This window comes from Rana temporaria, chromosome 3 (assembly GCF_905171775.1).
Source record: "Rana temporaria chromosome 3, aRanTem1.1, whole genome shotgun sequence".
Taxonomy (NCBI): domain Eukaryota; kingdom Metazoa; phylum Chordata; class Amphibia; order Anura; family Ranidae; genus Rana; species Rana temporaria.
In genome coordinates, this window is record NC_053491.1 from 421,915,815 (window position 1) to 421,976,762 (window position 60,948).

A 60,948-nucleotide genomic window follows, 5' to 3' on the forward strand; every position below is an offset into this window, starting at 1 on the left:
ACTATGTCCCATCCCTCTCTCGAAAACAGGGGAGAGGGCCTGGGAATAGTTTATACCCTGAACCAAAAACTTGAGAGTGCAGTTTGGCCCCTAAACCCGGGGCACTACACTTCTGGTGCCAGTCCAACCACCATATAACATGTCAGGCCACCCAAACCCGTGTGTAACCAAAAAAAAGAGACAGAGGGCCAGGGTGGGGGACACGTATCTCTTCACAGCCAGAAGGGCGAAGTAGTCTGGAGCGGGGTTGGAGTTTCTCCAGCTGTTAAGAGTACCTCCACAAGAATGGAGAGCACCAGGTCTATCTCTTCTCAGGAAACACTAAACCGTTAGGGTCGAGTGTAGGTCACGTGTAAAAGTGCATTAGTGGTTGCTCCGGTATGTGCCGGAGATGTGTAGGATGAAGTTAACAAGGATATGTAACATCCGTGCATCAGGTAGAAGGAAAAGAAAAAACAAAAGCCTTTATCTTAACGTGGTCAGCCAGTCGTCTGCATCCGCAGGGTTGTCAAAGAAACGGGTTGTCCCTTCGTGTTGAACCCTCAGGCGGCTGGGGTAAAGCATGTTGTACTTAATGTTCTTATCTCTGAGTCGTCTGCGAATATCATTGAAGGATTTCCGCTTTCTCTGCAAGTCAGCCGAGAAGTCGGGGAAAAGAAGCACAGAGGAGTTGCCATACTTGAGATTGGGATTTTTCCGGGCCTCAGAAAGGATCCTGTCTCTGTCTCTATAATTGAGGAAGCGGACCAAAAAAGGACGGGGAAAATTCCCTGGGATGGCACGGCCAGCAGGCACCCGGTGGGCCCTCTCAACCACGTAGGTAGGTGGGACATCCACCAGGCCCAAAAGGGTTTTAAAGAACTCCTCCGCAAATTCAGCAGGACGATCTCCCTCTTCTCTCTCGGGTAGACCCAGGACTCTAATGTTGTTGCGCCTCAGCCTGTTTTCAGCATCATCGGATTTTGCTACCAGGGACTGTACTGTGCGCTGCAGCTCAGCGATGGAGGTAGCATGAGTGGCTGTAAGATCTTCGGTGGCAGACACCCTGGTTTCAGTTTCGGTCATTCTCCCTCTTATTTTGTCGAGGTCATTTCGTATTAAATTGCACTCCTCAGCAAGATGGTCAATGCGCACCAGCAGCGAGGTCTTACTCTGCTCGATCGCAGCAAGGATCTTGGCCGTACTGTCCGGTGGCGGAGAGACCGAGCCCTCCGCCATTTGAGATCCTCCAGGCTCCATTTCTAGACCCGCCAGTAGGGCTCGAAGCTGACCGAGCAGGATGGGATCTGCCTGTGGGGAGGCGGGCGGCGGCAGCTGGACTGGAGTGTCAACCTTGGCGGATTTAGAGTGCCCCTTTCCGTTTTTTCTGGAGGAGGGGGACATTAGGCAGTTCTATCCAGACCGACCAACCAAGCGAGCCCGGATGCGTGAGCAGCGCACAGCCAGATGTGACCCAAGCTGACCGCAGGCCTCGAGCCACTGGCCCCCACACGTTAGACAGGCAGTCAGCAGCCCCCCCACACAGCAGGCACACAGGCAGGATCACAGTGGAAGGGATATGGGATCAGCAGTGTCAGAGTAGGGAAGTGCAGGAAGACAAAGGCAGCCGTTTGGAAGCACAGGGGGCCCAGGAGAACAGTTCAGACCGGCAGGACTAGGCAGCACTCTCAGCTGTTATAGGGCCTCGGATGGATGACCAGGCAGAAGTAGAGGGGAGATCCACTCCTCCAAAGTCGGCCCAGATCGACCGCGATGAACTCCCCCGGGGCAGCTATTTCAGGAAACACCGGGGATTCACTGACCGAGCTAGGCCGCGCCGCGCCGGACCAGGCCACGACCGCTGCGGACGTCCCCAGGACTCAGCTCGGCCTCCAGAGTGCCTCCGACAGGCAGATGAGTGCCAGGGGGGGACAGATGGAGGTCCCTTACCTCCGAAACCGCCGGATTCCAAGTCCCCAGAGAGGCCGCAGATTGACAAGATGGCGGCGGCCGCGTGAGTCTGCAGCAGCGATTTTCGGGTGTCCACCGGGAGAATCGCTCCAAACTGGCTGCACAGGACACTGCAGGGGACCGGGCTGAGCAGGCAGGTACGTTCACTGGTCCCAGATTAGCAGTTAGATGCACGGATGGGCACGGATGGCATTCAGGATACCCGGAGCTCCCAGCAAAAGCGTCCGCCGCTGCTCACATCAGGACACGCCCGGTCCCACGTCGTATCTTTAGTTTGAATCCTCAAACCAAGATACAACGGCATCTGGGTAAGATCCGACAGGCGTACGGCTTTGTACGCCTTCGGATCGCAGATGCAATACTTCGGCGTCCGCTGGGTGGAGTTTGCGTTGTTTTTCGCGTCGGGTATGCAAATGAGCTTTTTCCGACGATCCACGAACGTACGCGCGGTCGTCGCATTCTCTTACGTCGTCTGTAGCCGGCTTTTTCCGGCGTATAGTTAAAGCTACTATTTTGTGGCGTATAGATAGACTTGCCATGTTAAAGTATGGCTGTCGTTCCCGCGTCGAAATTTTAATTATTTTTTTTTGCGTAAGTCGTCCGTGAATAGGGATAGACGTAAATCACGTCTAAGTTAAAAAAATTACATTGTTGCGACATCATTTAGCGCAATGCACGACGGGAACTTTAGGAACGACGCATGCGCATTTCATTCGGCGCGGGGACGCGCTTCATTTAAATGAAACCCGCCCCCAACCCGCCCAATTTCAAATACACCGCCAGAAAAACGCTACGCCGCCGTAACTTACGGCGCAAATTCTTCCTGGATTCTAATTTACGCCAGGTAAGATACGGCGGCGTAGCGTATCTCTGATACGCTGCGCCTGTCCACTTGTATGTGAATCTGCCCCCAAATTTCTATGCAAAACAATTGTACCGCTTTGAGATGCAAAAATCTGACATAATCATACCGCCAGGGTGGCTACGAGGGCCCAGGCTCAATTATTTGGGTCCTGTTCATAACATTCGGGCTCTTGATTGTACTAGAGGGAGCATCCTTTTTCTGATATTTGTTTAACCACTATGGTCTGTACTTTGTTAAACTTTTGAATAAAAATCTATTAAAAGGAAAAGTAAAAGAAAATCCCACATTTTGAATTGACATCAGGACAGTAATATAGAGGAAATATTCCAATAGGGATACTAGTTCTGGTGGCAACCAGATTCCTTCACTTTTGAGGGATCTACTCTTACGTCCCGTTTTGGCTGTGGTACAGGAAGTGGAGAGAGATCTCCCCAATGGGGTAGATGGGAAATAACTGACAGAGGTTATGACCCTTCTTTTACATCTAAACCCACCCATTTAAAAGTCAGGAGCTACAAAAAGTGTAGCTGCTGACTTTTAACAATCAGACACCTACCTGTCCCACGGTCCAGCGATGCGGGCGCACGAAACCCCACTCCTTTCCGCGGTGCCACAATCCTAACTGTGGGCACCCAGCTGTGACTTCACAGCCAGGCCCAGCACTACGCATGCGCGAGCCGCTCTTCGCGTGGTGAATGACCGGGCAATCTTTTGGGACCTGTGACGTGTCCAAGAAGATTGCACGGAGGGAGAAAGGGGGGACAGGCGATTTTCCTGTGCCACGACACCAGGGGATGAAGTGGGAGCTGGGTGCCTGTAAAAACAGGGTATCCGCTCCTCCCCCAAAAAAATTACATGCCAAATGCGGCATGTCAGGGGGTCACCAACACATAAAGCGGAAGTTCAATTTTTGGGTGGAACTCCGCTTTAAGTTCTACTTTAAAATGTCTCTCCAGCCTAAAACGACCAACTGTTATTTGAAAGGTTCCCACAAAACAAGCTCATTGACAACGTGTGTTTTTTTTTAATGGCCTTAGATCCTGTATGTCTATTACTTGTTAATTCTGACTGTTCTGTTGAATAGTTCCCCATTTCCTGAGCTGAGCCAACAATGGGGATCAGGTGCTATTGAAATGGCTGATCTCCCAACCATTGTTCGCCACTGTATAAGGCCAGCCATAGACAGAGCGAATTTCTTCCTGTAACCATGATCCATTGTGTTGTCCCAGCGGGGGAAAGCTGTGTCACACAACGAGAACACAGTGTTCACTGCTGCTATAGATAATCGCATGTAAAATCCAGCAGGCTGGTTGTACCCAAGTTGATTGATCGATACATTCAGCCTGCCCATACATAGTTCGAATCTTGGCTGGTTCCTGCTGAACCGCTGAGATTCGAACCGTCTACGGCCAGCCTTAGTATATATTCTTCTTAAATCGGACACCTCCCCTCAATGTGCATGCACCTAAGCAGAGTGCGTTATCAGAACCTACAATAGGTGCAATGAGGGGAAGCGTCCGACCTTGAGTTTCATCAATCCCAGGAGTCAATAGGCATACTCCGCTGGTAGTATTGCGTTATTTTTTCAAACAGGAAATGACACGATGTAAGGTGGAGATAAGAGCGATTTTTAAAAAGGGCAACCAGGTTGTTGTTGCCATTGTTACAATAGCATCTGTAGAGGAGGGATCGGCGGCGGTAGCTAGAACGGCATTGAGATTTCAAGATTAGAGGAGGATTACGACACTGCTACATTTACAGAGGGCCAGGTTGCCACAACAACGTGGTGGGAACTTCCTCCGACGCCGCTATTGCTATAGCAACTGAAAAAATAATGCGTACACTGCTCTTTGTGGTTTATGCGCATGTGCGAGATTGGGAGATGCATGCTGGGTAGCCAGCAGCGCTGTATTCCGGAAGAAGATACCAGTGGGCTTCACATTCCAACAATGAAGATGGGAGCGTGCTCGGGGGGGACAGCAAAGTGAGTTTAAGGGGAAAAAAAGCATACAGAAAACCAACATTAAATATGAATACAGTTTGTTATTAATTTAGGTACAAACATTATAGGAGTGTTTTTTTTTTAAAACACCTGGAACTCCACTTTAACCACCTCTGGAAGGTTTTACCACATTCATGATCAGGCCATTTTTTTGCTATTCAAGCCCGGTGCTATTTTAACCGGCAAATGCTTGGTCATGCAACACTGTACCCAAATTAAATTTGCACAAATAGAACTTTCTTTGGTGGTATTTGACCACCACTGTTTTTCTTATTATGTAAATGAAAATAGGCCAAAACCCAATATTTTCTACTTTCTGTTATAAAACATATCCAATAAAATCAAATTACTTCATAAATTTAGGCCAAAATGTATTCTGCTACATGTCTTTGGTAAAAACCAAACTGCGCTTTTGTTCACACTATACAGTTGGGGACACTAGTATTGTTCTAATTGTGATCAAGATACTGATTCGTATAGACACTATTCTAGTAATGGTGGTGATGCGTGACTTATAGTGGGACTGTGATAGTGTGGAGGGCAAACTGGCGCTAACAGACACTGGATAGGAGGGACACTAACTGACACTGGCATCGCTAGTGACACTAATTCAGTGATAATTGTGCACTCTACTAATGACACTGGCTGGGAAGGTGATAACATCAAGGGGCAATTAAGTTGTTAACTGTGTACTTAACAAGTGTAATGTGTTCTGCTTTTACTAACAGACCTGTCTGCTTTTTCTCCCTGGACTTGAGTTGATCTCAGGGAGAAGAAACAGACAGATCGCTGTCTGTGTATAGAGTTCTGTGTGTTTGTAAACACAGAACTCTGCTGTGATTGGCCACAGCCAATCAGCGGGTTTTAGACAAAATTGTCTGACAAACTTGTGCTATGTCCAGCAGGGACCTGGAAGTTTAGTGGCGACATGCGGTTACGTTCCGTAGCCTGGCTGTTGCTCTTCTGAAGTAAATGTACTGTCGGTGGGTGGCAAGTGGTTAAAGCTGAAAACCTACATTCAGTACCTTAAAAATCCCCAAAAGTCCAATTCGTTTTTTGAATCTTTATAAAAAAAAAAATTACATACAAAATACCATTAAATTCAATTAGGCTCCATTCACACCCTGGCATTCTGGAATCGTGGGCGATTCTGTCCGCAATTCCAGAATCTCAGCAAAACGTGGGACGCATTTCCTTCTAATGTAAAGAAAAAAGACTGCGCTAAACAAATAAAAATAACGTCAATAAAGATCAAAGGCAGCAATTAGATGCGATAAACACAAATAACATAATACAAAAATAATCTATTGGCGCAGTTTACTTCTAATGGCATCCCAATCGCGGTGCAATTTTCCAGCAGTTGTTGCATGATAAGTCGCGCTGAAATCGCAGCATGCAAAGCTTGTTGCCCAAAAAGGGGCATTAGCAAATCGTGATCGAAGTGCTGTTTATCACGGCAAAATCGCACCTCGTTTGGGGTGCCATTAAAATAAATGGCATTGCAAACGCTCCACGTATTTTGCCGCGATTCTGGGATTGTGGGGAAAATCTCCTGCGATTACGGAAAGCCCAGGTATGAATGGAACATTATATATTGTGAAATTAGTAAATAGAACTGATATAATAAATTGAAGGAAAAAAAATAAACATATTTGAATTATTTTTTATTTAATTTATTTATTTGTATACAATCTTCTCTATTTTTAAGCTGTTTTGTCTATTTTGTATATGTGTTTCCCTGCACAGCTGCCTTTTAATGTTTGACAAAGGAATGCAGTGTAATCTAAAATAAGATATTGGGGCCAGATTCACGAACAATTACGGCGGCGTAACGTATCCCCTTTATGTTACTCCGCCGCAAGTATTCGTCGTAAGTGCTTGATTCACAAAGCACTTGCGTGCAAACTTGCGGCGGCGTAGCGTAAAGCCGTCCGGCGCAAGCCCGCCTAATTCAAATGGGGCGTGTACCATTTAAATTAGGCGCGTTCCTGTGCGGAACGTTCTGCGCATGCTCCGTTAGGAAATTTCCCGCCGTGCTTTGCGCGAAATTACAGCGCCCCGACGTGTTTTTTGAACGCCGACGTACGTTACGTCCTTTCGTATTCCCGGACTTCTTACGCAAAAAAAAAAAAAAATTGAAATTCGACGCGGGAACGACGGCCATACTTTAACATGGCTGGTCTAAATCTAAGCCATGAAATAGCAGGCTTAAGTTTGCGACGGGAAAAACCGACTACCGACGATGTAAAAGAATGCGACGAACGCGCGTATCTTCGTGGATCGCCGTAAACAGCTAATTTAAATACCCGACGCGGAAAACGACGCAAACTCCACCCAGCGGTCGCCGAAGTATTGCATCCTAAGATCCGAAGGCGTACACCTGACGGATCTTAGCCAAAAGCCGTCGTATCTTTGTTTGTGAATTACAAATAAAGATACGACGCAGCAAATTTGAATTTTTTTTCTGTGAATCTGGCCCTTAGTGTCTTGGTCACCCAGTACTAGGCTGTGTTTAAATGAAAAAGCCTGACAGCTCAGAAGGAGCCACTGTACGAATGTTGGATCTCCTTTGTTGTGCGATTGTGTTCTAACAGGGGGACGCCCCTCATTCCCACCCTCAACAAGAACACTTCAGTCAGCGCTCTCAGCATTGGCTGAAAATGTTGATTGGATGCCGATCAGCAGACCTTTTTTGGCCATGCCCTTTCCACAGAAACCAGCCAAAATAATTGGCGCTGGTGAGGCTGCATTTGATAGGCACTGGTGAGGCTGCATTTGATGGGTGCTGGTAAGGCTGCATTTGATAAGCGTTGGTGAGGTTACATTTGATGGCCGTCGGTTAGGCTGCATTTGATGGGCGCTGGTGAGGCTGCATTTGATGGGCGCTGGTGAGGCTGCATTTGATGGGTGCTGGTGAGGCTGCATTTGATGGGTGCTGGTGAGGCTGCATTTGATGGGTGCTTCATTAAAAAGGTGGGGTATACATGGGCAGGGTGGTGGAGTCAGGGGTGGAGCAAAGGGGGTGTCAAAAATCCTTGCACCAGCCCTAGTGGTCAGTTGGAAGTCAGTGGTAGGAATAGTGCCCCATCATTGGTGTCAGTAGGAGAATTAGTTCCCCATCTCTGGTGTCAGTGGAAGGAATAGTGCCCTGTCATTGGTGTCAGTAGGAGAATTAGTTCCCCATCTCTGGTGTCAGTGGAAGGAATAGTGCCCCGTCATTGGTGTCAGTAGGAGAATTAGTTCCCCATCTCTGGTGTCAGTGGAAGGAATAGTGTCCCATCATTTGTGTCAGTGGGAGAAAGAGTTCCTCGTATTACTGGAAGGAATAATAGATAAAGATAAAGGCACGCCAAAGGCAACATCTGGCTCACGGGCCGCAGTTTGGAGACTTCTGATTTAGAGTAAGGGAGGGTTATAACCCCTGTCAGTTTTTTTTTTGTCATCTGTGTCCCATCCTGTCCCAAAGCCAAAACAGGAAGTGAGAGGAAATCCATCCACAGTAAGGGAATCCCTGGTTGTCACCAGGGTCACCAGATCTAGTGTCCCCATTGGAAGCTTTCCCATCTGATACTGTTCTGGGGTAAACCCAGATTTGGGAATTTTCTTTTACTTTCATTTCGTTAATATTGGGGGATACAGACAGCAAAAAAAAAAAATTGACAGGTGTTCCCATCCATCTCCACCCCATCCAAAACGAACCCTGTAGGGGACGTCACCATGGTCTGGTGGGAACACACAAGTGGTTGGAGTCAGGGGTGGAGCAAAGGGGATGGAAAAATTAGGTTTCGCCTAGGGTGTCAAAAATCCTTGCACCAGCCCTAGTGGTCAGTTGGAAGTCAGTGGAAGGAAAAGTGCCTCATAATTGGTGTCAGTAGGAGAATTAGTTCCCCCATCTCTGGTGTCAGTGGAAGGAATAGTGCCCTGTCATTGGTGTCACTAGGAGAATTAGTTCCCCCATCTCTGGTGTCAGTGGAAGGAATAGTGTCCCATCATTTGTGTCAGTAGGAGAATTAGTTCCCCCATCTCTGGTGTCAGTGGAAGGAATAGTGTCCCATCATTTGTGTCAGTGGGAGAAAGAGTGCCTCGTATTACTGGAAGGAATAATGCCCCGAGGGCCAGATAGAGGCACGCCAAAGGCAACATCTGGCTCACGGGCCGTAGTTTGGAGACTTCTGATTTAGAGTAAGGGAGGGTTATAACCCCTGTCAGTTTTTTTTTGTCATCTGTGTCCCATCCTGTCCCAAAGCCAAAACAGGAAGTGAGAGGAAATCCATCCACAGTAAGGGAATCCCTGGTTGTCACCAGATCTAGTGTCCCCATTGGAAGCTTTCCCATCTGATACTGTTCTGGGGTAAACCCAGATTTGGGAATTTTCTTTTACTTTCATTTCGTTGATATTGGGGGATACAGACAGCAAAAAAAAATTGACAGGTGTTCTCATCCATCTTCACCCCATCCGAAACGAACCCTGTAGGGGACGTCACCATGGTCTGGTGGGAACACACACATTTTAAACATCTTTTAACCACTAGCCGACCGCGCACCGCCGTTCTACGTCGGCAGGTCGGCTCGGCTGGGTGAGAGCATGTAGTATAACGTCCTCTCTCTCAGCCGCCACTAGGGGCGCGCCCCCCGCTCGCTCCCGACTCCCGTGCATGTGCCCGGCGGGCGCGATCGCCGCCGGGCACACGCGATCGCTCGGTACAGAGCGGGGGAAACGCTGATCTTCTGTTCATACAATGTATGAACAGAGGATCAGTGTTTCCCCTAGTGAGGCCACCCCCCCCCCCCCACAGTAAGAACACACAAGGGACATACTTAACCCCTTCCCCACCCCCTAGTGTTAACCCCTTCACTGCCAGTGGCATTTTTATAGTAGTCCAATGCATTTTTATAGCACTGATCGCTATAAAAATGCCAATGGTCCCAAAAATGTGTCAAAAATGTCCGAAGTGTCCGCCATAATGTCGCAATACCGAAAAAAAATCGCTGATCGGCGCCATTACTAGTAAAAAAAATATATGAATAAAAATGCAATAAAACTATCCCCTATTTTGTAAACGCTATAACTTTTGCGCAAACCAATCAATAAACGCTTATTGCGATTTTTTTTTTTGAAAAATATGTAGAAGAATACATATCGGCCTAAACTGAGGAAAAAATATGTTTTTTTATATATTTTTGGGGGATATTTATTACAGCAAAAAGTAAAAAATATTAATTTTTTTCAAAATTGTCGCTCTATTTTTGTTTATAGCGCAAAAAATAAAAAACGCAGAGGTGATCAAATACCACCAAAAGAAAGCTCTATTTGTGGGAAAAAAAGGACGCCAATTTTGTTTGGGAGCCACGTCGCACGACCGCGCAATTGTCTGTTAAAGCGACGCAGTCCCGAATCGCAAAAAGTACTCTGGTCTTTGGGCAGCAATATGGTCCGGGGGGTAAGTGGTTAAGCAAGCAGACCATAACAGGTTTAGACTTAGAAGACAATGGAGGGCAATTATATAAATCACATGGTGCGCCTGTTCTCTCTTCCCCTGCTCTGTTGGTATTGTGGACATTTGTGCTTAGGGCTGGATTAGATGCGTGCCACAGGGGGGGCTTACCAGAGGCGTACGTGACGGCCCGTACATCCTCAGGTCTGCATGCAGCAGGGGGAGGGGCTGGGGGCCCCTGGTCATTGTACTGGCCCTGTGACATGGAAATGGGTCTCTTCCTAATCTCTGCTGGGGGTGGCATAATACCACCATTCTGTAAGAGGAAAGGTGGCCGGGACCCCTGGGGGAAGGAGAAAGGACAGTACAGGTTTCACTGGCTGAAGCATGCCTCTTGTATTGTGACTTATAGACACAGACACACAGTGCGAACAATACGGAACCGCACTGCATGATAAAGACATACACTGAGCTGGGTACAAGATGAACGACATACACCATTAACCACAATGCAATATACAGTACAAAACTGGCTGCTTTGGTCTACATTCCAGTGTTAGACAGGAGCTGCGTCTGAATAAGAATCAAATATACATCACTGTTGTGTACAATTCCCGTGATCATCAGAACTCGGGATGAGTGCGGCAATTTTAGCAAAAACTGATTTAGTCGATAATTAAAGGAGTTGTAAAGGTACGATTTTTTTTTCCTAAATAGCTTCCTTTACCTTAGTGCAGTCCTCCTTCACTTACCTCATCCTTCGAAGTTGCTTTTAAATGTCCTTATTTCTTCTGAGAAATCCTCACTTCCTGTTTTGTTTGTAACTCCACACAGTAATGCAAGGCTTTCTCCCTGGTGTGGAGTTTTGTGCTCGCCCCCTCCCTTGGACTACGGAAGAGTCAGGACGCCCACTAACACACAGCTCCTTTCTCAATCTGCAATGTAGTGAGCGTCCTGACTCTCCTGTAGTCCAAGGGAGGGGGCGAGCACGACACTCCACACCAGGAAGAAAGCCTTGCATTACTGTGTGGAGTTACAGACAGAAGAACAGGAAGTGAGGATTTCTCAGAAGAAAGAGGGACATTTAAAAGCAAGCACTGATCTTATTTATCCAGGGTATGCGGGATAGGTTGGAGGGGGAGGGGAAATTTTTAAGAATAGTTATAGTTAGCCTTTACTACCACTTTAAGTCTTTGGCAACAAATATATAGTAAAGAATGTGTATGTGAAGCGCTGCGTAAATTTACGGCGCTATACAAGTACCATAAAAAATAATAATAATAGTATATAACCATAGGCGTGAGCAGGGGGTGTGCGGTGCAGATTTCCCCTACTGCCCGGGGACTATGCAGGTGACAGGGTGACAACACAGAAGCACAGTTGAGAAATAGCTGTCACCACTTAAAGGAACACTAAAGTTAAAAATTACATTTTGTAAAATAACAAACATGTTATACTTACCTCCACTGTGGAGCTCATTTTGCACAGAGTGTCCCCGAACCCTGTCTTCTGGGGTCCCTATCAGTGCACACCAATGCCGCCTGTAGGTGCCCATCAATGCGACCCATCGGTTCCCATCAGTGCAGCCCATTGGTGCCCAACAGTGCAGCCCATTGGTGCCAATCAGTGCAGCCTATCAGTGCCCATTAGTGCAGCCTCATCAGCATACATCAATGAAGGACAAAAATTACCTGTTTGCAGAATTGTATAACAAATTATAAACAGGTTTTGTATTTTTTTTTTTATTCTGTCTTTTTAAATTTTTTAACAAAAAATAAAAACCGCAAAGGTGATCAAATACCACCATTTATATGTGAGGTTAAAAGGTATTGGGTTTTAAGAATAAAGTAACTAACAGATATTTATCCAGATTCCGTATATTGAAAAAAGGAATGATGTAAATTTTAAGGAATCATGTATACATGTAAACATTTTTGTATTTGGTAAAAAGATTAATAAAAATAAATTGAAAACAAATACCACCAAAAGAAAGTTTTGTGGGAAAAAAATATAAAAATGTCATTTGAGTACAGCGTTGTATGACCGCGCAAAGAGTGAGAGCGCTGAAAGCTGAAAATTGGTCTGGGCAGGAGGGGGGTTTAAGTGCCCAGTAGACATGTGCACAGCAAAAATTTTCGTTTATTTCTGTTTCGTTTCTGTTCGTTTATCGTGATTCGTAACGAGTCGTAATTTCGTAAGACGTTAGTTATCGTATTCGTACTCTTTAGTATTTTCGTAAGACTCTTTTTTCCGTTTCCGTTTTTTTCTGTTAGTTTATTTTTCGTTGAATCGAGATTCGTATTTTCGTTATATTTTGTATTCTGCCGCGTTCGTATTTTTAAAATGATTTTATTTGTTCCTTCGTTTTTACGTTAGTTTAATTTTCGTTGTTTTGCTATTCGTATTTACATTATATTTTCCATCATGCCGCATTCGTATTTTCGTAAAGAAATATATTTTGGTTGCGTTATGATCATTCGTATTTTCATGTCTAATTTCCTTTGATTGTAAAAACGTACTTTTGTAGATTTTATTGCATTCGTAATTCTGTTAGAATACATTTTACGTTTATTCGACACACTACTCGTCGTAATTTTGTAATTCGGATTTTACTGTGATTGACTTGACTGTCTTAGTTAGCACACACACCCTGTCTAGAATGAAGTCTGACGTAGAAGAAAACTAAAATATGTCAGATATTACAAATACAAATCTAGAAATTAGATGCACTGCAGTCTAACACAGAAAAAGACACAAGGAGCCAGGAGGTAATGAGAAAGAAGCTCATTGGGGGAAGGAACAAACCTCTTCAGAGGAAAGGGACAGCGCTCAGTGGCTATTGGTCAATGTCCAGAAATATTTCAGTACTAACGAAAGCTAATTTACATTATTTTGTATTTTCGTTGTTTTCATTTCAGTTTTCCGAAGATTCGTAATTTATTTTTCGTTAGTTTTGATTTTCGTTTTTTAGTCTTTGTTCGGCATTTCGTTTTCTTTTCGGTCTTCGAATATTAGTAAGTTTGCATTTTCGTTCATTTTGTTTTTCGTAGGGTTGTCCAGATACCGATACCAGTATCGGTATCGGAACTGATACCGAGTATTTGCGGGAGTACTCGTACTCGCGCAAATACCCCCGATACCTAAATAGAATACTTCCCCCCCCCTTCCCCCCCGCCGCTGCCGCCGCATCGAGGGACATGGCTAGAGGGACATTGCTGCATATGTGAGGGACATGGCTAGAGGGACATTGCTGCATATGTGAGGGACATGGCTAGAGGGACATTGCTGCATATGTGAGGGACATGGCTGCATATGTGAGGGACATGGCTAGAGGGACATGGCTGCATATGTGAGGGACATGGCTAGAGGGACATTGCTGCATATGTGAGGGACATGGCTAGAGGGACATTGCTGCATATGTGAGGGACATGGCTAGAGGGACATTGCTGCATATGTGAGGGACATGGCTAGAGGGACATGGCTGCATATGTGAGAGACATGGCTAGGAGGGACATGGCTGCATATGTGAGGGACATGGCTAGAGGGACATGGCTGCATATGTGAGGGACATGGCTGCATATGTGAGGGACATGGCTAGAGGGACATGGCTGCATATGTGAGGGACATGGCTAGGAGGGACATGGCTGCATATGTGAGGGACATGGCTGCATATGTGAGGGACATGGCTAGAGGGACATGGCTGCATATGTGGGGGACATGGCTAGAGGGACATGGCTGCATATGTGGGGGACATGGCTGCATATGGGGGGGACATGGCTGCATTTGTGGGGAGACATGGCTGAATTTGGGGACACATTTAAAAAAAAGTATCGGTATTCGGTATCGGCGACTACTTGAAAAAAAGTATCGGTACTTGTACTCGGTCCTAAAAAAGTGGTATCGGGACAACCCTAGTTTTTCGTAATTATTTATTTTTTTGGGTTCGGTATTTTCGTTGTTTCTATGTTTTCGTTTCTTTCATCTTTCGTATCTTCGTTGTTTTTCATATTCGTTATTTTGAAAATATCGTTATTCGTTATCAATTGCGCTAAACCATTCGTTCATTCGTATGTTAACGAATCAACTAAAATAACGAAAATTGACGGAAAACGTATTCGTAACTTAAAAAATTGCACATGCCTAGTGCCCAGTAAGCAAGTGGTTAAGCTCACAAGTGATCCATAGAAAGTACAGGCCGGCAACTCGATAGCTTCACCATAGCTACAGCAGTAACATCATCCAAAAACTGACCCGTTTCGGTCTTCATCAAAGCATGACGCTTAAGAGAATTGGATGTGGGTTTTCTCTGCATCCAATTCGCATGACAGGAGACTGCGACCAGCTCTCAATGGAGCTGGTTCACATATCTCCGGAGCGGCTGCGGAGCGGATTGCACAGACGTCCTTTGCATCTTTGGCTCTGTTTCAGGTCCGAATTCTGGCAAAAATTCAAGCCTAATGCCGCGTACACACGGTCGGAATTTCTGATGGAAAAAGTCCGATGGGAGCATTTCGTCGGATATTCGGATGGACTTAGATAGAGAGCAGGTTATCTATTTTTCAGACGGAAATTTTTTTTATTGGAAAATTAGTTTGTCTGTATGCAATTTCGATGCACTAAAAACCAAACATGCTCAGAATTAAAGGGTCACTAAAGGAAAATTTGTTTTTTTGTTTAAAATAACAAACATGTCATACCTACCTCCACTGTGCAGTTCGTTTTGCACAGAGTGGCCCCGATCCACATCTTCTGGGGTCCCTCGGCGGCTGTCTCTGGTCCTCCCCACACAAACTACACACGTTCATGCGAGAGAGCTCGCATTGTGTGTAGTCCTTGCGGGCGCGCTCCCGGGATACAGCGAGCAGCCATAGCCGCTCACTGTATCACTCGGCGCGCCACGTCACTGGATGTGATTGACAGCAGCACCAGCCAGTGGCTGCGCTGCTTTCAATCCATCCGCTCTAGCCAATCAGCGACCAGGCTGAGCGGCGAAGAGGATCTTGGGACCGGGCGCGGGACTTTCGAGGGGTCAGGTAAGTATAACGGGGGGGGGCGGTATACTCTGAAGTTTTCTCACCTTAAAGCTGGAGTTCACCCGAATTTTTTTTTTAACATTAGATTGATGCTCATTTTGTCTAGGGTAATCGGGTGTTTTTTTTTAAAATCGAAGCAGGACTTACCGTTTTAGAGAGCGATCTTTTCCGCCGCTTCCGGGTATGGGCTGCGGGACTGGGCGTTCCTATTTGATTGACAGGCTTCCGACGGTCGCATACATCGCGTCACGAGTAGCCGAAAGAAGCCGAACATCGGTGCGGCTCTATACGGCGCCTGCGCACCGACGTTCGGCTACTTTCGGAAAATCGTGACGCGATGTATGCGACCGTCGGAAGCCTGTCAATCAAATAGGAACGCCCAGTCTCGCAGCCCATACCCCGAAGCGGCGGTCGGCGGAGAAGATCGCTCTCTAAAACGGTAAGTACTGCTTCGATTTAAAAAAAAACACCCGATTCCCCTTGACAAAGTGAGCCTCAATCTAATGTTAAAAATTAAGTTTTTGGGTGAACCTCCACTTTAATGCATAGAATGCATTAAGGTGAAAAAACGTTTTGCTTTACAACTCCTTTAAATCGACACATGCTCGGAAGCATTGAACTTCATTTTTCCCGGCTCGTCATAGTGTTGTACGTCACCGTGTTCTTGACAGTGTGACCTTGTGTACGCAAGCCAAGCTTGAGCGGAATTCCGTCAGAAAAAACATCCAATTTTTTTTGTCCAGCGGGAAATCTGTTCGGGGGTACGCGGCATGATTCGTCCCTGGAACTGAGAACAGAGACGCACTGGACCCCTTTGGTCAGAAGCATCCATTTTTGGTGTAAACACAGCCTTAAATAAGGTTCCCCATCTTGGTGTGTTTTTTTACAAAGCCTAAAGTATTCTATTATTTCTCTTTAGAGGAGTCAGACTTTGGTGTCTCCAGTCATCCATGGCCATGAGACAAAACCAGCCAGATCAGGGGATGTCTTTTTATGTCTATAGGTGTGTTTATGTATGGAAACATCTCAATACAGGTAGAACATCCGACAGGTGCACACATTGTCCCCAGTTTCACCCCCTGCAACCTAGGGACAATGGGCCAGTTAAATGACCCTAAGAACATTAAGACATGAAAGGTACCCTGGGGAGACAAACACATGGAAAATGAAGCAATGTGAAACCTGATTAAAGAGAAAATAATGCATTTGGGATAGAAAAATAATTCCTGAAACATAATTATGTAATCTCTTCATGAATGTAATGATTGCTTAGCGGTCAGCACTGCTGTCCTAGAGCACTAGGGGTTCTTGGTTTGAATCCCATTCATGCTTTTGTGGGTTTCCCCCCAAATAACATGCTGGAAGGATAATTGTTTTTTGCCTAAATTGGCCCTAGTATGTATGCATGTGATATAGGGACCTTAGATTGTAAGCTTGTTGAGGGCAGGGACTGATGTGAATGTATGTAGTGTTGGCACTATATAAATACCTGTAAGAAATAAAATGTAACATATAGCCTTGTCTGTGAATAGGATGGACTAAAGGCCCGTACACGCGATCGGATATTCCGACAACAATTGTCTGATGGACGCATCAGACAATTGCACCGGGTGACACCTGCTAGAGGGGTGACACCATCCCGTGTGTTTTTTTTTTTTTTAGCTGACATGCCTGCCCTGTACCACCCCAGCATGCCCTGTATCACCCAGCCTGCCCTGTACCACCCCAGCCTGCCCTGTACAATCCCAGCCTGCCCTGTACCACCCCAAACAGCCCTATACCACCCCAGCCTGCCCTGTACCACCCCAGCCTGCCCTGTACCACCCCAGCCTGCCCTGTACCACCCCAAACTTTCCCATGCCACCCTAACTTGCCCTGTGCCACCCTAACTTGCCCTGTGCCACCCTAACTTGCCCTATGCCAGCATAACTTGCCCTATACCACCCCAACCTGCCCAATGCCACCCTAACTTGCCCTGTACCACCCCAACCTTTCCCATGCCATCCCAACTTGCCCTATGCCACCCTAACTTGCACTATACCACCCTAACTTGCACTATACCACCCTAACTTGCCATGTACCACCCTAACTTGCCCTATACCACCCCAACCTGCCCTATGCAACCCTAACTTGCCCTATACCACCCCAAACTACCCTATATCACCCCAACATGCCCTATACCACCTTAACCTGTCCTATACCACCCCACTACACCAACATGCCACTATACCACTCTATACTACCCTAACCTGCCACTATACTGCCCTATACAATCATTTACAGGGGCTGGTTTGGGGTGCGCCCCGTGCTTGTGCGCTGCCTGCTTGGTGCTGGGCAGCCTAGACAGAGGGGGGATGACACCATGTTTTACCGCACCGGGTGACACCAACCCTAGTGACGCCACTGGGATAGTCATGCTCTCAAATTGTCCGGTAACAAATGTGTTCCGTCGGATTATCCGATTGTGTGTACACAAGTCAGTCGGACTAAAATCCAAAGTACAAACACGCACGCTCCGAACCAATGCTAACCATCAGACAACATTAGCAGAAGTTGCCAAAAGGGAGGCACTAAAGAGCAGAAAAAACACGTAGTTTTGTGTATGTTGACTGAAAAAGTTCTGCCGTCTGTATGCAGAACAAGTTCGCGGCCAACGCCCGTCGTACAAAATTCCACGGATTTGTCCGATCGTGTGTATGAGGCTATAGTCATAGTTATGAGGTCTGTTTCTGTCTCTGAATGTCGTCACAGTTTACTAAACCTAGTCTGATTAGCCCAAGGATTCCCAAACAATGTCTTGCCAGCCCCATGTGGTTCTTGGTGCCTGTCTTATTATTATTGGCAGCTTCTTTCATTTATTTTTATTTATTTTATATCAGGAAAAAAGTTTATTAAGTATTAACAAACAAATTACATACAACCGAAATAGATGACAGCAGTATATGTCCAAGCTGACCCTGAGCTACACATGGCATAGTGCATCCGAATTAAAGCAAGCATTCCTTCTCTTGTTAAAAAAAATAAAAAAAGCAAGCATTCCTAAGGCACAGACCCATATAATACATACACAACCTACATACGGGATAAATGAGTATTATTATAAAAAAAAGTTTTACAAAGGCCCCTCAGGAGAAGGTTCCCCCCAAACGTCTTCCAAATACCATGATATAATGATCAGGTCTGGGTCATATCCAACAGCAGATCCATTGGAGCCAGGCCAGGTACTGCCAACCAGTCACCCCATGTACTGATAAGATAACAGAGGAGAGTTCAGGGGCAGCTTAAAAAAACGCCCAACTGCTCCTAAATGTCCGTTTACCAGCAGAAGTGTACATGAAGCCTAACCTGTTGAACTTTCCTGGGCTTCTTCTATCTTGAAAGATAATTTTTTCAAACCTAATGCCCTGTACACACAATCGGAACTCCAAAGGGTTTTTCAGACGGAATTCCGTTCAAGCTGTCTTGCATACACACGGACACACCAAATTTCCGACGGTCAAAAACGCGGTGACGTACAACAGTACGACAAGCCTAGAAAAATGAAGTTCAATGCTTCCAAGCATGCATCGAATTGTTTCAGTTTTTTCTCCGTCGGAGTCCCATACAGACGAACTGAATCTCTTTCTGTCGGAATTTCCGATGGAAAAAGTCATTTAGGGCACACACATGGTCGTAATATCCAATGAAAAAATTCTGCTGGACTTTTTCCATTGGAAATTCCGATCATGTGCACGAGGCATAAGGGTATAGCCCATACTGAGTACCCGTTCTCTGTGGGTAGGAGCCCTCTCCATTTTCCACTGTTGTAGCAGAAGTCAACGGGTCTGGAACAAGGCTCTGTTAACCGCTACCTTCAGGACTTCTGTTAGTAGGAGGTCATCTAAAATACCTAGAATACACCTGGTAGGTTCAAGAGGGACCGTAATATGGAACACAAAATTAATGGTGCTAACAACTTTGTAAGATACCCATGCGGTGCAATTTTAGAGGGGGTACAATGAACCCTAAGCACAATATAAAGTTGGGAAAGCTTCTGGGCAGTGTTGAGAGAGCTGTAAAAGACTGAGTCTAGGACATTGTCCCAAAGTTCGTCTAACAGGCCTACATCGTGTTCTCTTCTTTTCTTTAGCATTACATGGATGGTCTTCTAGGTAAGAAGGTAGTAGTATACCATAGCAACTAGAGATAGAGCCATTTCTATCCGCGACAGATTGAACAAACTGAAATATAGACACGGGTCAATAGCTATGCCCTGAGCGTGGACTGCATGCCGGAGCTGAAAGTAGGGAAATTGCATCATGGAGTAGTAGTCTGCAAATCCTCAAAGGAGCAAGGACTGGTGCCCCTGGCAACTTCTTAACAAGCACTTTTTTGGGAAGTGCTACAGTCTATCTGAGCACCAACTGTATTGTATTCAAATGATTGTTATTATCCTTGTTATATTTTTAGTTGGGATGGTGGATGTAGTGGTAGAAAAACCAGCAGAAGGGGTATGTAGTGGTAGTTAAAATGGACGAAGATTTGTTTGTATGCAAATGAAAGTATATTTAAAGCTGAAAGTCCTCTTCTGGAGACAGGAAGGACAAGAGGAAGTAAAAGGAAATCTCTCTAAAGAAAAAGGAAATTCCCTCTGGCCATACACTAGTAGAATTTCTTTCAATTTTTTTTGTTTTAAAAACATTTGCCTGATTTTCTAATTGTTAGGTCAATGAATTCAGTTTTACCGTGGTTATTAGAAAGTTTGAAGGAGCAGTATGGAGATTTTTTTCTCGAAAAAACACATTTCTAACTGTGTATGTGGTTTTCGTTTAGGAAAGTTAATTCATTCATAAATATAGGGGCAGATTCACAAGGATCTGCACCCGCGCAGCGTATCTGAGATACGCTACGCCGCTGTAACTTACTTGGCAAATCTTTGAATCCAGAAAGAATTTGCGCCGTAAGTTACGGCGGCGTAGTGTATCTCTTGCGGCGTAAGGGCGCGGAATTCAAATGCGGTGAGTAGGGGGCGTGTTTCTTTTAAATGAAGCGCGTTTCTATGCCGAACGAACTGCGCATGCCCCGTCCGTCAAAACTCCCAGGGTGCATTGCTCTAAATAACGTCGCAAGGACGTCATTGGTTTTGACTTGAACGTAAATGGCGTCCAGCCCCATTCACTGACGACTTACGCAAACAAAATACATTTTTCAAATTCGGCGCGGGAACGACGGCCACCAGATAGCAGCTTTAACTATACGCCGAAAAAAGCAGAACGGAAACGACGTAAAAGAATGCGACGGCCGCTCGTACGTTCGTGGATCGTCAGAAATAGCTAATGTGCATACTCGACCCGGATTACGACGGGAACGCCACCCAGCGGACGCCGAAGAATTGCATCTAAGATCCGATGGCGTACGAAGACGTACGCCTGTCGGATCTAACCCAGATGCCGTCGTCTTGTTTTGAGGATTCAAAACAAATATACGACTCGGGAAATTTGAAAGTACGCCGGCGTATCAATAGATACGCCGGCGTACTTTCTTTGTGGATCTGCCCCATAATGTTAAAAGCAAACAAAAGTTTCATATACGGTACTTCAAATGACATTTGTCAAGTCATTAAATGAGATGAAAATTTTCAAATGAATGTTTGTGCAAACGTTCATTTAAAAAATCTATCAGTGTATGGCCAGCTTTTGACAATTTCCCCAAGAGTAGGGGTCCCCATAGAAGAATTGTCCTTACTGGTTCTGGTGACAGATGCAACAGTTTTCTGTCCCAGTGTTCTTTTATATTAGAAGAAGTAGTAGAGGTATTTGTAGTAAGTCGTAGAAGCCAGAAGTGGAAAATGCGCAGACTATGGAGCTGCACAAGGGCCCTAGGGGACACAGGACCCACTCAGACTTGTCTGCTTTGGGACTGTGTGTTGAAATGCATTATGTTATACAATAACATACATTGCCTCAAGGCCGTTCATTCAAATTAATGGGCTGCCAATGTACCAGAAAGGAAAAAAAAAATCGGACATGCACAATTTTTTTTTAATACAGTGAATGTATGTCAGAGGCACGTTGTCTTAGAGCAGTGGTCTCCAAATTGTGGCCCGGGGGCCAGATGCAGCGATTTGCTTTCTTTTATCGGGCCCTTGGAACACTATTTCATCCACTAACCCCAATGAAGAGGCACAATTCCTCCCACTGACACCAATGGGGTCCTATTCCTCTCAATGGCACCAGCAATTGGGCCCAGTGGCACCAACAATGGGGCACAATTCCTCCCATTCCTACTGACACTAATGATGGAGCACAATTCCTCCCAATGAAACCAACGATGGGGCACAATTCCGCCCAATGACACCAACGACTGGGCCCAATGACACCAACGATGGGATACAATTCCTCTCAATGACACCAACAGTTTGGTCCAATGACACCAATGATGGGGTACAATTCCTCCCAATGATACTAACGATAGGGCACAATTCCTCCCACTGACACCAAATATGGGGCATTGTGTTTTCCCACTGATGTCAGGACCTTTTCTACTCCCAATGACCACAGTCCGGTCCCCTCTAAAGTCTGAAGGACAGTAAACTGGCCTCTTGTTTCAAAATTTGGAGACCCTTGTCTTAGAGCATTGGGGTGCCATTGGAATTTAATGTCAATGCAAAGTGCTAATGTATGTATTGCGCTTTAGCATGCATTACCGCAATGTTTTATAACCGAGAAGTGTGAATGATTCCTAATGCACACGGTTGGAAATTCCGCCAGCAAAAGTCTGATGTGAGCTTTTGGTCGTAAATTCCGACCGTGTGTATGCTCCATTGGACTTTTGCTATCGGAATTTCTGCCAGCAAAAGATTGAGAGCAGATCGTCTGTGGCAATTCCGATGCGCAAAATTCCGAAAACATTTTGCTCGGAAACAATTTGACGCATGCTCGGAAGCATTGAACTTAATTTTTTCACCGTGTTCTTGATGGCCGAAAGTTTAGAGAACTTTTGAGTGACCGTGTGTATGCAAGCCAAGCTTGAGCTTATAATGTTTTTTCCTACGGAAAATCCGATCGTGTGTATGGGGAATTAGGGTCTTTTTTACACTATATATGGGTCAGCTGGGTTCTAGGACCTCTCTTTGCTGTTCCTTTGACCTATAAATTCATATAATCTATGGTGAATAAATGTTTTTGCCCGACCAGTAGTTAAATGAAGGTGGGATCAAAAGTTGGTCTTGCACAGGGGCCCTTTGGTGTCCACAATTGGTAGAATAAATGATAATAATAGGTTATTATAGAAGTATTAATATTACCAGTAGTATCAGTCATTTATTCTCTTCTGCATTCTTATGTAAGGCACCCTTTCTCAATCTATCTTTTCCCTTGAGGAACCCACTGAAAAAATTTTCAGGTCTCAGAGAACCCCTTCTGGGATGTTGTACTAACTCACTTATGGATAAATTGGACTGTCTTGTCCTTGCTATTTTTCATGTGTTTCTCTATTGGTACGTGCTGTGTTTGCAATGCTATTTTTTATTTATTTTTTGATGATGTCTTGGTATTGCCTTGTCTGTATTGCTTTTTGCTTTGTGTTTTATTTCTTTAATAAAACTCTTTTTGGTAAAGAGAACCTCTTCTAAAATCAGTTGATCAAAGGTCAATGGGAAACATGCCCCTTACATTGGTGGCCACTTGGAAGAATGGCATCCTTAGGCCCCGTACACACGGTCGGACAAAACCGATGAGAATGGTCCGACGGACCGTTTTCATCGGTTCACCTCTGAAGTGGCCGTACGGCCTGATGTGTGTACACACCATCAGTTCAAAATCCGATCGGGTCAGAACGCGGTGACGTAAAACACACGACGTGCTGAATAAAACGAAGTTCAATGCTTCCAAGCATGCGTCGACTTGATTCTGAGCATGCGCGGGTTTTGAACCGATGCTTTTCTGTACTAACCATCGGTTTGGTCCGATGGGGCAGCGGTCCATCGGTTCAGTTTTGAAGCATGTTTGAAAATTTTGGACCGAAGGAAAACAGACCGATAGCCTATACACACGATCGGTTTGGTCCGATGAAAAAGGAACTTCGGTTCATTCTCATCGGACCAAACCGACCGTGTGTACGGGGCTGGATTCCAGACAAGGCCAACAAGGCCAGGCCTCGGGCGGCAGTGAGTGCAGGGGCGGCACTGCGGCTGAGAGGAGAGGACACTTTCACTTTCATATCAGGAGTTCCCCCCTGTCATGCGGATGGTGAGAGGAGAAAAAACAGAGGGAAGAGGAGGCGAGATAGTTCTTGGCAGCAGCAACCCCCCTCTCGGTTCTCAATGTCATTTTGTCATTTTCGACAGCAGCACCCCCCAATGCTCAATGTCATTTTTGGCAGCAACACCCCCCCCGCTTCTCAGTGTCCTGACGAAAATGTCCCCCCGTACTACGCAGGCGGGGGCGGCATTGAAGGACCCGGCCTTGGGGCGACAAATGGAGTAAATCTGGGCCTGACGGGGCCTAACAGATAGCTAGATCATTCGTGCCATGCAGCTGGCTCTGTCAAGTGACATTGGCCACCAGAGCCAAGCTTTCGCTGTCAAATGGGAGGTCAATTTGTCACAGCTCAAGGAACTCATAGCAACCTCAATCCGCTAGGATTCCACTGAACTCTGGATGAGAATGGCTGGTATAAGGGGACAATGGATACTGAACCACCAAAAGTGAGGATGGCCATGCAGGGTCGTATGTGGGTCAGTTGAGCATCACTCTGGTAAAGCATTAATACTTGGGTTCACTTTTAGGACCACCAGCGCACTAAACATTTCCTGCACCATGTTAGTGTCAATGTTTTAACGCTAGAACAAGTCAGGTATATGGGAAAAGTTGCCTTTAATGTCACATTACTCTTCAATATAAGCCTATGACAGCAGTAGGAGACGGTGTGACATTGACCTGACACTTCGCCGTTATGTACCTCCACATCTGTTTATGACCTAACACTTTGCTGTATTATGTCTATATTAGAGTGTGAGCTCTTTAGGTCTGGCCTGTGAGAACAGTAGCATGCCGTGACGTCACACCTTTTCCAGGCCTGAATCTCTTTCTTTCAGCTGCCAGTGTGAGAAGAGACAAAAGAGTTTTTCCAAAGACATAAAAGCTCATTAATGGCCTAAATACCCCCCTTCAATACCTCCCATATCCAGCCAGCTGACATGGATGACCCCTCCCAGAGACACACAGAGGGGCTTTTATCTGACTATCCCACACTCACTCCCACATTGCTGAACAGTCTTTCTCACATACTGAAGCACAAGGAGGATTCTTGCCAGCAGAGCTATCAGTCTATACATCTATCGCAGCAAGATGCTGGGCCGCCACAGGAAGCTAAACCTCGGGGCGCTATGGAGCGAAGGTAAATGACAGGAATTTTTACTGATAATATCCAAGATTTTGTTGGGTAAACATTCGATATGGTTTATTGATCCTACAGATTTCCTGTGTACAGAAACTTTTGTAGCAGTTCTTGAATTGGGTCAAGAAGTGAGGCTCCTCTGAGCCTGCAGGGTCCAGATTTACTGCGTAATGCTACTTTTGCTAAGGATTTGCATTTTTTAATAATTCAGACACAGATCAATGTCAGGAGCTGCCCTATGGAGTCAGAGAATTAAATAGAAAGAGTTCAAACCTATTATATGCTGGTTACTCAGCATTGGTATATAGATATAAAAAGTAAAAGTGATGTCTGCAAAAAGGTTTGGATTTTGCTTCATGTTAACTCTAATGCCGTGTACAGACGATCGGAAATTCCGACAACAAAACCGTGGATTTTTTTCCGACGGATGTTGTCTCAAACTTGTCTTGCATACACACATTCCCACAAATGTTGTCGGAAATTCCGAACGCCAAGAACACGGTCATGTAGAAAAATGTACGACGGCACTATTAAAGGGAAGTTCAATACCAGTCGTGTTAGTAGAAGTTTGGTGAGAGACGTTTTGCGCTTTTCAGCCTCGTGCTTTTCAGTCCGTTACAGCGTGACGAATGTGCTATCTCCATCACGAACGCTAGTTTTACCAGACCAAGCGCTTCCGTCTCGTACTTGATTCAGAGCATGCATGGATCTTTGTGCGTCGGAATTGTCCACACACCATCGGAATTTATGAGAACGAATTTTGTTGGCGGAAAATTTGAGAACCAGCTCTCACATTTTTGTTGTCGGAAATTCCGACAGCAAATGTCTGATGGAGCCTACAATTTCCGACAAAAAGCTCACATTGAACATTTGTTGTCGGAAATTCTAACAGTGTGTATGCGGCATTAGGCCACGTTTATTCTTGTGGTTGGGGGTTATAAAAATACACAGGTAAGCTAGAGAAAGGTTATCCCTGCTGTCATACTCCGCGGGCAGTACCGCCTGCCAAACGCAACCAATTTCCCTGAATCAGGCCGCAATCCAACTGTCCTGCAAATACGTGCAATCCACATGGTTTCAGAGCAGTGTTGTAAAATTTTAGGAGTTAAAAAAGGTGGTGAGGAGGGAAAAACACCTTCTTGCCACTTGTCAAACACTTCTAGCCCACTCTTCAGTGGGCTAAAGCTAGTCTAAACTAGCCCCAAGAGATATGTGAAGCTTTATGGAATCAACAGCAAATCCAAATCCTTTGAAGCATATAGCAAGAAATGCTGGTAATTCGATTGTTTCTTCTTAAATCTTTATTGAGCACTAACACCAGTGCGACATCTAAAGTACTAACATGTGTCGTCTGGAGCCTTCCTCATAGCATGCTATGAGGAAGGCTCTGGCCGAAACATGTTAGCACTTTAGATGTGGCAATGCTGTTGGTGCTCAATAAATATTTAAGAAGAAGCAATCAAGTTACTGGTATTTATTGCTGCTTTGATGTTTATGGGACACAACATGCCTGAGCACTGTTATTCAGCTCATCATTCTACAATCATGCAGTAGAGCTTGGGTGAGTTTTTGTCTACTTTGTAGCACATACTATGATGTCACAATGGCATAATTACCATTTTGCATTATTGGGCATTTGTTACCACCATACATACCCCCCAACTTTTCGAGATGGGAACGAGGTACACCTATTAGCAAAAGTATGTAGACATAGGACACACCCCATACCACGCCCCCTTAAAGGAGAATTGTACAAAAATAATTCTTAGTTAAACCCCCAAGTGTTTTTTTTACCACTACTATTTATTTTTCTGGCTTTTGAAATTTACAAATGCAGCAATTTATAAATTGGATGAAATGTTTAGCACTGGGAAACACTTTTTGAAAGATAAAAAGTACATTTTATATACAACTTTATAGATCAGACCAAAATGAGGGACAAATGAGGAGGAAAGAGGCACAGAGGGACTTTGTTCCAAATCAGGGACAGTTCCTCGAAATCAGGGACAGTTGGGAACTATGACTATATAATGTTTAAATTTAGGGTGCAGAGAGCTGCACACTGTGAAAAATTAGTGTATCCCTGAACTGGAAGTGATAGGTGTTTATGTACAACTCAATGACAGGCTGTGTCTGTACACTGGTAACTGCACATGCAAGCATTTACTTACGAATAGGGACAGATGTGAGCTCTGGATGCTGACAGGTAGCGCTCAGAGGCGCTCATCTGTTCCTGTACACAAGTAAATGCTTGGATTAAAAGTGTACAGTCGCAGCCTGTCATTCATTTATACAGGCAGCTGCACTTGTACTGCAGTGCACAGTGAAGACAGAACTGATTTGCATACTTGTTCAAGGTCAGTCCTAAGGCCATTTAATTAGCATAGAAGCCAGGCAATTAGTATTTTAGAAGGAAAAGTCAATAATATCAGCCTATGCGTTCTGTTGGCGCAGTTAAAAAAGCTATTTATCGCTTATGTATAAATATTAAAGAGTGAGTGAATTTTAAGGATGCCATTGCTGACTTCTCTTCCTGGCTGTCATGCTAAATCAATACTTTCTGTTTAACTGATTCCTAATAAGGCCTGGTTCACACCTATGCATTTTTTAGTGCGTTTTTAGTTTTGCAGAAACACACTACATTCCATTTAACATGGTTTCCTATGGGTCATGTTCACATCTGTGCATTTTATGGAAAGGTTCATAGACTGCAATGGTTTAAAAATGTGTATTAAAAAAAACGCAAAATGCACCCGGAATATGCAAACTGCAACCTGCATATGTGTTAACAAGGCCTTAGTGTGCTACAGTCCAAAAAAAAACATTCGGGGACTTTTCCTTCGCGTTTTGCATGTAATAGACTTCAATTGAGTCACACCAGAAACACAAGTGTTGCGTTTGTTATGCAATTTTTTATGCGTTTTTTTAAAAACACTGTATATAGCTGTTTGCTAAGGAGCGGGCCAGGAAGCCAATGTACCCCATACTCATTCACATGGAGGGGGGGTTGGGATCCTGGGGAGCCCCTTTCTTAAAGGGGGCTTTCAGATTCTGATAAGTCCCCTGCCTGCAGACCTCCACAACCACCGCCCAGAGTTGTTGGGAAAAGGGCCTAGTCCTTTGGGGCCCCCTCCCCCAAAGCACCCCCTCCATTTTGAGGGCATGCGGACTTGAATGGTTCAGGAAAGGGGGGGTGCTTACTCGTCCCCCCCCCTTTCCTGACCTGTTGGGCTGCTTGCTCGGATAAGAGCCTGGTATGGATTTGGGGGGACTCCACGCATTTTTTTCACGTTTTATTATTTTTTTTACCTGAAAACTTGTTTTTGTTTTTACATTCAGCTGTCAGTGGGGAACCCCGCTAACAGCTGATGACTCATTGGTTTTTAAGAATGCGGCGGCCAGACATCCCCGCGGCCCACTCCTTAGCAACCAGCTATAAACAGTGGGCCAGATTCAGGTACATCTGCGGCAGTGTAACGTATCGCATTTACGTTACGCCGCCGCAAGTTTTACGGGCAAGTGCTTGATTCACAAAGCACTTGCCTGTAAAGTTGCGGCGACGTAGCGTAAATCCCTTCGGCGCAAGCCCGCCTAATTCAAATGATCCGTGTAGGGGGCATGGATCATTTAAATTAGGCACGTTCCCACGCCGAACCTACTGCGCATGCTCCGTTTTGAAATTTCCCGCCGTGCTTTGTGCGAAATGACGTCATTTTTTGAACGTAGACGTGAGTTACGTCCGTTCCTATTCACGGACGACTTACGCAAAAAAAAAAATTCTAAATTCGACGCGGGAACGCCGGCCATACTTTAACATGGCAGGTCTATCTATACGCCACGAAATAGCAGCTTTAACTATACGCCGGGAAAAGCCCGATGCGGAAAACAACGCGAACTCCACCCAGCGGGCGCCAAAGTATTGCACCTACGATCCGAAGGCGTACGAAGCTGTACGCCTGTCGGATCGAAGCCAGAAGCCGTCGTATATTGGTTTGAGGATTCAAACTAAAGATACGACGCTGCAAATTTGAAAGTACGCCGGAGTATCAGTAGATACTCCGGCGTACTTCTTCTGTGAATCTGGCCCAGTGTGTTTAAAGATTAAAAAATAAAAAATGCATGCAAGAACGCAAAATGCACTTTAAAACGTGCCTGAAAAACACATAGGCCCGGATTCACAGACACTGGCGCCGCCGTAGCGTATCTCCTTTACGCTACGCCGACACAGCGGAGATTGGCAAGCATGGAATTCACAAAGCACTTCCTCCCAAAACTGCGCTGGGTTTCCAAGGCGTAAGTGGAAGTGGGCGTGAGCCATGCTAATGTGGCGTGACCCCATGCAAATGATGGGCCGAGTGCCAGACAGATACGTATCGCCAACTGCGCATGCGCCGTCCCGTGGGCGCATCCCAGTGCGCATACTCACAAATACGTTTGAATAACTGCCTAAGATATGCCGGATCACTGCCTACGGCGTGAACGTAACCTACGCCCAGCCATATTCACGTACAATGTAAAATAGGCCGGCTTGGGTTCCCTGGTGCAGTCCTTTGCATGGATGCTGCTGAGTTACACCTCCTTTATGGGGCATAACTTTGCGCCGTACGTACAACTTACGCGTTGGGCGCAAGTACGATCGTGAATCGGCGTATCTCCCTCATTTGCATTTTTGAATAGAAAATCAATGGGAGCGCCACATGCGTCCAGCATAAATATGCGCCCACTCTACGCCGGCGTAGGCAAGTTACGCCGGTGGAATAAAGCCTGTTTTTAAGCGTATCTTAGTTTTGTGGGCACGGCGCACAGATACGACAGCGCATATTTGCACTTACGCGGCGTATCTCGAGATACGTCGGCGCAAGTGCTTTGTGAATCCGGGCCATAATGCGCAGCCTGCATAGATGTGAATCTAGACCGATAGCTGATTGATTGCCTTTGTTTTTTAAACATGGCTGCTCTGTGCTTTCTTTTTTAAATTGGCTTCATATTAGATTTAGCATTTAGTTGTGATACTTCTTTGTCGGAATTTGTTACTTTTAACTTGATAAGAAGAAAAAAAACACTAATTAGTAAGTGAAATGAGCTCTCATACAAGGCTAGCTATATACAGTATCTTTACATTATTCTCCTGAAAATGTAGGCCTGCTATAAACTCATCAGAGAAATAACTATGCAATCCTATGGGAGGGACAATCACAATGAGGACTGTTCATTGTAAGTTGAAAGACGGAGACAAATAAAATTAGGTGCCAATTAAAGGCTACAATAAAATTGACCATAATTTTAAGATATATCTCAGTCATTGTCTAATCATCCAAAAACAATATAAACACTTAATTTCTTATTTTCTACTAATTTAATCTCTAAAGTACTGATAACCTAAATTCCCCCATTTGTGCTGGTCACTGTGTTATGTGTACCACTGTGTGGCGCTGTTCTTTGCCGTCTGTACAATTGATGCAAATTTTTTTTCTATAATCCCATGGGATTTTCGCTTTGTGTATATACTATGAGAATGTGGTCACTGATTAAATATTTGAACCATCACGTCACACGGCCTCACACTGACTTCATGTATGACTGTAATAGCTTTACAAAAATAGGGATATGACAACTTTGCACTTATTTATTTTATTACAGGCACTTATATAGTTCCATCAATTTACATGTTATATATATATATATATATATATATATATATATATATATATATATATATATATATATATATATATATATAATATATTCACATCAGTCCCTGCCCTCAAGGAGCTTACAATCTAAGGTTCCTATCCTATCTCACATTCATACATTTACATACATGCGAATACTAGAGCCAATTTAGACAGGAGCCCATTAACCTACCAGCATGTCTTTGGCATTCCGACCACATCTGTAAGGACTGCATTCTTCCTGCCGACCACTAATGTAAGGGGCATTTTAACCATAGACCCCCAATGAATTGGTTTAAGTGAGGGTTCCTAAAAACCTGGAAATTATTTTAGGGGTTCCTCTGGGCTAAAAAGATTGAGAAAGACTGATCTACAGTAAATCTGGGATTTCAGGAGAGCTTAAAGTTGTTATAGTGGGGTTGATTTACTAAAACTGGAGAGTGCAAAATCTGGTGCAGCTCTGCATGGCAGCCAATCAGCTTCTAACTTCATCAATTAAGCTTTGACAAAAATAAACTGGGAGCTGATTGGCTTCTATGTAGAGCTGCACCAGATTTTGCACTCTCCAGTTTTATTAAATCAACCTCATAGTCTTATCTGTACGGTAGTAATAGTTTCTACACTGGGCATTGTTTCTACGACATAGTCTTCTGGGTCATCCTTACGACATCTGAATGTAAAGAGGTGTGATGAACCCTATTGTATGACAATTGTGTTATTGTGAAGGCAGTTCATTTTCATGTGCATAGATGTGTTTCAATGAAGGTGTTACTGCAATCTGTAGTTGTGGTTTTAATCTTATAATTAGCTTGTACTGACAAAGTTTCATGTAGGGGAGGGTGAGATCTGCAGGGAAGTCTCAATCTAATGTTTAGCCACTAATTGCATGTTCTATTGAGTCAGTTACCATAGAACTGTCAGTTTGAGACCAATGAGATCAAATTAAATCCTGCACTGGAAAATGAAGAGCAACACGGACAGTTCTCATTTCAAAATGAGGTCCAAGGTTTTGTAGCTTATGGAATAGCTGTCAGGAGGAAGTTGGCTGTGTTTTTAGGTTTGTCTATGAATCTGGTGCATAGGTAAATACAGGTAAAGGTTATATTCAATAAGGCAAAGAGCAAGCTGCACAGTTCAGTAAATTATAGCGAACGATCAGAAATATTTCTTTGGGAAAAAAAAAAAAGTCAGCAGCTACTGAGAAGTACTGTTTAAAAAAACACATACTTACCAGCCCAAGAATTCCAGCACTGTCTTCCTAAATCCCAAAGTTTTTAATGCTCTTTTTGTTCCCACGTCGCCATCTTGAATTCAGGAGCTGGCTGTGAATTTTTAGATCACTCCCTACTGCACGTTACACAAGATCACCCGACTTGCGGAGGCTGCCCTGAAGCCCCCTGGGACGTGTGATGTAATGAGAAAGTATGAGCGAGCACCTGCAGAATAGGGTACTTACTAATGTGTAATACAGAAAGGGAAGGATTAGGATGATATCGGGCCAGATTCACATAGGTTAGCGGATCTTTAGATCCGCGTAACCTATCTGATTTAAAATCCGCCGCCGCAAGTTTTTGAGGCAAGTGGTTAATTCACAAAGCACTTACCTCAAAACTTGCGGCGGCGTATCGTAAATCCCCCGGCGGAATTCAAATTCCGCGGCTAGGGGGCGTGTAGTATTTAAATCAGGCGCGTTCCCGCTCCGATCGAACAGCGCATGTGCCGTCCACAAATTTACCCAGCGTGCATTGCTCCAAATGACGTCGCAAGGACGTCATTGGTTTCGACGTTAACATAAATTACGTCCATCCGTATTCGCAAACGACTAACGCAAACGACATAAAAATTCAAAACTCAGCGCTGGAACGGCGGCCATACTTAACATTGAGTACGCCTCAGTACAGCAGATTTAACTATACGCCAGAAAAAGCCAAACGCAAACGACGTAAAAAAAAAGCGCCGGGCGGTCGATCGTTTCTGAATCGGCGTAACTCCTCATTTGCATATTTGTTGCGTAAAAGATATGGAAGCACCACCTAGCGGCCGGCCTGGAATTGCAGCCTAAGATCCGACGGTGTAACACAGTTACACCTGTCGGATCTTAAGGATATCTATGCGTAACTGATTCTATGAATCAGTCGCATAGATACGACCGGCAGAACTCAGAGATACGACGGCGTATCAGGAGATACACCGTCATATCTCTTTGTGAATCTGGCCCATCATGTCCTAAATGTAGAGAAGGTCTTGTTAAAAGGTGAAATTTCCCGGCTGTGGATCATTGCACTTACTGCTTTCTCATTGCTCTTTTTCTGCCTATGGGCTAAGTGACAGATATAGGTGTATGACCTTGAAGATCAAGTGAGGAATAGTGCAATGTGTATTGAGCAGTGGTGTATCAGAGCACTGATGTCAATGCGGTCAGAGATCGAGCGGGTTGAAATTTTTGTCTAATCTGCTATTAGTCTTTGAAGTGCAAGGAAGACAATATGGCACCCCCTATTTTGACCACATAGGCATTAATGGATAGAGAGATCACCCACTGGGTATTGGATAGTGGCACTGGATCTGTAAACTTTCTGAGCAAAGGGAGAATTTACTGTCCCTCAGGCATTAGAGGGACTGGGCTGTGGCTAGTGGGTGTAGAAGATGCCCGGCATTAGTGACCCATCATTGGTTTTAATGGGAGAAATAGTGCCCTATTGATGGTGTCAGTAGGGGAAATGGTGCCACAGTATTGGTGGAATAGTGCCGAGGGCAAGATAAAGGCAAGTAAAGGGCCACATCCAGCCCCCGGGCTGCACATTAAAGACCGCAGATGTAGGCGTTTGAAAATTTATTTCAGGTCCTTGTATGTATGGCCAACTTAAAGCGGACCCTCTATGAAAATGGAACGATTTACTTTACTGCCAATTCCCTATGCCCCCCCCCCCCCCCATTACAGAATTGGCTTTTAAAAAAAATTCAAAATGTAAGTTTTGACCAAAAAAGTAAAGAGAAAAAACTCTTATTGAGCCTCACTGCTGCTTCCTGTGAGGCCCCGTACACACGACCGAGTTTCTCGGCAGAATTCAGCCAGAAACTCGATCGGAGCTAGATTCTGCCGAGAAACTCGGTTGTGTGTACACTTTTCAGCGAGGAAGCCGACGAGGAACTCGTCGGGCCGAATAGAGAACATGTTCTCTATTTCCTCGTTGTTCAATGAGGAAAGTCGGCCCGCCGAGATCCTCAGCGGCTTCAACACTGAACTCGACGAGGAACTCGATGTGTTTGGCACGTCGAGTTCCTCGGACGTGTGTACGGGGCCTGAAAGTTGGGAAATTTGAAATCCCACAACGATGCTCTCCAACCCATTGAAGGAGTGAAAGATCTGGCAAGCATACTGTACTCTATTCTATCACCATTGCAAAGTAAAACCTTCAATTATATGGAGCCATAAAGTGACCCGACCTAAATTTGATATCTGTGCAAGGTGGGTTTGGCGGCTGTCACAAGGCAGAGTGCGGCACTTAGATCTGCTTTTATGACTACTTATGGGCTTTTTGCATTACAGACACTGTTTCCTAACAGACTCTGTAGACTAGCCTTTCAAGTTTAGCAGAGAGGCAAACCACTAGCCTATAAGTAGATGGCTGGACACAAGTCACTAGTGTAGACGGGTGTGGAAGGAACCTTTTTGTCTAAGGTAAAACAAGGAAGAAGTTATGAAAGATAGATATAGTATCAGACTAAAAGGTACGTGATCAGACAGACAACATATTTGTCTCTATCTGATGTTCCAAATATCTGATAATTCCCAGACGTGAATGAAATTACAGATCCGGGCGGAGGAACCCAGTACAGTTACGATATCAGTATATGGTGGAATTTCTTAGCAAGCTATTCTGGCTTCCTTGAGATAAGCATTTCATACATAATTGAAATATTTTCACAAAAAGATTTATTTTCCACGTTTGAGTTACAGTTAAACAAAAACAGGTGCCACATTCTACATGTAGATTGTTTTTTGCGTTATTTCTTTTTACGTACCTAAAATACATTTTAAAAATGGGAAAATTAGGAAAATGTCCTATTTCTCTGCACACAAGGCCATGTATGGAGAGACTGGGCTGTCCAATTAGTCTTCTTGTTGACTACAGCTCAGGCCTCGTACACACGACCGAGTTTCTCGGCAAAAACCAGCAAGAAACTTGCTGGGAGATATTTTTTTGCCGAGGAAACCGGTCGTGTGTACATTTCCGTCGAGGAAACTGTCGAGAAAGCGGCTTTCATAGTGAGCCTATAGGGCGGATCAGCCCTGCCCCGGGCAATAAAAGATTATGGGGCCCCTGGTCTTACAGATAGCCACCATGCCAGAAGGCAGTGCAGAGGCGGGGCAGCTAAAATCTCGAAATTGTTACATCAAAAACATGTCGGTTTCAGGGACAGATGTAAAAAAAAACACAGATTTTTACATACTGTCCCTGGTTTTACTGAGCCTGGCAACCCTGATGGGGCCCCCTAGTGGCATGGGGCCCTCGGGCAGTGTCCGAGTGACTCAATGGTCAATCCGCCCCTGTGTCTGAGTATCTCAACTCAAGGCTGCCAGCCAAATCCTCCCTCGTCTGTACCCATTGACGTTGGCCTTTATAACAGACAGCCAAAGCAATCTGCAAGCTGCAGGCGAAAAGATGGATTGGATAACTCATACATGGCCTTATGTGAAGAGTAAACGAAAACTTTTGATTTTCTTTTTTCTATTTTAGGTAAGGAAATGAAGGATGTGGCACCTGTTTTTGTTTAACTTGAAAAATAAAAATAGTTCACATATCTGGGAAATGATTGCAGTTATGTATGAAATGCTTGTATTGTGTAAAGGAAGCCAGGATAGCTTGCTAGGAAAATCCACCATATTCTGATGTAGGAACTGTATTGAGTTAGCTGGATTCTGGTACGGCGGCGCATCGTTGCGGCGGCGTAGCGTTTGCAAGGCAAGTACTGTATTCACAAAGTACTTGCCTGCTAAGTTACAGCGGCGTAGCGTAAATGCGGCGGGCGTAAGCACGCCTAATTCAAATTTGGCTGAGGAGGCGTGTTTTTTGTCAATTGGGGGTGACCTGACGTGATTGACGTTTTTTAGGAACGGCGCATGCGCCGTCCGTGTACATATCCCAGTGTGCATTGCGGAAAAGTACGCCGCAAGGACCTATTGGTTTCAACGTGGACGTAAATTACGTCCAGCCCTATTCACGGACGACTCACGCAAACAACGTAAAATTTTCAAATTTCGACGCGGGAACGACGGCCATACTTAAAGAGTCACTAAAGGAATTTTTTTTTTTAGCTAAATAGCTTCCTTTACCTTACTGCAGTCCTGGTTTCATTTCCTCATTGTTCGTTTTTGCTTTCATGTTGCTGTAAATCCTCTCTGTTCTGGACACTTGCTGGTTGCCTGTTTCCTGATAACCACAGTACTGGGAGATTTCTCACGGTGGTCACTAATGTGATTATTGTGTGTAAAACGAAACTGGATTGGTGCTGAGGAGTTTTAGACAAAGTATCACTGCTCTCTATTGGCTGACTGCCCTCTAGTGGCTCTCTGTACATCAGAGAACCAGAAAACAACAGCAAAAACGAAACTACACTGCAGGCACATTATATGATTGTTTTTTTATCTATTTTTAATCATTTTTAAAAGGAATCAGTTAACTATTATGTCTCTATGCCCTGTAAACAGTCATTTCAGCTAAAAAAAGTTTTTCCTTTAGTGACCCTTTAACATTACTAGTCCAGCTATTTGATGGAATAACTTTACGCCTGAAAATGCCTTACGTAAACGGCGTATCTGTACTGTGTCGGCCGGGCGTACGTTCGTGAATAGGCGTATCTAGTGATTTACATATTCTACGCCGACCGCAATGGAAGCGCCACCTAGCGGCCAGCCTAAAAATTACACTTTAAGATACGACGGTGTAAGACACTTACGCCGCTCGTATCTTAGCCTAATTTAAGCGTATCTGGTTACCAGAATTTGGATTTCTGGATCTGCCTAAGTATCTCCACCCGGCTCTGTAATGTGAGGGAAAGTACGTCTGGGATTCATCAGATACTTGGAACATCAGATGGAGACAAACATGTCTGCCTGATCACATTCCTTTTGGTTTGGTTCTATATATACGTTCTGTAAAGTCTGCCATAGACAAAAGTTTCTTTCCACGCCCGTCTCCACAAAGAAGTGGTAACTTGTGTCCAGCTATCCACTAATAGGTTGGCAGTCTGCCGCTCTGCTATACTTGAAAGGCTACTCTACAGCCCATTAGCAGACATAAAAGCAGATCAGAGTGCTTACATGGTTTCTGCCACTAGACTCACCTCGCATAGATATCCAATTTAGATAGGGTCACTTTCCTTCATGGCTCCCATGATTGAGGATTTCACACACAACCCCATGGATCAGGAGTTTTCAGAGGACACATTGGCCCTGTGACTGGTCAGCATGCAACTGCAAGCTTTTGGTGGCGACAGCTCTGGGTTGGGTCAGTGTCACAGTAATGCCGCGTACAGACGGTAATTTTTTGTGATGAAAAAAACAACGTTTTTGAAAACGTCATTTAAAATGACCGTGTGTGGGGAAAACATTGTTTTATGTCTTCTGAAAAACAATTAAAAAAAAATTCGAACATGCTCGAATTTTTTGTGTCGTTTTTCAAAACGTCGTTTTTTGTGTCAATTAAAATGATAGTGTGTGGGCAAAACGACGTTGAAAACAACGTTTTTAAACCCGCGCATGCTCAGAAGCAAGTTATGAAGCGAGCTTCAATGGAACAGAGTGCCGTCGTACGTGCTGAACGTAACCGCGCTTTGCTAGAGCATTTTGAAAAACGATGGTGTGTAGGCAACGTCGTTTTTGAAAATGACGTTTCAAAAACGTCGTTTTTTTAAATCACATAAAACGTCGTTTTGTTTCATCACAAAAAACGACCGTCTGTACGCGTCATTACAGTAAGAATTAGGAGGTTTCATTTTAGGTATCAATTTTAAAGGATATCAAAGCTAAATTTGAGTAGGAAATGGTTAAAGCCCTTTTGTTAACTATGTCCCGTTCAAGAGATTTCTCCTCGCAGCCTATCTTGTATGCACAATAAAAAAAATAAAGAGACATTTCTGTAATACCGCGTACACACGGTCAGAATTTCCAACAAGAAAATTTCGATTTGAGCTTTTGGTCAGAAATACCGACCTTGTGTACGCCCCATCAGACTTTTTTTGTCGGAATTTCCGACAGCAAAAATGTAAATGCTGGTTCTCAAATTTTCCGACTGGCAAAATTCTTGTCGGATATTCTGATCGTCTGTATGCAATTCCGAAGCGCAAAAAAAGAACGCATGCTCGAAATCATTGAACTTCATTTTTCTCGGCTCGTTGTAGTGTTGTACGTCACCGCGTTCTTGACGGTCGGAATTTTGTGTGATTGTGTGTAAGCAACACAAGTTTGAGCCAAAATTCCATCAGAAAAAAATCCACGGTTTTCTTGTCAGAATTTCCGATCGTGTGTACGCGGCATTAGATAGTTGACACCAAAACAAGCATCCCCATTAGAAGGGTTCCCTTTGTTTTGGTGACACTGCAAACATTCGGGATTTACAGTACCTTCATTTTCAGACCTGTGTAATGGTTTTGCACAGAGCAGCCCTGATCCTCCTCTTCTGGGGTCCAGAAAAAGAGGGAAGGGGGGATACCAATGGAACCCAGGGACTGTTAAGAGTATAGGAAAATAGAAAAAAAAATATTTAGACAATTAAATAACATCAATTACGATAAATAGGCGAGATCTCCATTAGATGGTACATAGAAGATCGAAGGAAGCATTGACTTGTATATTGCTCTACATGTTTCGCTCGATAGGAGCTTCTTCAGGAGCATTATAAGCAATGCTGGGTATCAAAAGAAATACAGATAATTATTCCTCTTCTGGAGTCCCCCACCAGCACTCCCCCCACCCTCCCTTTTCAGAAAGATGCCATCTATGAGAGAACTCATATAGAATGCATTAAAGGATAAATTCACCTTTGGGAACATGTTACATGTTTTTTAGGGTGGAACATGTAATAGGTTCCCAATGCTGCAGTAATCGCCCGCTGCCCCCCCCCCCCCCCCCCCCCTGTGGCAGCAGCACAGGGAGAGGTTTCCCGTACTAGCTGTCACTTTTTTTAAATCAGCGCAGCTGTGCTGGGCTCCGCTCACTTGGCTGCGTCATTCATTCACACAGCTCTGTGTGTGAATAAACTACAAATTCCAACTGCCTTTGCGGTTGGCGGCTTGTAGTTCTCAATGAGCACACAGCGCCGTGGTCGTTCATTGATTTCTTCCTGTCAGTGTATCTGCCTGCCCGTACGGGAGAAACAGGCACACAGATATGACAGATCTGAAGGGGACCTGCATGGCACAGAGGTCTGCTGATCGCTGGTGCAATGCTTTACAGCAGGGGTCTCAAACTGGCGGCCCTCTAGCTGTTGCGAAACTACAAGTCCCATGGTGCCTGTGGGAGTCATGCTTGTCACTGTCAGCCTTGCAATGCCTCATGGGACTTGTAGTGTGGCAAGAGATGGAGGCCTGCCAGTTTGAGACCCCTCCTGCTTTACAGGCTCCAAAAGAAAAACAAAATGCAAATTTCTTTACCTGCAAAAAAATTTGCATTTATAATTTTTTTTATAAAAGGTGAACTTATCCTTTAAGGCAGTGGTCTCCAAACTGCGGCCCGGGGGCCATACCTTTGCTTGCTTTTATCTGGCCCTTGGGGCACTATTTAATCCACTGATATTTAACAGTGGGGCATAATTCCCCCCACTGACACCAATGAAGGGGCACAAACTCTCCCAATGATGCCAACGATAGGGCACAATTCCTTCCCAACAATACCAATGATGGGGCACAATTCTTCCCAACAACACCCACGATGGGGCACAATTCTTCCCAACAACACCCAACAATGGGGCACAATTCTTCCCAACACACCCACGATGGGGCACAATTCTTCCCAACACACCCACGATGGGGCACAATTTTTCCCAACACACCCACGATGGGGCACAATTCTTCCCAACACACCCACGATGGGGCACAATTCTTCCCAACACACCAACGATGGGGCAAAATTCTTCCCAACAACACCAACGATAGGGCACAATTCTTCCCAACACACCAAAGATGGGGCACAATTCTTCTCAACACACCAACGATGGGGCACAATTCTTCTCAACACACCAACGATGGGGCACAATTCTTTCCACTTACACCAAAGATGGGTTGTTCTTTTTTTTTCCACTGACATTGAGGCCTTTTCTACACCCAATGGCCCACCTTATGTCTGAAGGACCATAAACTGGCCCTTTGTTTCGAAAGTTTGGAGACCCCTGCTTTAAGGTAAAAAACCTTTTAGGCTTTAATTCCACTTTAACATATTTATAGTGCTGTTTAGTATTTATCTAATATTTGTATTTCCATTATTGCCATACAGTATCTGTTACTGATGTTCTATATGTTTTATTTCATATGGAACTGTCCTCGGGTAGAGTTTTGTCAACGCTTCTTCTGTTCCTGCTGCACAGAGTCGGATAAGTGGCGTCCCCATTGTGTACAAATACTTAGGTCACATCCTGAAACATTATTCATATCTCTGGAATGTGACTTTGCAGTCTGATAAATTCCACAAAGAGTTTCTTAGTCAATAAAGCATCATGTGGGTGATATAGAGGTTAGAGAATAGCAAGCTCGGCCCTTTATATTGGGCCTATGACATATTCTGTATTGTGTGAGTGATGTTTAAAAGCGTGATACATACGGAGGTATTTAAATCACTGGATATCCCTGTTCACATTACATTATTTGATGATTCTCTAATTGAGATGTTAACAAAACCTTTTAAGGAAACACATTTAATGTTCACCTGTCACCTGTCACTAGGTGTAAGCTCTGAAACTAACCTTACAAATGCAAGGATGAGAACTCTAAAGCCTCATACACATGATGACAATATCCGATGAATGGTAGTCTGTTTTTTTTTTTTTTGCATGCTAGTCTCAGAAAACCAGCAGGTTACTAAAGTTATGAACATTCACGTCTGATAGAACACAACTTCAGAAGTGATGTAATACGTGGTATTTTATTGTAATGTATTCTTTTTTTTTTTTTCTGATTATGCGATGTCTTGGTCTTCCGGTCTTTTGTGATAAATATTGTATTCATTAAGCGAAAATCGTTTGTTCTGGTATCATACAAGAACAATTTTCGTGTTTGTCCCTAAAACCTCGTACACACGATCGGATTTGCATCGGACAAATCCCTGGATTTTTGTCCGAAGGGCGTTGGCTGTGAACTTTTTCAGCCAACATACATGTAACTACGTGTTTTTTCAGCTCTTTAGCGCCACCCTTTGGGCAACTTCTTCTAATGTTGTCTGATGGTTAGCATTGGTTCGGAGAATGCGTGTTTGTACTTTGGATTTTAGTCCGATGCTATGACTAAGCATTGTTCATCAATGTGAAACGCGTCAGCTCTATTACCCCACTGTTTGCTGTTTTTTTGCTTTTGTAGTGTTTTTTTACTAGAATAAAAGGCACAACTTTTTTACTTTTTATTGGAGTGCGGCTGTCCATAATTCCTCTTCTTCCATTTATGCTCTGTGCATTGCCTGCACCCACCGGGTTTTGAGCCATTCATTTACCACTGAGGTGTATTCATCTGGAGCGGCGGTTTTCTCTTTCCACGACCCGTTCAGGTTTCACAAACAGTAGAAGGGTCTTAAAGGTGAATTAAATACCAGCATTGCATTACATACAGAGTGCAGAGTTCAGGGGGTTACACACAGAGTGCAGAGCTGTCACTTGTAAACACAGAAACCTGACTTCTGTGTTTACAAGTGATTGTGGTGAGCAGGCACCAAAGGGTCTGAGCCAGAGGTGGTGGAACTGAGTTCCCCCAAGTTCCCCCTGAAAAAAAGCCCTGGTTGTCGGAGAATTTGAGTGCATGCTATCCAACATTTGTGGATGGAAATTCCGAAACTTGGCAGATGGAGCGTACAGACAGTCGGATTATCCGACAAAACCCTTCCATCACACAAATGTTGTCGGAATATCCGATCATGTGTACAGGACTTTAGGATCATTTTGCATGAACTGTTTTGATCGGCTCTCAAAATGAATGATCAGATTATCGTACGATCGCTTCAAAATCGCTATTTTGTTCGTCCAATTTTCTGATCGTGTGAACTAGGCATCAGTGCTGTAGTGCCTTTACAGTACTGTATGGACCCCATAGTATGCAGATTCTAACTTGTGAAATAGTAAGTGCACAGACCCCATCCCATTGGAAAAGCTATATAAGCAAACCTTTCTGAATACAGAAAAACCTTGGTTTAAGAATAACTTGGTTTGAGAGCGTTTTGCAAGACTGGCAAACATTTTTAATAAATTTATACAAGTAGCGTCATGTCACAACTGAGTATAAAAGAGAAGAGAGGCGCCTCTTAGTGTGGAAATACAGTTACATTTTAAAAGGGTACAACATTTAGAAACTCACATGGCTGATGATTTAAAGAGGCACATCTAAGTATGCAGGCACCCGGGGTAAAGATGTCCACATAGACCGTCCTCCTCACCGCCATTGATGTCGTCCCTTCCACGCTGCGCTCGCCTCGCTTTCATCTCTCTCTACTGCAGGGTAGTCTTCCGAGTCACAATTACAGACAGCTTTATCCCAGATCCCTGAATACTTAGATGTGCCTCTTTTAATCATCAACCTTGTGAGTTTCTAAATGTTGTACCTTCATTAAATGTAAAAATATTGCTACACTTAGAGGCGCCTCTCTTCTCTTTATTACTCTGTAGCTCCTGCTGGATTTTGCTTCTAATCCCCTTGTGGAGGCTTCCATTTGTGGATGGACATTTTATGGTTACACAACCTCGCATAGCTATAATCTTTTTTAAGGACTATAAACTGAAGTATTTAGGAATAAATGGTTGTGGAACGAATCAGAGTTTTCATTATTTCTTATGGGGAAATTTGCTTTGATATACAAGTGCTTTAGATTACAAGCATGCTTCCGGAAGGAATTATGTTCGCAATCCAAGGTTTTACTGTATTCATGTTTAAGTCAGGAAGCTGCATAATGGAGACTTTCCCAGCACTCAGAGCCGACTGGAATTGCACTTCTACAGACGTTCTACAGACTGTCGATGGGTTTTTGGTCGCAGACGGGTTCTGCATTACCATACAAGCCTGTAAGCCTGCAGTCACACCTGTGTTTTGGCCGACAGTGTGTAGAAGTGTGAAAAACAGCAGGAGGTCCCTGGGATTAGCTGCGGGCGGCAGCTCAATTGAAAGCAATGGGATGCTGCCCCACTTTCGCAGCTAATTGCAGCCACTTGCAGATAATCACCATGTGTCGATTATCGGCGAGTGATCGGACCTGGACACAGTCTGCATCTAGGGCCAATCACTCTCAGGCAATTGTCGTATAGAAATTACATGTGAATGGTTGCAGTTAGCTGCGGGAGCCAGCAGCCTCCCTTTGGTTTCAATAGGGCTGCTTCCCGCAGCTGAGCTCTGAAACCTCCTTCTGATTTTCTCGCATCTACACGCTGTCAGGCAAAAACATAGGTGTGAATGTAGCCTTTATCCTGGTACACACTATAATTTATTTTTTTCTTCAACCCAACGGGCTGATTAAAAAAAAATTAAAGAGCTTGGAAGTAGCATGAGTGAGTGAGTGAGTGAAAAACTTATATAGTGTGGCACATGCGAACTAAATCGCCTCTGGGCGTTCGTTGTTCCTGTCTCTCTTGACATCAAAAGAGATGAGTTTTGATCTTTCTTCTGAAGGCCCAGTGGTTCTCCTCCAACCGAATGCTGGTTGGTAAAGCGTTCCATAGTTTTGGACCCTGGAGCGCAAAACTTCTTTCTCCTTTGGACTTGTATTTGGCTTTGGGTATCTGGAGCAGATTTTGGTTGGTGGTATCTGGGGAACAAGGGTCAGATGCAGGTGTATGAAGGACTATGATGAGGATGGTGGTATCTGGGGAACCAGGGCCAGATGCAGGTGTATGAAGCACTATGATGAGGATGGTGGTATCTGGGGAACCAGGGTCAGATGCAGGTGTAGGAAGGACTATGATGAGGATGGGGGTATCTGGGGAACCAGGGTCAGATGCAGGTGTATGAAGCACTATGATGAGGATGGTGGTATCTGGGGAACCAGGGCCAGATGCAGGTTTATGAAGGACTATGATGAGTATGGTGGTATGTGGGGAACCAGGGTCAGATGCAGGTGTATGAAGCACTATGATGAGGATGGTGGTATCTGGGGAACCAGGGTCAGATGCAGGTGTAGGAAGGACTATGATGAGGATGGTGGTATCTGGGTAACCAGGGTCAGATGCAAGGTGTATGAAGGACTATGATGAGGATGGTGGTATCTGGGGAACCAGGGCCAGATGCAGGTGTATGAAGGACTATGATGAGGATGGTGGTATCTGGGGAACCAGGGTCAGATGCAGGTGTATGAAGGACTATGATGAGGATGGTGGTATCTGGGAAAGAAGGGTCAGATGCAGGTGTATGAAGGACTATGATGAGGATGGTGGTATCTGGGGAACCAGGGTCAGATGCAGGTGTATGAAGGACTATGATGAGGACGGTGGTATCTGGGGAACCAGGGTCAGATGCAGGTGTATGAAGGACTATGATGAGGATGGTGGTATCTGGGGAACCAGGGTCAGATGCAGGTGTATGAAGGACTATGATGAGGATGGTGGTATCTGGGAAAGAAGGGTCAGATGCAGGTGTATGAAGGACTATGATGAGGATGGTGATATCTGGGGAACCAGGGTCAGATGCAGGTGTATGAAGGACTATGATGAGGATGGGGGTATCTGGGGAACAAGGGTCAGATGCAGGTGTATGAAGAACTATGATGAGGATGGTGGCATCTGGGGAACCAGGGTCAGATGCAGGTGTATGAAGGACTATGATGAGGATGGTGGTATCTGGGGAAAAAGGGTCAGATGCAGGTGTATGAAGGACTATGATGAGGATGGTGGTATCTGGGGAACAAGGGTCAGATGCAGGTGTATGAAGGACTATGATGAGGATGGTGATATCTGGGGAACCAGGGTCAGATGCAGGTGTATGAAGGACTATGATGAGGATGGTGGTATCTGGGGAACCAGGGTCAGATGCAGGTGTATGAAGGACTATGATGAGGATGGTGGTATCTGGGGAACCAGGGTCAGATGCAGGTGTATGAAGGACTATGATGAGGATGGTGGTATCTGGGAAAGAAGGGTCAGATGCAGGTGTATGAAGGACTATGATGAGGATGGTGGTATCTGGGGAACCAGGGTCAGATGCAGGTGTATGAAGGACTATGATGAGGACGGTGGTATCTGGGGAACCAGGGTCAGATGCAGGTGTATGAAGGACTATGATGAGGATGGTGGTATCTGGGGAACCAGGGTCAGATGCAGGTGTATGAAGGACTATGATGAGGATGGTGGTATCTGGGAAAGAAGGGTCAGATGCAGGTGTATGAAGGACTATGATGAGGATGGTGATATCTGGGGAACCAGGGTCAGATGCAGGTGTATGAAGGACTATGATGAGGATGGGGGTATCTGGGGAACAAGGGTCAGATGCAGGTGTATGAAGAACTATGATGAGGATGGTGGCATCTGGGGAACCAGGGTCAGATGCAGGTGTATGAAGGACTATGATGAGGATGGTGGTATCTGGGGAAAAAGGGTCAGATGCAGGTGTATGAAGGACTATGATGAGGATGGTGGTATCTGGGGAACAAGGGTCAGATGCAGGTGTATGAAGGACTATGATGAGGATGGTGATATCTGGGGAACCAGGGTCAGATGCAGGTGTATGAAGGACTATGATGAGGATGGTGGTATCTGGGGAACCAGGGTCAGATGCAGGTGTATGAAGGACTATGATGAGGATGGTGGTATCTGGGGAACCAGGGTCAGATGCAGGTGTATGAAGCACTATGATGAGGATGGTGGTATCTGGGGAACCAGGGTCAGATGCAGGTGTATGAAGGACTGGTGATGTCTGATAAACCAGGGTCAGTCCGATGTAGGTGAATGATTGACTATTATGAGGATGGTGTCAGAAGTCGGGTGATGTCCCAGCCTAGTGCTAGTCTTGGATGAAATACAATGCATGCAGCTGAAGGTGTGTGTGCCCCATTCATGTGGTTGGCGAGACCAGCGTGCGCCCCATTGTGCCCAGTGGATGGTGACCGGTGTTATCAGATGGGAGGAGGAATGCGGTCGGGCCGGTCTCTCGGGATTTCGCTATCCCGGCACAGAGGCTGCACTGTGTCAGCACAGGAGGAATGCGGCAGGTGAAGAGCCACCATATAAGGAATGGAGAGGGCGGGGTCACGGCGCAGGTAGGACTGAGCAGGTAGAGCTGGGATTGGACAGGCGGAGGAGGTGAGTGTGAGCGCAGATCATAGAGGAGAGCAGATGGTGGAAGACTGAGCGCTGTCCATACACATCACAGGTACGTGTCTGCCCCCTATCCTATATACACCTATATCATATATATCTATATACTTCTGTAATCACTGACAAACGCTACAGGTACAAGAGTCACACTTCATCCATTGATTGCTCTGCATCACATTGCATTCATTGGTAAGGTGTGTAGGCGATGTGTGATCAGCAATCTGTCACATCGCCGGGAATGGGGAGAAATGTTCCCATCTCTTGAATGGGAAGCTGTAGTTTGTCGCACAAAGTCCCCTCTTCTCCCGATTTTTTTTATTATTGGAAGTAATAGAACAGGAAGAAATCTCTGAATGGTTTAAAATCAAATGATAACTTGGACAAGAATAGCAGAAGATCGCTCACGTTTGCTAGATTGCACCATTTAAATCGATTGCACAATGAGGTCATAGCTATATATATATATATATATATATATATATATATATATATATATATATATATATATATATTACACATACAGGGTGACACCATGACAAAGCTCACTGCAATATCTTTATATCTTCCTTTAATGATGAAGTCATTGTTCTATCTCTAGACATAAAATAATCACATTACATATACAGCCCGTTATATTTTACATTGATGATGAACTGATCATATTAATCAATTAATGAAGTAATTTTATTCACATCAATGACACATAGGGGGTCATTTACTAAAGGCAAATCCACTACAAGTGCACTTGGAAGAGCAGTCGCTGTAGATCCGAGGGGGACATGCAAGGAAAATAAAAAAACAGCATTTTAGCTTGCACATGATTGGATGATAAAATCAGCAGAGCTTCCCCTCATTTTAGATCTACCCCCCAGATTTACAGCGACTGCACTTCCAAGTGCACTTTGCACTGGTAGTTTTCACTTGTAGTGCAAAGTGGATTTGCCTTTTGTAAATAACCCCCATAATATAAATCCAGAGATATTGTTCAGAGCTCATGTACACTTTGCAGTGCGTTTTTGCACGCATGTTAATGCATGTTATCGCAAAAGGAGGTGCAGTGGCGACATATTTTCTTTTGTAATGCCATATGGCTCCTTCCTCTGGTTATTTCAGCACCCTGTATATGAGCGGCTTCTAATCAGGCGTGCCATGGGGATGTCTTTATACACGTTATAGGATGCACTGATGTGCATTGCATTAATGCAGCCCATTCATTATGAATAGGCAGCCAACACACCACAATGGATGAAACAATGACCTTTGTTTATGATATATGCAGTGTGGTGCATTGAGTTCTACTGCACAATGCATTGGGGTGCCATTGAAAATGAATGTTATCACCATGGGCGTCCGCTGAACTTTTTTCGGGGGGGGGCATCATTTTAAGGTCATCCATGCTCGGTCCCTTTTTGACAATGTCATGAAGGGGAGGGACTTAGTCATTATCACATAAAGCGCAGGCATGCAAAGGTTTGTGAAACCTGATGCAACTATCAAGCAACTAGGAACTTTGAATAACAACATCATAAAAAATGGAGCCCCCAAAGGAAATAACAACCCCCTCCCCCTCTCTGTCAGCTGGAGCTAGGAGAGAGAGAGCGTCTCTAATTGGATTCGCTGTGCCGCCGCTTTGCTTCCTGCCCGCTGTTTTTCTCACAGAGGATCTTGGCACTGATTTCTAGGGGGGGGCAAGCGCCCTCCCTTGCCCTATGGAGCGGACGCCCATGGGTATCACAAATAGAGCGGTTGCATTGCTACGCAATGTGGTAATGTGCGTTAACGCATGTGTTTTACTGTGCATTACCACAACACACAAGTATGAATGGGCCTTTAGGGAGTCTTGGTGGAAATAGCTATTTGCTAGGGTAAGCTGGATTTTTTATGTACTGTATATGTATTGTTGTGTTGTTGGCACAGCTTGTGGGTCAGGGTATCTTCTGGAAATACACCTGTACATTTATAAAGGGAAAGTACCCAACAGTTGGGAAGAGGCCTACAAATATAAACATGCATTTCTGTTTGAGTATTGGAGAAGGCAAACATAGTTGGGAAGCCAAATGTCTTCCTCTACCTTGTAATATCTATGGCCAGCTATGCCAAGAATTTGTTATCAGTAATTAGCAAATACATTTGTAATTCGTTTTTCCACTCATTGATTGAGTATTCATACTGCTTGGGATTCCTACAGTGCATTGAAATGATGTATACAATGAAATCTAAATATAGAACTGTCCATAGATTGAGCATTGTGTCATTGATGATCATGTTGGCTCAATGCATGACACTTAAACATTGGAGTTTCATAATGTACGCTAGCCTTTCTTAACCTGTGTTCTGTGCACCCCTGGGGTTCCTCCAGATGATCCTATGGGTTTCTTGACTAACCACAAACGTAAAGGACATTTTTCCTCCAACTGTTTATGTAAGTGGTCTATTTCACACTGCCATAGGTGTAAGAGGCCCTTCTCTGATGACCACTAATGTAAGGGGGGGGGGAGGGAGGTTTCTCTACTGACCATCGGGGTACACAACTACTGACCACCAAGTAATGTAAGGGGGGGGTTTCTCTACTGACCATCGGGGTACACAACTACTGACCACCAACTAATGTAAGGGGGGGTTCTCTACTGACCATCAGGGTACACAACTACTGACCACCAACTAATGTAAGGGGGGGTTTCTCTACTGACCATCGGGGTACACGACTAATGACCACCAACTAATGTAGGGGGGAGGGGTTTGTCCATTGACCACTAATATAAGGGACATTTCAAATTTAATTGACTTCTTTTCCTATCATTAGCATTCTTTTTGGTTCATTTTAACTTTGTGTTTATATAGAACATCAGGTTGTTAGAAATCATCAACCTTGGGAGTCAAATACACCAGATACCCCAAATTTTTTATATTTATAACTATTTCTTTAGCCTCATACATACGATCGGACTTCCATCAGACTTTTCCGTGGATTTTGCTCCGAAGGGCGTTGTCAGTGAACTTGTTCTGCATACACACGGCAGGACTTTTTCAGCCAACTTTCACCAAATCACATGTTTTTTCTGCTCTTTACCGCCACCCTTTGGACAACTTCTGCTATTTTTGTCTGATCTTTAGCATTGATTCTGAGCATGCGTGTTTGTACTTTGGACTTTAGACCGATGGACTTGTGTACACACGATTGGATTTGCGCCATCGGACATTTGTTGCTCGAAAGTTTGTCTGTTCGCACAGCGAACATTTGTCTGATGAAAAAGTTTGTCCGATGGAGCCTACACACGGTCGGATTGTCTGCAAAAACTGGTCCGTCCGAGGTTTGTTGTCAAAAAGTCTGATCGTGTGTACGGGCCTTTAAACGTATTGATCACACTATGTACTATGAGCTGAAGATATAATCATTTTAGCAGGGGCTTCCTGAGATGTGAAGATCATTTTGAAGGTTGAGAGACTGCGGTATGCAACTGTTGCTCTGTAAAAGGCTGTTATACTTTTTTAGTCTTATGGTTGCTAGCAATGAAGTATCCAAGCTGTACATCTTCGCAGGGATTCAGTAGAAAATGGTCAGTAGATTTGGGTTTGCATGGATTCCCTCTCATTATTGACTTTGTGCTTTATTACAGTTAAATACCCAAAGTACAGCAATATGCATTTAGAAAGCACTATCAAACACATACATCTGTCATTAGTTGGAACAGTGAGACCATATTTTATTAGTGATGTACATGGGCAACAGAAAATAAAAAATCAACTTGTGCTGTGATGCTAAAACTGGTAATGTGACAGCTGTCTGATAAGACCACTTTAACACTTTCCAATCCGTTGCCGATTTCCCTGGCAAACGGTCTGATTTATTTCACTATGTCGTCGGCACAAGGTTTTTTAACACACTGTCTTTCTTCCACAATTACAGAACGACCAGAGGGTTGTGTACTGCTGGGAAGTACTGCTGTTTATCGGAGTCTCATGGATCCTTCATCCAGTTGCAGCATCTCTAGAGATTCCCTCTATCCCAAGTCGTCAGCTAATCAAGAGGAAAATGGTGAATACACTGGGATACGTAATCGTTTAGAGAAATCAGAATCAGAAGATTCAGGGGTGGAGCTGCCACCACCTTCCCCATATGGATCGGAGAGCAGCTATAATCCGGATGAATTTGGAAGTGTAGAGAGCTCTACCTCTGAGGATCATGAGAGTTTGGAAAACCCCACCCCTGAGGAGTCTCAGGACCTGAAAATCCCTCCCTTAGGACAACCAGATCATTTTCAACATTCTCAAGAAGCAGCTTCAGTGGAAAACCCTTCTTCAGAAAGCCCCAACAGCTTTATTATGCATTCACCTAGGGATCTACACAGATTGGAATATTGTATGAACAAACAGCCTAATAATAAAGTTTCAAGCGTGCCCCATAAACTGGAACAGGCAATTCTCCGAAGCAGGAAACAGAGGAGCAGTAGCCGGGAGGCCATCCAAAATAGAGCAGCAAGATGTACCAGGCAGTATCCGGGCTCACTAAAAGAACAGCGTAGAGGGAAATCTGTTGGCTATGAAGAAAGAAGCCCATGTCGATACAGTCTAGAAAATGAGGTATGTAAAATGAGTGACACCTTCATACATCACACAAGCTAGTAGAGCACAGAAAAGCATTTGTATGCTAAAGGAGATTGTAAATCTAATTTTCATTGAAATCTACGTTCTGCCTTGGTCCTCTACTCCTTAATTCCCTAGTAAAAAACACACTACTGTATCTATGCAACTCCGCTGTTATGCTGAATTGCACATCGGGTCGTGCTGCAGGTAAAACCATGTACGTGATAGAGTAAACAAACAGACTTACATATGTACAACATACACTCTAGTGACCGGCATTGTAAGCACATTTATTACAGGTATTTGTATAGCATTGACAATGTAAACAGCACTTTACATGTTGTACATTCACATTAGTCCCTGCCCTCGAGGAGCTTACAATCTAGGGTCACATGTATTTACATACATTGACATTGTTTCTTATCAATTTTAGGAGCAGGACGCACTAAACCTTCCAGGTGATGGTCTTCGGTATCTGGAAAATCTTTGTCACATGCTGGAGCAAATCGCAGAATTGCAGCAAAGGAATCAGAAGCTTCAACATCAGAAGAGAACCCTGGAGGAGAGACTGCAGAGCAAGGTAGGTATCGCTGTACAGGGATATCAGACTACATCTAACACTACAATCAGTTGATGACCCTTGTCCATTAGTCGTTTTCTTTAGCCTGTCATCCAGTAGCCTGCAGGCACATAAAGTAATTGTATAATGATATATATGCAAACAGCTTGCCCTTCACCCCTCCACCTAGACCTCTGGGCTTATCCACCTTGGAGATGTCACTTAGAGGCTATTTGACAGAATGCATGGTGTAATTTGCTGCGGCCACAGAATAGTCTATCTCACTAAAAATGACCTGAAAAGCAAACTTTCACATGCCTGACCATTGATTGATGTTGGTGTCAGTTACAAAGTGCTAATTTGTGTCCGGTTTCTTTGTATAGGTGCTGTTTCTGGACTCATGTGTGTGTGGTAGCTCCCAGGACTCCAGAGACTTGGAACCAGACAGAACAGATAACCCCCCTGCCCATGGGGCAACCTGGCAACCACAACACTACAGGAAGAGGTCCAGCTCCCATGTCGGGTTCATGCTCAGTTTGGACAGACAACTAGGTAAGGGTCATAGGTGTGCACAGCCTATTGCATTAGGGTGTGCACCCCAAAGCTCCAACACGTATGCATTTGACATATTTACCAGCCTCTTCCCCGCTCTCCATCCTGAAACAATGAGGGGGGAGTAAGGGAGCACATGGGGGGCCCGGGCAACAGAAGGAAGAGTAACGGGGAAAGGAGGGGTGGCATATATTAGTACCATCCCCTATATTTTCCTCCTGTGGCGCTGAATGTTGACAAAAGGGAGAGGAGGAGAAGCCTACTTTTAGCTGCTGCAGGAGGAAAATACAGGAAATCCCACCCCCGCCACCTCTCCTGTCCAGGTTCTGAGGGTCAGCAAGGAATGATTGCGGTTTACCTGTCACCTACCCACCATTGACAGGTTGCCAACCTCAGTATTTGGGTGTGCCCAGTCACACCCCATGCGCACGCCTATGGTAAGGGTTAACCTACACTGTAATAGAGAATGCTGAAAAGGTGGAAGGAGAAGTCTTGCCCTCAGCAACCAATCATATTATTCCCTATTAATTCAAAATTAATTCAAAATTCTTTAACGACGACACTTGAAATGATGTTGCTATGTTTTACGTTTACTTCTGTAAGACTGAATCATTCTATTTAGAAGGATAATTTTTTCTGTATTTTGTCATTAAAGTGGTTGTATACCCTTTTTTATTTTTTTACCTACAGGTAAGCCTATAATAAAGTAGGTAAAAAGAATATCCCCTTGCAATGAGCCGCTGACTTCAGTGGCGCATGCCCTCCTGAGTTTCTCAGCTGAAAGTCCGGCAGACGCCAGACCTTGCTGAAAAGAAGTCTCCCGCGCGCATGCACGGGAGTGACAACATCGCGGCTCCGGCCACTCACAGCTAAATTCACAGCTTCAAAAAGATACAGATTTTTGTACTTTCTTGAAGGTCACCCTGGACTGTCCAGGAGAGTCATTATTGCACCAGTCATGACAGTATGAGCTTTGTTCAGATTTAAGCTGGCCATACGCTTCTTTAAATTCCGACCAATTCCTGCTGGTTCAGCTGAATATTGAGCAGTGTATGGTTGTGCCGGCACCATTTTATTGGACTAAAATCAATTATTAAATAACCACTTGACCTCCAGAAGATCCCCCCCCTTCGTGACCAGGCCATTTTATGCTATACGGCACTGCATTAATTTAACTGACAATTGCACAGTCATACAATGCTGTACATAAATTACATTTATATATTTTTTTCCCCACAGATAGTTTTCTTTTGGTGGTACTTGATCACCACTGTTTTTTTTTTTATCTTACGCTAGGAAAAAAAAAGACAATAAATAAAAAGATGGGAAGGGGTTAAACATCTAGGGCAAGCAAAGGATTAAATGTGTGCCTAACCAGTGTTTATGTGTGTACGTTAGGTGCTTTCACTAAGGGATGTGCTGGTTTTTATTCCCTGCTTTGTAGGGAAACAAAAAAAAACAGCAAATCCCTGCTGATAGGACAGAGCTCTGCATTGTTTACATGTCTTCCTCTTCTTTCTCGCCGTTCAGCGGGTGCCGGCAGTCATCCATTGGTTGGCACCCGCTGGCAGGCTTGTGCTGTGACTAATCACAGCACAAGCGGCACGCCGGCGTGTGTTCCCTTGCCCCCGAAGAACAGAGATTCTATGCAGCCGGCCTTGCACCTGCGATCAGTGGATTGCGGGTGCAATGTTAGGTTTCTGCACACACTTCCTGTAGCTCTGTTGCCAGCTTTCTGTTACAGAGCTGAAGGAAGTGTCAATGGACTACGAGTGTGCCAATGAGCAAAACATTCGTTGGTTTGAAGATGATTATCATATCTCATATATGACTTTTTAGATTTATTGATTTTAATTGTATAGATAAACCCGATATGAGAGAGATACAAATGTAACACCAAAGTTATTTGTACTTTATCGGTGACTACCAGAATCTTGTTACTAATAGCTGGATTCAGGTAGACGTGCCTAACGTTAGGCAGGCGTAGCGTATCTCATATACGCTACGCCGCCGTAAGTTAGAGAGGCAAGTGCTGTATTCACAAAGCACTTGCGTCCTAAGTTACGGCGGCATATCGTAAATGTGTCGGTGTAAGCGCGCCTAATTCAAATTGTGAAGAGGTGGGCGTGTTTTATGCTAATGAATCGTGACCCGACGTGATTGACGTTTTGAACGAACGGCACATGCGCCGTCCGTGGACGTATCCCAGTGCGCATGCTCCAAATTACGCCGCAAAGACTTATTGGTTCCGACGTGAACGTAAATTACGCCCAGCCCCATTCACGGACGACTTACGCAAACGACGTAAAAATTAAAAAATTTGATGCGGTTCCGACGTCCATACTTAACATTGGCTGCGCCATCTTTTTGGTGGAATATCTTTAGGCCTGAAAACGCCTTACGTAAACTGCGTATCTTTACTGCGACGGGCAAGCGTACGTTCGTGAATAGGCGTATCTCGCTGATTTACGCATTCTAGGCGTAAATCAGCGTACACGCCCCTAGCGGCCAGCGGAAATAGACAGCTAAGATAAGACGGCGCCGGCGGTCGTATCTTAGCTAGATTTAAGTGTATCTCAATTTGAGAATACATTTAAATATACGACGGCGCAGATTCAGAGTTACGACGGCGTATCTACTGATACGCCGGCGTAACTCTACCTGAATCTGGCTATATGTATTTAGCAGCACTTCATTGTCCTGTTACATGCAAAGTGCATTCATTAGGCTTGAATATGTATGTGGAGATCTATAGAAAGCTCCTATTAATGATGCTATTCAGGAAACCTGTTTAGCTGGAATTGGAAGAAAGAGAGAGTAAGCCAGGAGGCAGCACTTAGGTCTAATTCATACTTTTATGCAGTTTGGATATTGCAGGTGCATTTTGTGTTTTTTATTACACATCTTTAAACTTTTGAAGTCTATGGAACCAAAAACCAGAAAAAAAATCCCTGGCCCTTTCCATAAAATGCACAGATGTGAACTACATCCATAGGAAATGATGTTAAATGGACTGTAGTGTGTTTCTGCAAAACGGAAAATGCATAGGTGTGAACCCGGCCTTAATGAGCTGATTGAAATTCTAAGACCTCTTTTGTCATTTATAGAGACTAAACTGAAAGAAACCAACAAAATGGATCCACAATATGTGAGCGTACCAAACCTACAGGAAACGCAAAGACAAAGAACAAATCAGAACTACAAAGTAAGTAGACGTGGTTTGGATGATATGCATTTGAAATGAATGTTTTAATGGTTGGAGCTCAAGGCATAATCCCCCAGTATCCCCGGGGTACTCTGTGATAAGATCTTCATGCTTAAACCAGGATTACACCGCTGCAGTGTCATTACAAGCGTTTCCTTTGGCTTGCAGCTTTGGGTCATAGGATTGAATCCCACCTGAGATACTATCTGCATTGAGTCTGTATGTGTTAGGGGCATGTATAAGTTACTTTGGGAACAAGGAGTAATGTGAATGATTAACCACTTAAGCCCCGGACCTTTAGGCAGCTAAATGCCCAGGCCAGGTTTTGCGATTCGGCACTGCGTTGCTTTAACAGACAATTGCGCGGTCGTGCGACGTGGCTCCCAAACAAAATTGGCGTCCTTTTTTCCCCACAAATAGAGCTTTCTTTTGGTGGTATTTGATCACCTCTGCGGTTTTTATTTTTTGCGCTTTAAACAAAAATAGAGTGACAATTTTGAAAAAAATGCAATATTTTTTACTTTTTGCTGTAATAAATATCCCCCAAAAACATATATAAAAAAATTTTCTTTCCTCAGTTTAGGCTGATACGTATTCTTCTACCTATTTTTGGTTAAAAAAAAATCGTAATAAGCGTTTATCGATTGGTTTGCGCAAAATTTATAGCATTTACAAAATAGGGGATAGTTTTATTGCATTTTTATTAATTATTATTTTTTTACTACTATGGGCGGCGATCAGCGATTTTTTTCGTGACTGCGACATTATGGCGGACACTTCGGACAATTTTGACACATTTTTGGGACCATTGTCATTTTCACAGCAAAAAATGCATTTAAATTGCATTGTTTATTGTGAAAATGACAGTTGCAGTTTGGGAGTTAACCACAGGGGGCTCTGTAGGAGTTAGGGCTCACCTAGTGTGTGTTTACAACTGTAGGGGGGTGTGGCTGTAGGACTGATGTCATCGATCGAGTCTCCCTTATAAAAGGGATCACTCAATCGATACGCCGCCACAGTGAAGCACGGGGAAGCCGTGTTTACATACGGCTCTCCCCGTTCTTCAGCTCCGGGGAGTGATCGCGACGGAGCGGCTATAGACGAATAGCTGCGCCGTGATCCCGGATCGCTCCCCGAGGGAATCTGCCCGCCGCACGCAGCGGAGGGGGTCCCGATCGGACCCCCCACCCGCTAGAAGGCAGGGACGTATATATACGCCCATCTGCCTGTCCGTGCCATTTTGCGGACGTAAATAGTCGTGCGGCGGGCGTTAAGGGGTTAAGTACTCAGTGTTTCATTATGTAGAACCAGGAAGAGAGATCATGCTGCTACGGTTTCCATGATACAGTCCATCCGGAAAGTATTCACAGAGCTTCACTTTTTCCACATTTTGTTATATTACAGCCTTCTCCAAAATGGATTAAATTGATTATTTCCCTCAAAATTCTACAAACAACACAACATGAAAGAAGTTTGCTTGAAATCTTTGCAAATTTATTAAAAATAAAAAACGAAAAAAATCCCATGTACATAAGTATTCACAGCCTTTGCCATGACACTCAAAATTGAGCTTGGGTGCATCCTGTTTCCCCTGATCATCCTTGAGATATTTCTACAACTTGATTGGAGTCCACCTGTAGTGGAACCTCGGATTGCGAGTAACGCGGTTAACAATCGTTTTGCAATACGAGCATTTATTTTAAAAAAATCCTGACTCGGTTTGCGAGTGTTGTCTCGCAAAATGAGCAGGATTCAAGCCTCTGCGGTGTGCAGTACCGCATTTGGCCAGATTTGCGGGGGGAGCGCCTGAGCCGTTCGGAAATACTCAAACACTCGGTTTCTGAGCCTTTGTAAGGATTTCCGAATGCAGCTGAACAGTCTCCGAGTATTTCCGAGTCTCTCCTGCACCCCCCACCTCTGGCCACATGCGGTATTGCATGCCATAGAAGTCAATGTGGAACAGATTATTTTTGTTTCCATTGACTTCCATGGGGAGACTCGCTTTGATATGCAAGTGCTTTGGATTACAAGCATTCTCCTGGAACAGATTATGCTCGTAATCCAAGGTTCCACTGTATTCAGTTGATTGGACATGATTGAGAAAGGCACAAACCTGTCTATATAATGTTCCACAGTTAACAGTGCATGTCAGAGCACAAACCAAGCCATGACATTCAAGGAATTGTCTGTAGATCTCCGAGACAGGATTGTATTGAGGCACAGATCTGGGGAAGGGTACAGAAACATTTCTACAGCATTTAAGTTCCCAATGAGGACAGTGGCCTCCATCATCCGTAAATGGAAGGCGTTTGGAACCACCAGGACTCTTTCTAGAAAGGGCCTCCTGGCCAAACTGAGTGTTTGGGTGAGAAAGGCCTTAGTCAGGGACCAAGAACTCGATGGTCACTCTGACAGAGCTCCCGTATTTCTCTGTGGAGAGAGGAGAACCTTCCATATAAGAAACCATCTCTGCAGCACTCCACCAATCAGGCTTGTATAGAGCAAAGGCTGTGAATACTTGTGAACATGTGATTTTTTTTTTTTTTTCATAAATTTGCAAAGATTTCAAACAAACTTCTTTCACGTTGTCATTACGGGATATTGTTTGTAGAATTTTGAGGAAAATAATGAATTTATTCCATTTTGGAATAAGGCTGTAGCATAACAAAATGTGGAAAAAGTGAAGCGCTGTGAATATTTTCCAGATGCACTGTATATATAAAAAAAAAATCAATGGGTGACTCAGCCCGCTGGATTCCGCCTGTAATTGAAATATCAGTTTTGGGGCATTGACTCCTTCAAGTAGAACTATGACCTCCTATTAAACATATATGATGTAGCACTTAATTATAAGTCCATCTGCACTTACAGTTTTCTTTTAGTCACTCTGCAAAGTCCCACAAGTACCTTTTTTTGAGTCTGCCAATGAAGTCCACCTAATGCAGCTTCCTGTGATGGTGGGGCAACAATGCTACACTGCTCCTGGTGTCAGAGCAAAGTTGCCACTTTTATGTAGATTGTGTATGACTTTTATACCATGTGATGAGAAAATGTTGCAGGGGCCATGGCTATCAGCATCGCCACTGACAAATCACAAGTCTGCCCACTGCTTTCTGAATTGGCCACACTTCCATCCGTCGCTAAAACCCTCCCACTGAGCTGCAGTGCCTGGAAGGGGGGAGCATGAGACACAAATGAAGGAGGATTTGGCTCAGTCTGGGAAGATGCAATACATTTTACTATGGGGCTTGTGCATTACATAATACCTGAATTTGGCACTTCAGTAGATTGTCATACAGGAGCCATTGTTGTACTTTAAATACCACTAACCCAATGCCCTCCAAGCAATGAATGTCTGAATTTGTATACAGTAAATAATACTACAGGACGTTCTTTGTGTTCTATTAGCAAAGAAAGCAAGACCAACAAAAAGTGCCAAAGGCCGTTATTAAAGAAATGCTAATACCATGCACTTGGAAAGACAAATGGTGACAGTGTAGATAAACTTGTTCCCTATCAGCTGAGGGGGGTGTAACTTGCCTAGAGATAGTCCTCAATATAAACCAAACTGGAGAATGAATGTATAATCATGCTGTACCAAAGAAAAAAATAGCAGATACTTATAGACCAAACCAGTGCGCGTTCAATCCTCCAACCAATACAAATCACAGATGGAGGTGCTTGTTGCAGGCAACGCTGACTTTTTTGACAGGCAATGCAGACCATTTTTGCTCATTCGTTTCCATAAGGGCCCATTCACACCTGCAGTGGGCAAATACACACCGTTTAAAGGATAAGTTCACCTTCGTAAAAAGATTATTAATATTTTTTTTTTTGTTTAGGAGCCTGCAAAGCATTGCACCCACGATCATCAGATCAGGGGTGCAATGCAGGGCTCTTGCAGACTGTCTGCTCATACCTCTACTGGCAGGCAGGCCGCTACTCACCGTCAGGAAGCATCAATTAACTATGTAGGGAGCTCAATAGCGCCCTGGTACTTTATTGAGAACTACAGCCACAAAGACTGTTGGTACTTGTAGTTCTCCCCTCTTTGAATGAATGATGCGGCTGGGTGGACAGAGTCCCGCATGGTCACTGGTTTTATAAATTGTGACAGCAAGTTCAGGGAGAAGATCCCCGGCTCGGTGTCACTAGAGGCGGCTGGTCGGGGAGAGGTTGAAACAGTGGGAGCATGTTGCATAATCCCAAAGGTGAAGTTATCCTTTAAAGCAGGGATATGCAATTAGCGGACCTCCAGCTGTTGCAGAACTACAAGTCCCATGAGGCATAGCAAGCCCGACAGCCACAAGCATGACACCCAGAGGCAGAGGCATGATGGGACTTGTAGTTTTGCAACATCTGGAGGTCCGCTAATTGCATATCCCTGCTTTAAAACAACCCAGTGCAGTGTACCCACAGGGTTTTATGAGGGTTACTTGGGCTTTGCCATGGACTTCTTCAGCATTGTGTGGTTTTGGTGTGTTTTCTGAACGTGCATTAAAATTCATGCATGCAGGACTTTTGGCATGCTTTTAGAAAACTCACCAAAACTGTTGCTAGAATAGAAGTCTATGGCAAAGTGCAGATAACCTGTATGAAACACCCGCGGGTACACTGCACCCGCGGTACAGGACACCGCACAAGTGCGAAAGCACCGTTGCAGATTTTACCTGCACTTGCTAGTAAAATCTGAAATTGAAGCTCAAACATACAGTGATGATCATCCATATTTAGCCCATGCGATGGAGCTCAACATGGAATTTTTTTTTTTTTATATATATTTGAATTTTTCTGTTGTTATTTTACTTCTCTAATCCAGCTGTTCTCTCTTGTTCTAAACAGGCAGAATCATCACAGTGGTTTAAAGTGAAGGATTTACTCTCTAAACTTGCCGGGAAGAATTCACCACCAGCACCGTCTCGCGGGACCCAAAGCAACTTCAGGTAGAGCGTTGGTGTTTATTACAAAAAGTCTGGTGCATTATAGAAACACATCAGTACAAATGTCTAGGAGAATTGTCGATCTGACATGTCCCCTTTTTTCCCCCCCACAGAACGCGGACAGTTGTAGACGGAACACCTCAACACCCCAAAAGACTTTTCCTGCCTGGCCTGGTGATTAAACCACGCAACCATGGCCGCCAGTTTCATTGAAGACTTTTCTGTAGAGGAAGACTCATGTACTGAAATGAAAGGACTTGCTTTCGGTAATAGATTCCCTCGGAGGGACTCACCAGTATCTGGGAAGATGAATAATGGCACTGAAATTCTGCCAGGGAAATCACCTCGCCTCCTTACTCACCCGTCATGCTATCTGTGGTATGAAAGGAATGCTCTGTGGGAAAAGCCATTCTGACGGAATGGAAGGACTAATGAGGTCACAATGTGGAGGAGTCGATGATCTCTGATTAGGAGAACTGCCAGCCAGCACAATGCGTGCATTTTATATTTATACTCAAAGCTCTGTTTGTATATATGTATTTAATTAATGTGATATAATTGTGGAGTAAAACTCTTGCTATTCTTTTCACTAATATAATTTATTGGTATGTTTATTCCAAGTGCAGGAAGGCAATAAAAGTCTTTATAAAAAAGACCTGAAACGGGTTTAATGTATTCATGTCTTGTAAAAAGCCATTATCATGGCACAGCGGTTAAAACATCAAGACAAAACACGACACTTAGTAAATGTTGTGTAAAGCAAAAAGCTATTTACCTGTCTCTGCTTTTTTTTGTTTTTTTAATGTGTTATAAAGAGGAAAATTACAATGTTTTAAAGAGATATCAACCTAGACCTAGAGGAAAAAAACAAATCTGTCGAAACCTTGCGTCTGTGGTTCTGGATGACATGGTAGACACTGGTCAACAGGGAGGACCGGGAACTTCTGCCCCAAAGCACCTACCCCCCCCATGTTGAGGGCATGCGGTCTGGCATAGTCATAGCTCCCAACTGTCCCTGATTTCGAGGGACTGTCCCTCATTTGGAACAATGTCCCTCTGTCCCTCATTGCTTCTCATGTGTCCCTCATTTTGGTCTGATCTATATAGCTGTATATAAAATGCACTTTTTATCTATCAAAAAGTGTTTTCCGGCGCCAAAGCTTTCGTCATATTTCTAAATTGCTGCATTTGTAAATTCCAAAAGCCAATGTAAAGGAACAGTAGTGGTAAAAAAAAAGCACTTGTGGGTTTAACCAATCTAAATTTTTTGTACAATTCTCCT

The 60,948-nt window shown here is 44.3% G+C and overlaps 1 protein-coding gene across 2 annotated transcripts; it reads left to right on the plus strand.

Annotated features, from left to right (window-relative positions):
* The first annotated feature begins 24,527 nt into the window (after positions 1 to 24,527).
* Positions 24,528 to 60,328, plus strand: C3H8orf58 (chromosome 3 C8orf58 homolog). Of its 2 annotated transcripts, none has more exons than XM_040346165.1 (7): positions 24,528 to 24,663; positions 49,734 to 50,407; positions 50,844 to 50,990; positions 51,353 to 51,521; positions 54,629 to 54,726; positions 59,569 to 59,669; positions 59,780 to 60,328. In XM_040346165.1, the coding sequence occupies exons 1-7, from the start codon at positions 24,615 to 24,617 to the stop codon at positions 59,877 to 59,879; spliced, it is 1,338 nt and encodes a 445-aa protein (XP_040202099.1). In that variant the 5' UTR covers positions 24,528 to 24,614; the 3' UTR covers positions 59,880 to 60,328. The 2 variants fall into 2 exon arrangements, with proteins under 2 accessions (XP_040202099.1, XP_040202100.1); XM_040346166.1 differs by lacking the exon at positions 24,528 to 24,663 and adding an exon at positions 45,769 to 45,881.
* The last annotated feature ends 620 nt before the right edge of the window (positions 60,329 to 60,948 follow it).

Coding starts and splice junctions, on each gene's coding strand:
- C3H8orf58 (XM_040346165.1), top strand. CDS start 24,615: ATGCTGGGCCGCCACAGGAAGCTAAACCTCGGGGCGCTATGGAGCGAA. Junction 50,408..50,843: donor GATACAGTCTAGAAAATGAG/GTATGTAAAATG, acceptor TATCAATTTTAG/GAGCAGGACGCACTAAACCT. Junction 54,727..59,568: donor GAACAAATCAGAACTACAAA/GTAAGTAGACGT, acceptor TGTTCTAAACAG/GCAGAATCATCACAGTGGTT.